Below are 72,089 nucleotides of genomic sequence, written 5' to 3'. Positions count from 1 at the left end.
CAAATACAAACATTTGGTCAGTGAACATCTTGAATCTTATTTTAACTTTGCTAATTAGAAATACATGCATGCAAAGAGGGGCAACGTACGGATAGGTCGCCTCCTTCCTTCACTTATTAGTTGGTCGCAGCTATATGTTTATTACTGCTTACACACCAGGACGCTCACGCGTCTATACATACAAATACACGTACACATATAACACGTATCGAATCTAGAATAGGTATAGCAGTTAAGCTCATGCATGAACCAGAAGCTGGTTTAATTACTTCGGTTTATACTGTAGTTTGTGGGTATAGGTGACAAGTTCATTGAGCTCGGTCTCGAGAGAGATGAAGCCATCCTTGTCGGCATCGGCACAGCTTCGTCCTCGCCAAGCTCTGTAGTCGGGCAAAAACGCCCCGAGTTTAGCGAACGCAGCCTTCACCTCATCCCAGGACAGTTTGCCGTCTCCATTCAGGTCAAAACCTTTGAAAATATTTATGATCTGCAGCTCAGTGTACGGAAGATCCTTAAACACCACAGTGACCTCACGCACCATCTTACCGTCTTTCAGTGGCCTATATATATATATGCAAGAAAATTTAGGCTTGTTGGGTAAGATATGACTTGCACTACTATGAATCTGTATATGATGGATCACCGGGTTGAGCAAAACATCTATATATAGGGCTCTCGCTGGTCCCTGCATAAATTCCAATTATAGGAGCCAGTTAGATATTTTGTGTATGGGTAAGGCTATAATATGTTAATATTTCTCATACATCAACTATTTTTTACTACTTTGAAGACTCATTTTACTACTTTGAGGACTCATTTTACCACTTGAGGACTCATGTGGTAACTAAGAAAATTTATCACTTTAAGGACTTATGTTATCAATTTGAGGACTAATATTACTATTTTGATGACTCATTTTACCACTTTAAGACAATTGTATGCATGTCATACGTTAACACATTGTAGAATTTCCCTTCATGTATAAACTAAATATATACGGCACGATTAAGAAGAGATTGATATAATTGATTATTGATGGCTAGTTTTACCCACGTAGCTATATAGGTACAGTTTACTTAGAGCAACTTATACTGTGATACTACATTTATGTCCAGAAATACTAGCATTTATCCACACATGCTCTGTATGCATGTGCAAGTTATTATTATTATTATTATTATTATTTTTATAGAAAATAAAAAAGAAAAGAGTTGGTTTTTGCAGAGAAAAGAAAATGGGAGAGAGAAAAGAGGGTTGTGGGTATTTATTTATTTATTTATTTTTATTAAAAATACATTTTATAAATATCCTAATTATTCTTGTGATTTAATTCATTCTCAAATTTTATTAATCTTCTAGGGTCAATTCTGTCAAAATTTTAGATTTTGGCTAACAAAGTTTCTTCTCTTAATAATAGTATAGATTATGCATATAAATTGTAATTGCAATTTGTGTTCGCATTTTTTTATTTGTATTTTTATATCCGAATTGTAGTCTAGTTTACTAAAACATAAAACTATTAATTAGGATATGGTTGGCTGAGAATAAATAGATTACTTAAGACCCCTCATGTGAGTTGTGATCATGGGACCGCTTAAAGTCGAAGAAAAGCATCGCTAGCCCTAGCTCTTCTGTGTCCATAATTTTAGTTCAAATGTCTGGAATAACTGGAATCAAAATCGAATGGCTTGAGACGTCAATCGTTCCTCTTCTTTTGGATGAGTGTGAAATGCACGTGGATTTATATTTATGTGATGCTTAGGGGTCGGCTAGCTTCTTCAGGATAAGAACCAAAATAATCTGTCAAGGCAATTAATCCCAGTATAAAGCTTTTAGAAATTTGAAGATGATATTCACTCTGAAGCTTCGTTTGAATCGAATAAACCTAAGTTACTTGTTCAAATGGGGTCTTAGCTTAGTTACAATTGATATTCTTGAAACATACAAGCAGTAACCAACATCGTGTGGCACATGATACTGCTTTTATAAGAGTAAAAGCAAAAGGCTGATGGATCTATTATTCCATATGAATAAAGCAAAGGAATATTTTATCAATGAAAACTGGGAGGGAATATATATGTTGTTTAGATATCTCACATCGAATAAAAGTTATTTATCCTTTTTATTTTGGTTCGACAAATCGTATCAAAGTTAATACCTGTGTTACATACACAATTCAATATTAATTTATCCTCTTTTCATTGTTTCGACTTGCAATAGTGACTGTTTAGGTTTTCCACAATTTCGTTTTCGTTAGCTAATTTTCTTTAATGTATGTTGTGTTTCTACTATGAAGGTCTTGGTTTCGTCTCCCTCTTTTAGTATACGTATCTCTTTTTTCTTTAATAACATGGGGCGGTAAGGAGGTTTCTTTGCCTCTCTTATTCCTTTTTTTGAGCTAAGAAAAAGACCGGTGTACATGATATGTACAAGGGTGTCCACCAGAGAACATATAGTTGTTTCAGTACGTATGACCTGTATCCGGCTTCAGTTTCTCTCTTATTGTTTTTCGTTCTTAACATCCAATTTGGTACTTTGCCAAAAGAAAACAAAAAAAGAAAAAAAAATCCAATTTTGTATAATCGGTTGACGTACTTTAGTCCCGTGAACACTTCGATTTGTAAGTTTTAATAGGCATTATTCGCTGAAGGTCTGTTAATAGGCAGAAATATTCGTATTATTGGAAACCATGCAACAGGGGCAATTAATAGTTATTCGCGTATATTCCATGCTGAGAAGTAATTTCAAATGTAATTTCATGTCCCCGTATCTTATTCAACTGATCTGATCTTTGAATGAATGTCTACTCCTTCTACTTTAAGATTACCTTACTAGCTAATTCCATCACAGTTAGTTATGTGAACTTTTGATTTCTAGAACCTGGCTTATATATATAATGGATTATGGAGGGAATAGTAAGCAATCCATATCCCCAACCAATCACCATGCACAAGCATCTGCATGGCCTTGGTGGGGCTACATTCAGTTGCGTTTATTCTATTAGTGAAAGTTACTTCCATAGAGAACCCAATACGTACTGATGATCAGAACTGTGTGATCTTGGCACCCAAATGCTTCTGTGCCGACTGTGCGTAGTCTACAAGATTGTTGAGTTCGTCTCCACCTATATATGAAGCCGTCCTTGTTGGCATCAGCGTGCTGTAGTGCTCTCTGGGCTCTGTACTCGGTAAATTACGCCCCAAGTTTAGCTAATTCTGCGGCCACCTCATCCTTGGATAGCTTGCTGTCTGACAAAAGATGTTGAAAAAAGTAATCATCTGCTCCTTGGTGTATGTCAGATCGGGATTGCGAATTCTCGGACGCCCCTTCATACTGTCGTTCCGCGGAGGCATATATGCAAGAAAATTTAGGGTTTGTTGGGTCAGATATGACTTGCACTACTATGAATCTGTATACGATCAGTGGGCTGCACATTACATCTATGTATAGGGCTCTGATCTGGTCCCTGCATAAGTGCATATATTCAAGTTCTAGGAACTAATCAAGTGTTTCATGCAATGGCGGATCTAGGATCCGAAAATGGGGTGGGTTACGTATTCACGTGTCTCTTTGGGCGAAGCTCAAAAAATTTTTTTTAGTACAATTATGCACAAGTGTGGGAATGCAGGAGCGGGGAGATAAGAATATGAGAGTCTAAGTGTTCAACGATTGATTTAGTTTGGAATTTAGGACTTTTGGGAAGAAGACGAAGAATGAGAATTTGTGATGGACGGAGAGAATAGGAGAGCCAGAGAGGAGATGACTTCGATAATTCAGAAGTTCGGGTGGGCTTCGTCAAACAAACATACACACAAATAAAAAATTGATCAATGTCCAATTGATTATTTGGGGTGAATATAATACTGTTCTCATATGTATTCTAAAGTTTGATCGATACATGTACTTGTGACACTACACTTATGTCTATAATACGTATGCATATAAATTGTAACTGAATTTTGTAATCATGCTTTTTATTTTATTTTTATTTAATTTTTTTCATTAATTATTTGAATTGTTGTCTTCTTTTCTCATACGGCCATCTCTATCAGTATCAAATTTCTTTAGCCACTGCTTCAAATCCTCGGTGGTCATAACTCGTTTGCCATCACTAGCTACAGATCGACTTGCTTTTAATCGCCATAGAGAAATGTATATAATCTAGGTTCTAGTAGTTGGATACTTGTATTGGCAATGGCAATTGATGCTGTGTAAGCCTTGGAACATCCTAGCTATATATAATGTGTGGGACTTGTTGGAAATTTTATGATTCAAAATTAAAACGTACATAGTTTAGTTATTTCTTTATTTATTGTGGGGTTAATTTCAATATTATCTTCATTATTTTATTTATGATTTTAATCATTTTCTATATTAATAAAGCTCCCAGCCGTCGATCCCGATACCCCACGGGGTTATATCGGGATCCCGAGCGTCCCACACCGAAAGAAACGGAGCAAAGCTCCCACAAATCTACTACAATAAGGGCATCTCCAACGACCCAAAAAGGTAACTGTTTACTATTGTTTTCCATTATCATTATCTTATAACGATACTGACTTAGGCATCGCAGCGTTGAAGGCTGGCACACCCGGTCTTCCCTCTGACCTTCGTCTGTTTTGCAGATAAGCGAGACCGATAGCGATAGTAGCAGACCGAGACATCTCCTGTTTGGCTGGATCAGACCCCTCTCGGGACAGCTGAAACATTTGGCGCTAGAAAGACTCCCCTCACTCCTTGTTGACAGAACAACAAACCCCCAATGGCTACCAGCACTCCCGATTCGAACAACGAAGTTCCACCCCACGAGGCAGTGACCAGCGAGGTCCAGCGCACTCTCGAGTTCCAAAGCCCGAACACCGAGACACGCTCAGTCATGACCACTGACACAACCACCGCGCTAGAAATAGCAATGCGCGACCTCATGGAGACATGCGCACAGGCCGAGGCCAAGCTCGCGGTAGCCATGGCGGCTCGCCTTGAGATCGAAAATATGACAAACTAGAATAGCATCCTCCGAGAGGCACTCCAGCGGCGAGTTGCGAACAACGAGGCATTGGACAAGGCTCGTCAACAGGAAACCTCGATACCGACAATCGGCGATGTCCCGACACCAGGAGCAGTCCTCACCACCGACCCAGGCACGGGCCTCGCTGGCACTTTTGTGCCACCAACAGTAACCTCTGGAAGCCTCACGGGACCCACGCTGAGCAGCCCCAGCACCGGACCACAAGTCATCTACTTGAATCCCCCCTCCTCCCCAATCAACTCGGCACAGCGCCACCACCTCAGCTTGTCCCGAATATAGCGGGAACCTTGGGTGCAAACACTGCCACAACCGCCAACATACCTCCACCCAACCCCAATACTCAGTTGTTGATCCAAATGAGCGAAACCATCGCCTCCTTACAAGCACGGATTGAGAGCGTCGAAAGCAGAACCGGCTGGCAACCAACCACGGCTGGCTTCCAGGGTAAGATGAGACCATTCACTGCCTGGATACAGGCCGAGAAGCGCCTACCAGAAGCCAAGCCCTTCAAGATTGAGAAGTACAATGGTACCAGGGATCCCTACCACCACTTGGAAGTCTTTCAGTCCATTCTACATGGAACTCGATACACGGATGCAATGACATGTCACGCGTTCCAAGAAACCCTAACAGACGAGGCCCTACAATGGTTTCTTAATCTCCCCCCTAACTCCATCGATAGCTTCCAGGAGCTCGGGGACAAATTCCTCCGCATATTCATTCTGTGCGGCAGCGGCTATTGCACGTCACCTGACTTATTCCGGCTCAAGCAGCGGCCAAATGAGCGATTTCGAGACTTCGTCCGCCTCTGGCAGAAACAAGCTACACAGTGTCGTTCCCTTGACCCAGCCCTAGCGGCATAGGCATTCAAGCAGGCATTCCAGCCAGGATACTTCCTACTGCAAATTAACATCAATCCCCCTACGACATATGATGACCTCCTCGATGCCGCTACCGCTTTAGCACAAGCCAAGTATGACACCTTTCGTCGCGATATTAGCAACAACAACCACCCAGCTAATGCACCTCAACTCACCAACCCCATTGGGATCACAGAAAGCAGAAACAAAGACACCAATAGGGACAAGCCCACCCAACATGACAGATGCCCGCGAGAGTGGCAAAGTTACAACGATAAAAGGGATAAACAGTACGAGAAGAGCCTCGAGAAGCCAAAATACAACTCTTCCAGCAGTCGGTATCGCGATGCACCATATAGCGACAACCGACACAATGATAGCCAGCGATTTGAGGCACCCCGATACGAGATTTACATCACACTCACCGCTTCTTATGAGGAAATCTGGAATAACCACAACGACATCATCCCGCGCCCACCGCGACGCAAACCTGGCCAGGCAAAACCACGAGATAACGGCAAATATTGTACATATCATGAGGAATCCGGCCACCCCACCAATATCTGCTGGGCATTGAAAAATGCCATCGAGCATGTCACGCCCCGAATTTTGAATAACAAATCCAAATCCGAAACATGAATTAATACAACTCACATAAATACAACCTGAATTTTTTTCTCAAACAACCACACCTCACATCGCTCGATATTACATAAACCAAATCTCAAATTTGTTTATTACAGCACACTCTCACCAAATTATATTGTAAGGCTCAAATGAGCATAACTCACCTCACAATTACAATTGCTGTAAAACTAAAACAAATTCTCTAACCCGCACGATCACCGTCCTGATTCTCCTGACCTGTAGGATTACCCGCTACACAATTTGAATAGTGTACCGGGATTGCAACAACACAAACCCGGTAAGCTTTTGACAGCTCGTATGAGTAAATGAAAGGATTGCACGATTTAAAGTAACCAAATCAACTCAAGCATAAATTTAACTCAAGTATTTTCTTTGCATAATAATTGAAGTGTACAACGTCACTTCAAGCATCAATCAACTCACATCTCAACATGACTACTCAAAAACAAACAACTGTTTACTCAATATATACTCACAGGCTTATGATTTATTTATATAAATCATCCCATGCAGTATATTATACTTACAGGCTTATGATTAATTAGATTAATCACCCCATTCAGTATATCATACTTACAGGCTTATGATTAATTATATTAATCACCCCATTCAGTATGTCATGTCATACCCAAGGGCATATGATAACTCGTTTATCCCCCAAGCAGTATGATGGCAGACAGACTAGAGCTCTAACTGTATCGTAAAGTGTCACCTGGGCCAAGGTTCACCTTACGAATGACTGCTTTCCTCAATTCACTCGACTCCTCATTTAATTCATCTCAACGACTCAACTATCGCACTTTACTCAATTACCCATTATCATAGACAACACAACATCTAAGATAAGTCACATATTCCAAAGGGTAATGCTCAAAATATAACTCAGTAAATCACATCAATACTTCACCCGATGTCACACCATCCAATATATATTCAACGTAAATATATATATATATACGTAGTCACCCACACAAGAGTGACCACTAATACCAACTATAGTTCACATGCAATAAAATCTAGAAATTCATTTTTATAGTTTAAATACATTTTACTTACCTATGGACCGTAGTCGATCAAGTCCATATAATTTAAAACAAATATTTATTTTCATAAAACAATTTCCACAATTTCCCAATTAAATAAAATCATCGAATTTCGGTTCGTGAATGAACCATGTGCGATTTACTCACCTCGATATTCCCGCTGCGTCTTCAATTCAACACAATACACACCGAAATCGCTCACCCAAGGAAGACCGTCAATCACCTAGTCAAACATGACCTTAACTTAGCCAACAACTCAAAAACATACTCAAACGACAATCCAACGGTCGGATCGAAATTAAATGATGATCCAACGGTCGGATCCTCACGGATCGCCTTTAGGATCACCCTCCAAAAATCATCACGAAGATCCAACGGTCGGATCTTCCTGAATCGTCCTTACTAACATCTTCACAATTTTATACGAAAATCCGACGGACGGATTCTCACGAATCGCCTCCCTAATCACTGTTTTGCATTTATACGAAGATCCAACGGTCGGATCTTCGCCCATGAACACACAAAGCCAATGGGACAGTCATAAGATCATCATATCAAAACTACAAGTCCATCTGACGGTCCTAACTTCACAGATCACAAATCTAACGATCGAAACTTAAAAATTCATAACTAAATCATACGATATCCGAAAATTGCGTATAATATATCGAAATGATCGTATTGAAATATAGAAACTAAAAATGTACAGAAACTATATTTTTGACCCCCGGAGGTGGCCGGAAAGGGCCGCCGGAGTTAGTGGCAGAGCCGCCGCCGACCACCACCAATGGTGTCGGGGCCGGGCTGCTCTTCTTCCTCTCATCATGCTTAACAACTTTCATAACTACCATGTAAGCTGAAAATGACCGGAAGTGGTTGAAATTACCTAAAACAGTCGAGGTGGCCGGAATTTTTCCAGAAACCGGCAAGAATTTGCAGAAACCGGCGAAGCTCCGATCAACGTAAAAATGTCCTCCTTTCGCTTCGATTCCTTCAGGAGACTTGTTCAGAACTTAAAGACGAACTCACTGGTTCAAGAATCACTCAAAACGAAGCTCTACAGCTCGAGATATCTTGATCGAAAGCGTCGGTGGCCGGAAAATTTCCAGAATCCGGCGAGCTTGAATTCCGACGTAAAAACTTCAATTTCTCGCTTCGATCCCTTCATGAAAGTTGTTCAGAACTTCAATCTGAGTTCACCAGCTCAAGAATCACAAGAAATGATGGTCTGTAGCTCGAGATATCCGGATCGATAGCTCCGGTTTCGTTCTTGGTTGGGTTTGACTTGCAGCCACTGCTACGGGCCACGCCGCCGTGTGAGGCTGCTTCTGGGAGCTTCAGGAAGTTGAGGCGAGCTTGTGGATGGATTTTGGTGAGGATTGGTGACCGGTAGCTTGAGATATCAAGCTTGGTTCCAAAACGAGCTCAAACCGGGCGGAGCTTCCCGCCGCCGCTGGTGGCCGTGTCACGGTGCAAGGCTGCCTCTGGCAGCTGCGCAAGGCTGAGACGAAGCAAAAGGAAGTGGTTCGACGCCGTTTGGTGGCCGGTGGAGGTAGAGAGAGACCGAAGAGCCTTTGCTCTGTTTTTCGGTTTCGGTCGAGCGAGAGAGAGAGAGAGAGAATTGTCTGCTTCTTTCAATTATGCAGACATGTATGATGATTAGAACAACCGGCCTTGAATCAAGGTACACCTTACCTTTTAACAAAGGTGTTTGCCACCAAATTGTTTTGAATAAAAAAAAACAGGTTATTACAGAGCACCTCATTTAAAGCGGCTAACTCTCATAGTATCGCACTCTAGCCACGGGCACTAACGCCATCGAAGTCTATGGACAAATCTTAACGATACACGGCGGCGTCCCAAAGGCACCCCAAACTCATCATGCACAGAAGCGCCAATGCCCTCGGGGCCAAGAGATATTGGGACTCAGCCATGGTTGCCACACCCCGCAGGTAGAATGGGACTCAATTGCCTTTAATCGCAGCGAGGACACCATAAAGAAGCACCATAACGACCCCTTCCTGATCACAATGATCATTGACCACTATCGATGCCATCGGGTCCTGGTCGATAGTGGCGCGGCGGTCAGTGTCATGTTTGGCAGCTGCTACGATGGTCTCAATCGAGACAAGAAGAAACTGACTCAAGACCACGAGTCCCTGATCAGCTTCACGGGAGAAATCACATAGCCTTTGGGGTCCGACAACTTGCGGATCACACTCGGAGGCGGCAGCACTATCGCCACTATGACAACACATCTTATCGTTGTTGACTGCCCTTCCTCCTACAACGTCATCCTAGGGCGAGACGTCATCTGGGGACTCAAATGCTTTGTGGCAGGACACATGCTAATGATGAAGATACCCACCCTGGGTGGCACCCTCACCATCAGAGGCGATCAGAAGCTAGAGAGACAGTGCAACTCCCTGACTGTCGCGAGGGTACATGGCAGGCGAGAGGTACTCCTAACCACAGACCTGCCTTCTCCTTCTGACAAGCCCGACAATCCAAGGGAAGATCCCGAGACCCCAGACACCCGCGATACAGGCAGTAAAAAGAAGGACGATAAGCGCAAACTTAAGCACCCGAGACCAGACGCTTTGGAAGATCTGATATCGGTCTCCATATCCGATACACACCAGGAAAGAAAAGTTAAGATCGGGTCCAAAACAGATCCACAGTTCCAAGCAGAGTTAATTGCCTTCCTCAAGACCCGACATGAGGTGTTTGCATGGTCGGATTCCGACATGCCCGGAATATCGCCTGAGCTGCTGACCCACAAACTCACCATTTCACCAGATGTTCCCCCAATCAAACTGAAAAGAAGGGCCTTCACGGAAGAAAAGTACAAAGCCATCCAGGCCGAAATCAAGAAACTCCAAGATATCGGGTTTGTTAGGGAAGTCTCCTACCCAACATGGCTCTCCAATGTTGTGATGGTAAAGAAGCCCAACGGCAAATGGCGCATGTGTGTCGATTACACCAACCTGAACAAGGCTTGCCCAAAGGACAGTTTTCCCCTACCACGAATCGATCAGCTTGTTGACTCCATCGTAGGCCACAAGCTTCTTAGCTTCATGGACGCCTTCTCGAGTTACAACTAGATCGCCATGGAACCTTCCGATCAAGAGCACACATCTTTCACCACCGACAAGGGTTTGTATTGTTACAATGTAATGCCATTTGGTCTAAAGAATGCCGAGGCCACATACCAGAGACTAGTTAACGCCATGTTCGCAGATCATATAGGAAAAGTAATGGAGGTATATGTGGACGATATGCTCGTCAAGAGTGTCACCATTAAGGACCACATCAAGAATCTAGGCATCATTTTCGACATCTTACTCCAATATGGTATGCGACTCAACCTTGACAAGTGCGTGTTTGGCGGCAAATTCCTAGGCTTCGTAGTCAGCGAGAGAAGCATCGAAGCAAACCCCGAGAAGGTTAAGGCAATCCTCGATATGGCACCACCAAAGACAAGGAATGAGGTACAATCCCTCATGGGGAAGGCCGTAGCCCTCGCCCGGTTTATATCGCGCTTAACTGACAAATGTGCTCCCTTCTTCAAGCTCCTTAAAACTCACCACACTGAGACAATCAATTGGGGGCCCGAGCATGACAAAGCTTTTCAAGGCCTCCGAGACTACCTAGCATCAATACCCACTCTCTCCAAACCTATCCCAGGTGAAGTCTTGTACATCTACCTCGCGGTATCAGTCACCGCCATCAGCGCTGCCCTGGTCAGACCCCGAGACCAACGAAGAACTGCCAGTATACTGCACCGGTAAGGGGTTCAACGATGCCGAGTCCAGGTACTCCGATATCGAGAAATTTGCCCTCGCACTCCTCACAGCCGCTCGGCGATTACGACAATATTTCCAAGCGCACACCATATATGTCTTGACCAACCAGCCTTTGAAACAAGTCCTCCAGAAACCGGAATCCTCTGGCAGGTTGGTAAAATGGTCCATCGAACTCAGCGAGTTCGACATTCACTATATGCCATATACGGTTATCAAAGGGCAAGCTGCTGCAGATTTCATTGCATAATTCATACCCTGAGAAGATGCTGAGCCCTCGGACCAGACTGTGTCGGAACCCAACACTACTCCAACATGGACTCTTCATGTCGACAAATCCTCCAACAGTAAGCTCAGTGGCGTCGGAGTAGTCTTGACTGACTCAGAGGGAAACACATACGAGTATGCACTGTAATTCAAGTTCAAGGCCTCAAACAACGCAGCTAAATACGAAACGCTGATAGCTGGCATCCAGCTGGCCAAAGAATTAAGGGTCAAAAGCCTGGCAATCTTCAGCGATTCCCAACTCGTAGTAAACCAAGTCGACGACGATTTCCAAGCCAAGGAGCCACATTTTTCTCACTACCAATCGCTCGCCAAGGCTCTACTCCAACGATGTCTCACCAGCCATACAATCTCTTTGATTCCCCGGGCACAGAACAACAAAGCAGACGCTGTTTCCAAGGTGGCAACATCGCCCCCAAACACCGATATGGGAGGCCTCAAGTTGGAAACCCTGGATAAGCCAAGTATCGACAAGGCATTCTCGAAAATATTCTTGACTAAGAGCGAGCGCCCACCTTCGTGGATGAACCCATTCCTCGACTACCTCTCCAAAGGTATCGAACCACAGGACAAGAGTATCGCCATAAGGCTCCGCAGAAGGGCAACACTATACACGGTCCGAGACGGCAAACTGTACAGGAAAGGAAGGTCCTTCCCCCTCTTTAGGTGTATCTCCCTCAAGGAGGGACAGAGAGTGCTGCTATCGCTGCATAGTGGAGTTTGTGGCAATCACGCGGGCACGAGAAATCTGGCATTCAAGGCATTGCGCACAGGGTACTATTGGCCCACAATCGAGCAAGATGCAAAACGTATCACTAGCGCATGCCTCAAGTACCATCAGTTCACCAATTCCCCCCTCACACCTTCTGTACTGCTCTCGATCATCATAGCTCCTTGGGCGTACTGCCAGTGGGGGCTAGACTTCATTAGCAAATTCCCAACAGCACCAGGACAGCTAAAATTCGCCATTGTCGCAGTGGACTACAATACCAAGTGGGTTGAGGCCGAGGCCCTGGCCACGATCACGGTGGCAAAGGTGATCAACTTTCTGTGAAAAAATATCTACTGCCGATTCGGAATCCCTGAAACAATCATCACCGATAACGGTGCCCACTTCGACAATGACACACTCAAGGACTTCGTTGGCCAATATGGTACCACGATACGATACGCCTCCCCCGCGCACCCACAGACGAACGGCCAGGTCGAGGCCGTTTACAAGATAATCAAGCAGAACTTGAAGAAGAGGTTGGACGATGCCAAAGGCTTATGGGCAGAGAAATTACCAAAGGTCCTGTGGGCGATCATAACGACCCCGACGAAGCCAACGGCGAGTCCCCCTTCTGCTTGTCATTCGGTACAGAGGCGGTGATCCCTGTCGAGCAGGAGGTTCACAGCGAAAGGGTCGCATGCATTCGACCCACTCACCAACTCAGACGGGTTGAACCTCGACTCTGACATCTTGGAAGAGCGCCGTGAGAGAGCCCATCTCCACAATATCAACAACAAACAGCGTATCGCTAGCTACTATAACGATAGGGTCATGCCTCGCCTCCTCTCCATCAGGCTGGGTGATGAAGAAGAAAATGTCAACTCCAACAAGGCTAAAGGCCACCTGGGAAGGGCCATAAGAGATCACTGAGGCCGTTGGACCCGCTACCTCCTACTTGAGGGGAGCGGACGGCGTCATTCTCCCACATCCATGGAATGCCCAACACCTCCGCTACTATCCCAAGTAGAGTGAGGCACCCAGGCTGCGTAGTCCCTACCTCGTTATCGCCATCTCCCCATGCCTGTAAGCACCAACACCATCTTTCTGTCTTTAATTCAATGTATTTTTGCAAATTGCCCTCGTGCAGTAATGAATGACATGATATTGCCAAGGAATGAAACGCTTCTACACCTATCATTTCTTTATTGGTTAATTGCACCAAACGAATGCTAACGATTCTCGCCATCCGACCTTATAATTGGTCAAATATACTCCCATCACTATCGCCATAGGCCTCATCGGCCACTACAATTACACGCAACAGGCACGGGCACGCTATATAGCAATCCCAACTTATTGCCTATGCGTTCAATAATGTAAATGCGATATCGCTCACGGCATTCTGCTGATACAGCACGATGTTGTCCCTCGCAAACCCTTGCGCTGCCAGTCGCGATCAAATGAATGAATGAATGATACGCGATACTCTGCCATGAATGAATGAATAAATGATACGCGATACTCCACTATGAATGAATGAACGTACGCGATACTCCGCCATAAATGAATGAATTCCTCCAAATGAATGAATGAGCAATACGTGATACTCCACCAGGAATGAATGAATGAACGATGTGCGATACTCCACCATTAAGCAGATAAATGAATGACATGCGATACATCGCCACGAATGAATGAATGCTAACGCTACGCGACACATCGCGATTCATAAATGCTCCTAGCAACTACGAACCACCACGATATGTGATACATGGCAACAAAAAGAAAACTCCAATGAGATGCCACGCCAAACGAAAACGCTCAATGTCAAAGGTTCGCCACTCGCTTTCGCCCCAAGTCCCGATATCATACTACGCGGTGCCTTGCCCTAATTGCGGTGCCCACACTCGCACTCCGCCGCCATGAAAGACGATGCACAATGAAAAGAAAGTACAGAAATGAAAGGCGATAGCATTATGAAAGGGCAATACATCTCCAAAAAGGAAGTTCATTACAAACCAACTGTTACTCCATACAAATGCGATACACAACGACAACATGTTAAATTTTAATGCAAATACGAGTTACCCCCTAGCTAGCATATGAATGCTATACACATACACTTATTCTCGTCACCCCTCAGACCAAGTCTGATTCTTTGAAATATGAGAAGCTCCGGAAAAAGATCACTGAATTCGAGGATTGATAGGCTGGCCGAGCTCCGGTGGGAAAGACTGGGGGGCAATACCACAGCACCACTCTCCGCCATATCACCACCCGATCTCCATCGTTGTAGCCCACCGTGCCTCTAGCGATCGTAGTCCTAGCTTGGGTTTCTCACTTGGACGCAGCCTCAGTTCCCCACGAGTGCAGAATGCTCCACCCTCCAACGGGTGATGAAGCCGAACCCTTGTGAGATTAGGCTATAAAGCCCATAACCCAAGATGAGATTAAGCCATAAACCCCAGAATTCTGGAAAAGCAAACTGCCAGAAGGAAGGAAAGATTTCAGAAGCAAAAGCACAATGGAAAACAAATAGAATGCCATGTTGAGAATATGATCCACCCACCTCCCTCCTCTGCCTATTTATAGTCGACTGCCACCGCCATTAACCGCTCCCGGATAACCAATCGCCACGCTGTCTTAATGACCTGCAATAATGACAAGGCAACCAATCGACAAAGCAATAAATACGTTCAACGCACGGGGGGCTATCGCCCAACAATGTCTATTCCCCATAAAATTCTCATGTCCCAATGCAAAACGGGCATACCAAAAAGTAGACCAATCGGTCAATGTCTCGACAATCTAATGCATTTACAGGAGAAGCAAGCCTATCGCTAGCACAAAAAACAAAACAAACAGCTACTAAGTCTCGCTCTCGGCACTGCGTTCCCGCTCCCCTACTCGGTCTCGCTCCCCCATTCCACCTTGCTCCCCAGCATTTTCGCCCTGCAATTTGCCCTTAGTATCCACGAGCGCTTCCTCTTGCTCGCCTGTAGCACCCTCGGCCTCGAGATCGCCAGCCTGGCCCGAGACATGCTCTGTTTCAGTAGTTGACCCACATATCCCAATCCTAGTGCCTCGCCCACCGCTAGCAGCGCTGGCCTATGATCGCGCCACTTTCTTCTCCTGTATATCGCGGACCATCTTCTCCTGATCAATCCAGCAGGTTACGATACAGTCACGGATCGAGTACAAGGCCCCATCCGAAAATGCTTTATTCATCTTTTCTTGAAAATGGGTAGACCGGAGGTAGAGATCCACCGCCTTGTCCGCGCTATCCCGCTTAGCCTTATGAAGTTTGTCGAAATGCGTCTCAGCAGCGGTGCGCAAGCGAATGCAATCCTCGGCAAAGCTGCTAGCCCGAGTCTATTGCTGAACTAACTCCTTCCTCAGTCGCTCCATCTCTGCCTCCATCTCGCCTGCCTGGAGTTCAACGACTCTTAAGCAGTCAACCTCTCCTTGCAGAGTACTAACATGTCCCTCCAACTCCAACACACGATCAGGGTAGGGGGCCAAACTCGCCAAGGCCGCATCGCGAAGCTTCAACTAGGCAGCGCGCTCCCGGACTTGCCACTCCAGCTCTAGCAACCGCTCCTCAGCCACCCCAACTGTGGCCCTAACCTGATCCAAAGCCTTCAGGCCATCCTCTGCCCGCTGTAATTTCCCTGTCAAATCTAAGTTGGACTCCCTCAGCGGAGCGATAGCATCCTCCGCCTCCTGACGATGGGACCCCTTGATTGCGAGTGATCGCTCCAACTCCATCCTTCTTGTGATCCCCTCATCAATCGCTCGCCTCATATCCTCGCCCTCCACCTGGCCTTGGTCCACCGCATTCTGAAGCTCGTGCGCCCGCTTCCTCTGCAGTCGGGCTATCTCCAGGTCAAAATGGGCCACCAACTCGGCAGAGGCATGATAATTCATGTTCACAGCCTGTATCGCACGCCACAACATTAGCATGAACAAAATGATGCGAAACAAATAATACACAAATTCATAGCGATACATACCCTCATCAACCTTTCTTAGGCCTCCCGATACCCAAGGCGTAGATCCTCGGCAGTCACGCGGCTGCGATCCCAATGGTAATTTCGCAAATAAGCAACCATGTGCAGAATAGCTCCATCTGTGATCCCAATCTCACCAAGGGTGCGTGCGAGACCCCCAGCAGCCTCGTCGCGAGAACCCCTACTTGTAGATCTGGAACGCGACACATCGTCAACCCGAGCCCTCTTACCACCACGGGTATCGACACCAACACCCATAGGGGGACTCCCGAGATGAAGCTGTGAAGCCACCCTCTTCCTCGACCCAGCTCCGTCAGTGCGAGCATAAGTCTCAGACACTTGGGTCCCTTCCACCTCTCCAACCTGGGGATGGGCCTCCGTCTCGAGAACCCAGGTACCCCCCACATCAACCTCCTCAATCCCCTCAACCTCAGGCTGTGCTTCAGTAACTTCAACCACTGGAACGACGTCACCAACAGCTTGGCTAGTCACCTCAGCCTCGCCACTATCAACAATGATAACATCCTGCGATGCCGGAGCCCCGATATCTCCACCAAAAACAACGTCCAACTGTTCCAACACGGCATCTTGAACCAGGCGAGCCCGAGCATTGGTATCGCTTTGGCGTCGCTCGGCTTCCTCAAACAACTCTTCGATGGAGATTTCCACTTCAACCACCGGCTCGAATGGCCGGTCCATGACGCCATACTCCACCCGTCCCGTAGAGACTCGCAGGGACTGCTTTGCACCTTTCTGATCCTCGGGGAGCTGGCGCTCCTCAATAAGTACTTAGGAGAACTGACCAGCCTCGCCCTCCCGCTCCCGAGACTGAATAGTTTTCTCAACAACTGGCTCGGGGTGGCCCTAGCCCACGTGCCCCTCAACACCCGCCTGCTTCTTGGCTTGTTGGTTGAGACATTCCAACACGGTATCGAGAAACCTTAGGTACATATCGTCGGGCAGCAGCATGTTCAGTCCATGATCGGTCACACGTACTTTATCAGGAAGATCGACGTCAACTTGCCTTGCAGTCTCCGATTCTCGCAGCAACTCCCTGATGATAATGTCGGTATCCACCTCCGCATATGGGGCATCACTCTTGCTAGGCATATCCGCTGCAACACAAGAACATAATGTTAACAAAACTATAAACAGACTGAGCGGTTAGACATCGTAAAAATAAACAGCCCTTCACCCGGATGCCTCCTCAGCTCCCACCTCTCGTATATCGGGAGCCTACATAGGCGATAGAACCCCCTTGCTCCCCTGGAGAACGTGCCCCGCACACTCGCCACACGCTTCTTCTCTAGCATAGTCAGGGTGGTCTCCTGCCTCACTACGATACAAAGACCTGCTATTAGCACACCAATGACAAAATGAAATTCACCAAACACGCAATCACGATATTTATAGATAGGCTGGAAGTGAGTAGGAACCCGATGCATCATGTTTGGGTTTTGCCAGTGGCCCCCAACCAGGTAAGGCCTGCCCCTCCAGCGAGCATATATAAATATTTGATGGTAGATCCTCAATAATCGCGCGGCCGCGTGCCCTAAAATTAACACACCCGTTATCGCTAGTCTTCGTCGAGTATTGCATCTTCAACAAAGAATTAAACTCGCCAATGCTGGGACACAGCAACCTGCTAAACTTCCACAGTAGCAACACTCCCATCAATTGCCTCAACATATTTGGAGATGGCTGCCCCAACGATATATTCAGACACGATAGCAGGTACTGCAGCTCTTCCGGTATCGGAAACGTCAACCCATACTTGAGCTAGTACTCGTAAAAGCATGCCCACCCCACCTCGGGGTGGCTAAAATATTCACCATCCCTCAAGGGGCGCAACAATACGTTGCCCGGAATCCCCCAGGTCGCCCTCATTTTGGCGATCTGCTCCTTCGTCATACTCGGACCTGGATGATCAATGGGCATATCGCCAAGGAGTAACCGCCCCCGTGGCGAGTGAGGAATCTCCAATACCTCGACATTCTCCTCCTCAAGCATATTGGAACCCATAGTTTGCTCCGCCCTACTCGAAACTCCGTGATACCAACCCTTGCCACCTCCTCGGGAACCGCTCACGGCGCCCTCACGGGGAACACCCTAGCCACGATTGCGAGAAACACCCTCGCCACTTCCACTAGAAGCGCCGACACCACTACGAGAAACTCCACCTCTACGAGAAGAACTCTCTCGCCTACCGCGACTGCGATGCTCCCGCCCCATACTGCGAGCGATACAAACAACTAGTCAATCGCTCCCTATCTATCGCCTACCTCGACTCGCCCCTCAAAATTTCATATCCTAATAACCTAACCCGGAGCCGCAACAGCAAGCCCAGCTCAACTCGAAATTCACCCTCTCCAAAACCTCACCAGGCCTTAACGTAACCTAGAATCCACCAGCAAATCTCCCTCCCGAAAAACGACCCCCCTCACAAAACCCACACACACAAACGCCCTCAGATAAACCCAGAAAAGCCAAGAGACAACGTACCTGTTCACTCCTCCGACCGGAAAATGGGGGCAACAACGCCAACAAAACGGAATTCCAACCATGACCTGAAGGTTTCAGGCTTCTCACACGCTAAAGGCCCTAACTTTAATCCGTTCCTATCTCAATCTCCAACAAGAACTCAGGAACAGTAACCACCCCCATATCTTCCCTCTATCCTTATATAGGGCCCTCGAGAATGCAGGGACCAATGGACGTGCAAGGACGATGACACCAGATCTCACCACGTGTCTGACATCCCTAAACGTTACAGAAGTTATGCGCCGTCGCCTCGACTCCTTACCACTACGCCATTATTACATGATCCGGACTCCAGTGCACCAGGCTTCCCGCACACGAAAAACGAATGACATCACTACACGTGTTACCAGGGCATAGCATATGCGCCAAAAGACGCATGAAACCCTACCACCAATTTGCGATAGCGACACAGCGCCAAGTGCTAGTACGATCTCCTCACCCCAGCCAAGACTCCTCTTCAGTGGGGACTTGGGGGACTGGGGGTAATGGCTGTACGGAAGCCACGTGGCATGAACTCGCCTTGAACTTCCGATACTTTTACCAAAGACAAACTCCCCACCCAAGAGAACTCTTGACCGGGGACTTGGGAGACTTGTTGGTATACACATACCTCCTTGGCACAAGTATCGGAAGCACTAGACTCGTATCGCCATTATAAGAACTAAGTAAAGTTCCCAGCCGGCAATCTCGATACCCCACGGGGCGATATCGGGATCCTGAGCGTCCCACACCTAAAGAAACGGAGCCAAGCTACCACAAATCTGCTACAATAAGGGCATCTCCAACGACCCAAAGAGGTAACTGTTTACTATCGCTTTCCATTATCATTATCTTATAATGATACTGACTTAGGCATCGGAGCATTGAAGGTCGGCACACCCGATCTTACCTCTGACCTTTGTCTGTTTTGCAGATAAGCGAGACCGATAGCGATTGTAGCAGACCGAGACATCCCCTGTTTGGCTGGATCAAACCCCTCTCGGGACAGCTGAAACACTCCCTTAGTCCATTAACTTCTAAATTTGGGCTAGGGTTTAGTCTCTTGGCCAAACCTATGTTTTTAGCTTTTTGTCTAATTACCATAAATTTCCTTGTATTAGGAACCTAACGAGTGTAGTTTGGCTTGTCTATTCACTATGATCTTTGTCCATAACTTATAGGCTCGCTTTTAAGTGAGCGATAAGTTCAAATATAGTTGGTGTATCCTATGTGCCACTGTGGCTCCTCCACGAAACCTTGTTCTGGCCATTATTATGTGTTAGCGGGTGGGTATGTAATGGCCTTCTTGGCATGCGTTATTATCAATGGAATTACCATTATTATCAATGGTTGAGTACCAAACAAATTAATTTGATTTATATCAAGGTTTATGGCCAAAACCTGATAAGAAATCTAAATTGAAAATAAATAAGAAACAATCAAGTTGTAAAGTCTCCAAAATAATAAACATATCAGTAATCGAACTTCCCAAAGTATGAGTGAAATGTAGGGGTTTGAAAGTTAATTATCGACATTCTCTACTCTCAAAATATGTCAACCGAGTGGATCCAAATTGTTAAAGGTTTGACTAGAGAATAGATTGATCATCAAAAGGAATGAGATTAAAGTCTATAAATAAAAGCCATTATGATGGACACCCAACCTAGTTGATTGGAGATCCCAATATCTAGGTTCAAAGGGACAACTAAATTGTGTTTGGCTAATAACACTGAGAAGATACTTCTTCTACTCACTCCTAAATCTGATGAGATAGTGTTGCTTGCATTATGGTAGGATAATATTTGTTTTAAGGGATAAAATCTGTTTAGTCCATATACTTTTCCTCTCTCATCGTTTCAGTCCCTAACATTCTAATTTAATCTAAAAACTCTCTAATCTCACAATTTCCCTCTAATAGGTCCATTCCGCGTCAAATTAGGAGTTGGCCTTGGGTGAAATGTCCAATATACCCCTCTGTTATTTCTTTTTACTCTTTTTCCTTTTTTTTTCTTTTTTTCCTTTTTTTTTCTTTTTCCTTTTTAATTTCTTTTTTTCCTATTTAAATTCTTTTTTTTCTTTTTTCTTTTTTCTTTTTCCTTTTTAATTTCTTTTTTCCTGTTTTTTTATTTTTCTTTTTTCCTTTTTAATTTCTTTTTTTCTTTTTTTCTTTTTTCTTTTTCCTTTTTAATGACCATCATATCCTGCTGCATCAGTAGCGCCACATCGGCGAACCAATCTAGATCGACCCGAAACCCCAATTGTTGTTCTCCACGCCGGCGGTCATTTTTCTTTTCCATCACTATTCTTCTTCTTCACTTCTGGTTATGGTCAACTTGGCCATCAAAAACCACCATTTCAACTAGACCCAAAATCCAAATCACCATTTTGAGCAAGACCCAAAAACCTCAGAGTCTAAAAAAATGGTAGTTTTCAGTGAAAAGTTTTCAAATTGAGGCCTGATGTGGAGAGAGAAAGTGGGATTTGAGTGGGAGAGAGAGAAGTAGGTTGTGAAAACAAGAGGGGAGTGGTTTAGCTGCAAATTTCCGAGCTGATTGGGATATGCTTGTGTTTGAGAGATGGCGTCGGCGACAATGGAGACAAGGGCAGATCCGCTAAGAGACAACGGAGGGAGATGGCTTCAAAGAAGGTGAAGAAGTGATCGATCAGCTCCTAGCCTCTTGCTTTTGCTCGATGTCCATCTATACACCGCCAAGCTAGGTCTTTGCTAGGTTTGGTTTCAATTTGGGGAGAGAAACAAATGGGTTGTGGAGTTTGATCGGAATGGGATTGGTGGGTTGAGGAAGGAGAAAGTCGGCAGAACAAAAAGAAAAAAAAAAAAGGAAAAAAGAAATTAAAAAGGAACAAGAAAAAAAGAAGAAAAAGCAAAAAAGAAATTAAAAAGGAAAAAAAGAAATTAAAAAGGAAAAAAAGGAAAAAGAAATAACAGAGGGGTATATTGGACATTTCACCCAAGACCAACTCCTAATTGACGCAGAAGGGACCTATTAGAGGGAAATTGTGAGATTATGGAGTTTTTAGATTAAATTAGAATGTCAGGGACTAAAACGATGAGAGAGGTAAAGTACAGGGACTAAACAGATTTTATCCCTTGTTTTAATGACTTCCGCAACTTGGAAGCTTAGTAGAGTATAGCAAGATACTCATCAAAAGGAAGTCACCTATGGATGACTTATTTTACTACTAGCCCAAGTTCTTTTACAACTCGATGTCAACTTCATTTGGAGGTTGGCAGAATCTTGTTTGAATTGCAATATTGAGAGGACAATTGGTATTAGTTATTATTTACCTTTTTGGTTCTTTGCTTCTATTTAACATTTTCCCTGGTTCATATTGTATTTGCTTTTGTTATCAGGTGGTAGGGACTTATGGATATGCTGCCCCAGAGTATGTCGAAACAGGCCATCTTTCCATCCATAGTGACTTATGGAGTTTTGGTGTGGTGCTGTATGAGATCCTCACTGGGAGGCGTGTCTTAGAAAAACACTGGCCAACAGTAGAGCAGAAGCTTCTTTATTGGGTTAGACAGTACCCTGCAGATAGTAAAAAGTTCAGCATGATAACAGATCCACTCCTAAGAGACCAGTATTCTATTAATGCAGCTCGAAAAATTGCCAAGTTATTGGCAGATAGCTGCCTGAACAAGAATGCAAAAGACCGGCCAACAATGAATCAGGTGGTAGAGATCTTGAAGCAAGCTATACAAGATTCACAAAAGGGTACCAACTCTGTAAATAACAATTTTGGGGCATCTGGGTCTAAATTGGGTAAAAAGAACCCAAAGTTGAGGTGATATAAGAGAGAAGCCTGTGATCAAACGAAAGCATTATTAATAGTGTCTGCTGTGACTATGTTCTATTTAAATTTTTTAACTGGTTGAAAAGGTTGGATAAGTAGAAATGGGAAGTTTTGTGTTAGTTCCAATTTTGCAGACCTCAAATACTTTTAGCCAATTTTGTGTTTTTACACCCTTTTTAGGGGTTTTGGACCTACATGAGGGTGGTTTGATCACTACTGAGAGAGGGTGTGCGTACTACTTGAGGGTGTTTGAGTACAATTGGATGGTTATCAATTGAGGAGAGAAGGTTCTAGATTTCCTAATTATATTCGGATTCTATTTCCTTATATGACAAGATTATGTACTTTGTAAATCCCTATATAGAGGGCTCCTATTATCAATAATAGAATACACACAATTCTCTCATCAATTCTCTCTGCAATTCCATTTTTACTACAACACGTTATCAGCACGAGCCCTAACCCTAGCCTAAAAGAAAAAGAAAAAAAAAACCCTAAACTCCCCTCACCAAAACTGCCACAAGCCCTAGCCGCAGCCTACAGCCCGTGCTAGCCTCCTGTACACCTGCTCCCCACGCTGCAGCCTAAGCACCGCGCTGCCCCCGCAGCTTTCCTGCGCACCCGTGTGCTCGTCCGCCTCCCGCGACCTACAGCCCTGTAGCTTACACCCTGCGAGCACCTGCAGCCTCCTGCCGCAAGCTCCCGCGCTCCAGCTAGCAAAGCCACCGACCGACAGCACCCGCAAACTACTTCCTACATCACCACCGAGCCATTAGCCACGACCAGGATTGTAAACAAGTTACAATCCCAGATTAGGATCGAACAACCACTGTAATCCTAGCTTAGGATTGAAGCAGCATCTGCAATCCCGACCTAGGATCGATAGCTCATCTGCAATCCTTTCACAGTTTCAAGCCCTGCAGCTCACTGCCGCAAGTCCCGCTGCTGAGCCTGTTGCTGCCCCGCCACCTGCTGCTGCTGCCAATTGTTGCTGCTGCTACCCTAACATGCCTGCTCCAACACGCGCGTGTTCTCAAGCCCCGAATCATCAAGAAAGGTTTTGTGATTAAAGTTCCTGCTTTCTTGTCTTTTAAATTCCTTTATTTGCTGCAGGATTTGTATAATACGAACATGGGTTCGATTATTTAATAAGCGGAATTGTGGGGATTCACGCTAAACGAACTAAGAGCGTTCGTAATCAATGAACTAAGAGTGTTCATAATAAACGAACTAAGACCGTTCGTAATCAATGAACTAAGAGTGTTCATAATATTCGGACTAAGAGCGTCCGCAAGCATCAAATTGTGACCATATTAAACATCATTGTTTCGGTCTAATCCAAATATTCTTGGAAATCGATTTCTTGGTAGTATAGCTCGGAAATCTTATTATTATTAGTGTTCGTGGAAGCATTGACTCCGAAACTAATTAGTTCTTGTTTCATCCTTTTTCAGGATGTCAAACTCGAACATACTCGATTTTGTTCCATTGGATTATGAAGGCAAAAGATACCTTATATGGGCTCAGGAAGTTGAGCTCCACCTTATTGCCCGTGACTTATTGCATACAATCCAAGAGCTTTGTCATAAAGGAACTGCTCCAGACCCTCAAACTGAGATTGAAAATTCTAGGGCACTTTCCCTAATGATGCATCACATGGATAGGGACCTCAGGTTTGAGTTCATGAATGAGGATAGCGCTATAAAGCTATGGCAAGCGCTTCGTGAACGTTATGGCAACGTTCGTGACGCCATCCTTTCGAATTTAGAAGCAGAATGGAATGATCTTCACTTCTCTTACTTTGATACAGTCATACAATTTTATTCGGAAGCTCTCCGCATCACAGGAATGATGCGCTTCTGTGGCAAGACGATCACCGAAGAACAATTGATTGAGAAAACCCTCAATACCTTCCCTGTCTATGCTATGAGGTCCTGTGATTTATTTCACACTCATATAAATGCAAGACGGATCACAAGCTTTCAATAGCTTATTGAAGCTATGGAAATTGCTGAAAGGCAAGGCAACGAGGTTATGAGAAGAGAAATTGATTGGCTTCGAGATAGCTGTCCAGAGCATCGTCCCATGGCTAGAGAAAGTCGCCATAGACGTCATGATCCATATGATTGAAATGCTCATGAAGGTAGTCACCAAAGGCGACAATCACGCCACCGTAGGAGCCGTGACTTTGAGGGATGAAGGGTTGGAAACCATAGAGCCAACGTTGGCCATGGTAATAATTTTCCAACGCCTCCGGTCCTAGGGACCATGCACATTGCGCCAATGCGCCTCAATCAAGGGAGAATCCTCTTCATGGTGTCTATTTCTGATATGGAACGTCTGATCAATGGACCCGAATTTGCAATGTACCTAAGAAGGTAGCCGCATCATGGTGATCAAGACATCGAGTTCAAAAAGACTTTAAATCTGGCGATGAAGACAAAAATTCCGCAGATTTTTATTTCGAATAGTCTTTTATTTTTCCAAGGATTATGTAATGGCAATTATGCCTTAATCAATAAATGACAATTTTGTATTAACTCTTTCTCAAGTGGCGCATCCAATGAAGTATGATGTCTAGGAAAGTGATTGAGATTAGTGGTACTTAAGAGAGCCTCGCTCCACCGACATCTCTCTCTACTTCCCTGGTCATATTTGATTGGAGTTATCAAACGGATTGAGTGACTACGATTTGTCTAAGTTTGATTTTTATTTTGGATTAGACTTTGGTTAAGAAACTTTGATGTAATCATTGGCTATTAATAAAGTGTCGATTCTTTTACTTAATGTCTTGGACATACCTTAATTTGAACTTTATTTGAAAGATATAAAAGCCAATGGTTTTCATGTGGAAACACATTGTGAGAATGGACAAGAGTTCCTTTGCATCACCTCTAATGACTACGGACATAAACGAGTATTAGAGAAACTTATGTGTCGCTCTAGTGGGTTGTATGCAACCACTATTCGAGTCATTGAATCCAACCATGTCATGAGAGATGCCTTATGGGATTTTGACACATATAGGCTTTGACACGACCGTTCGGGACACCCAAGTCATGATATGATGATCCGTGATACTAAAGACTTCACACGGACATCTCTTCTTCACAGGTCATGATATAGGCTATCATCCACTCATAATGCTGCTTATGATGAACTCCTAGCCCTGAACATATGGCTACGGGCTCACTACCCAGATCATCCCATTCAGTCAATTTGACTTGATAATGCTAGAGAGTTTACATCGAAAATTTTCGATGACTATTGCATATCATTGAGTATTGATATCAAGTATCATATTCCCATGTACACACCCAATTTGTCTTGCGGAAAAGCTACCATTAAAAGACTACGACGGTAGCCCGGACTTTGGTAATGCGCACTAATATTTCTGCTTGGGTTATGCAATATCGCACGCAGCTATACCAATTCGTCTACGACTCATAGCAGCCACTCAACTTTTATTTGCGCTACAGCTAGTGACTGGGTTCGAGTCTAATATCTCGTACTTATGCATATTTGAGTGTGCGGTTTATGTGCCAATTGCGCCGCCACAGCGCATCAACATGAGTCATTGCAACGAATGCATATATATATTTGTGTTGGACATAAGTCTCCAACTATAAGTCCGCTATGTAGAACCCTTGACAGGGGATATCTTTTTTGCTGGATTTGCGAATTGTCACTTTGATAAGACAGTCTTCCCGTCGTTAGGGGGAGATTAGAACATCAATGTTCAACAGGAACGACAGGAATTGTCGTGGTCTGTCCCCACTATGTCTCATCTTGATCCCCTAAAAGTGACGAGATCACATATACCTGCTGCAAACATGTCTGCAAGGATTGATGTCCCCACAAGAGGAAATGCTGCCACCCAGAGGAGATGGGTACGACACCACTACCATGGATGGTGGTCTGGTGACGCCACAAAGGTGGCATAATGGCGTCATAGGCCATGGGTTCCGCTAGAGAGCGTAGGAGACCCATAGGTTCGATGGATTCTCGCCCTAGGAATAGAGCGAGTTTGGCACAACTTGATTCATTGATCATTGATACTCAAAATCTGTCTCATGAGAATATTCTGGATTGTGGTTATATCCAAGAGACATCATTGGGGGACGCCTCAATGTTAGAACCAATTCCTGAGAATATAGAGATCTCTACGAATTACACTAGTGTACATGAAGACGTGGAATTATTGAGACCAATGACATCGAACCTTACTCCGTTGAAGAATGTCAACGTAGAGAAAATTGGCCTAAATGGAAAGATGCGATGCAGGTTGAATTGGATTCACTAACGAAGAGGAAGGATTTCGGGCCTGAGATGCCAACACCTCCTAACATAAAACCTGTTGACATTAATAGGTCTTCGTTAGATAGCGTGATGAGAAAAAGAGATGATAATCTCGCCTTATGGCGCAAGGCTTCTCACAAAACGCCCTGGAATCGACTACGAGAAGACATATTCTCTTGTAATGGATGTCATTGCACTCCACTACATTTTTAGTTTGGTAGTTTCCAAATAAATGAACATGCAGCTTATGAATGTGGTCACTACGTATCTCTATGGGGATCTAGATACGGAATATAATGAAGGGTCTTGTGTACTTCATTTACCCAAATCAAGTAGCTCTTGACCACGGAGCGCGTTTGCAATGAGGGTGAAACGCTCACTAAAGTGATTAATTGATTGGGAAGGGATATGATGAACTATGCCCCTGCGTTTTCATGACAAGTTCTGGATTTGCAATTGTCATGGTTTATGTTGATAAACATAATTGGAACCCTTGAGAGCTAAGGGAAACCGCTTAACACCTGAAATCTGAGTTTGAGATGAAGGACCTTGGGAGAACACGGTTTTGTCTAGATTTAGAACTTGTATACCGTGTCAATAAATGCTTTGCATTTTGATAAAGTCAAAGATTCACTCCCATGGTCGTCCGTAGTCTTGACCCTAAGAGGGATACGTTTCGTCCCAGGGATGATGATGAAGACGTGTTATTTGGCAGAAGTGTCTTACCTAAGTGCAATAGGCGCATTATTGTACTTAACACAATACAAGACCGGACACCTCATTTGTTATGAACTTGTTGGCTTGATGTAGCCCTGCGCCAACGCAACGCCATTGGACTGTTCTAAAGACAATATTTCGTTACTTAAAATGTACGATAGATATGAGCTTGTTCTATCCCTGCAGAGAGAAAAGAATGACGGAAGAATGAGAACGGATCTCATTAGCCCAAGTGGCACCGTCCAAGATGCTGTGATCGGCAAAAACCGCCGGCCACCCATCCTCCTCCCTTACATCAAAACGATGATGATGTTTTGATGGATTTTGCTGATGTAGGGTATCTCTCTGACCCTCACAAATGTCGTTCCCAGACCGGTAATGTCTTTACCATAGGAAGCACCGCGATATCTTGGAGGTCTACAAAGTAGACCCTTGTTGCTACTTCCTCAAATCATGCAGAGATTATTGCTCTACATAAAGCCGTGCGTGAATGCATATGGCTAAGGTCTATAATTAGACACATTCGAGGAGCTTGTGGTTTGAAGTCTACCACAGATGAACCTACATGCATTTATGAATTGAGCAAATGAAATTAGGTTTCATCAAGGGCAACAACACCAAGCATATATCGCCTAAGTTCTTTTACAATCAGCAACAACATTAATCACTTCCAAAGATTGAAGTGAATCAAATCCGATCAAAGGATAATGTAGCGGACTTATTCACTAAGTCGTTACCTAAATCCACTTTCGAGAAACATGTGAAGTGCCTCGAATTGAGAAAATTATCCGAACTCCCATGATTGCAGCAATCCGAACTCCCATGATCACTCTTCATGATCGATCTCGAAGAGTGAAGGACGTGTTGTGCTCTTTTTGTCCTTCGACTAGGGTTATTTTTGTCCCACAGGGTTTTTGTTACCTGGCAAGGTTTTTAACGAGGCAACGATCAAAGTGTCATCACCAAGTTTGAGCCGCACAATGGGGAGTGTTGAAGGATATCGACATTGAGTGTGCCTCTTCAAACTAGGGTTTAGTTCTAGAGTTGTAATAGGAGAGAAGGTTCTAGATTTCCTAATTATATTCGGATTCTATTTCCTTATAATATGACAAGATTATGTACTTTGTAAATCCTTATATAGAGGGCTCCTATTATCAATAATAGAATACACACAATTCTCTCATCAATTCTCTCTGCAATTCCATTTTTACTACAACAGATAAAGAGGGAGTGAAAAGAATGACAAAAGACACGACCACTCATTAGAAAGGGTAGTTGATTTTATAAGATTTCACTGATCTCTTGGAGCTACAATGTGAGCTTTCTAGTTTACTGGTTAGCGATGTATGAAACCTTGAAGAAACTACTGTACAATATACATCCGTTTTCAGTTGCTTGTCTTAGAAAGCAAAATTACTATATTCTGTCACATTGACATATCCATGGTTATCTTACATTAGACGTCGTGCATTCTAAACTGAAAGAAGGTAAAAAGAAAACAAAGAGCGAAATGCCGCTACAAAATGAAGAAAGAGGAGGCAAAGACATCTCAAATCGAAAAACCTCCCATATCCTGGTTACTCAGGAGTAAGATACTAATTCCTTCCTCCACATAACAGTAGGCTGCAACTTCTAAGATCATCGTATAAAAAGAAAAAAAGACCACACTACAAACATTTATGTATTTACAAAACAATAAATGATGATCTGCTAGTATTATTAGATAAATCATATCTTTTGTACCATACATGAATTTGAAATAGGCGCATCTCATGAAGACTTTAGTAGTGAAGTGTCAGAGACTCCCAAATCCTCTAAAGAATCCAAGCTATGCACTATCGTAATAAAATCCTAGGTTTCTGATACCATCAGTTTTTCCTCTGCCACTAGAGATACCGGGATCTTGAGCAGTCGCATATTTCGGGGACTTAAGTGTTAGCTGTGGTCTTCAAAGTCCAAAATTCCCCATAGATGCAGAGTAATAAAATATCTGAAGTTTGATTGGAATAGATCAGATTAATTGAAATGCTCTGGAACGGAACAATATATAATTGCAGGTAATTATTTTGAAATCAATCGAGAAAGCTAGGTTTAAATTACAGCCAGAAAGATGGAATAAAAGTGATACCAGCTCATACTACATACAATCCATTATTCACACACATTTCTCAAGGGATAAAAGCATAATAATTATTTCTTGCTGAAAGAGAAAGCAACGACATCTGAAAACCTTCAACATTAAGCCTTGAATCTTTCCACTTCCGGGATCATTAGGTTCATTTCCTCGAATGCCAGAATCTCCTAACATCATGTCAAAACAAATGACAGTCAAAAAACAATATTTCTAAAAGATTGAACAAATATTTTGTGTTTCCAAACGATTGTAATACTATAAATTTGAAAGAGTTTCTACAAGTATATCTAGCCAGAAAACATAAACACTATAAAAACTAAGTATTATGTAGCGTAGTTTACCATTTATGTTTGAAGTCTCCTTTGCACTTTTGCCTTGTACACAGCGGTTTTGACATAAATCCAATCTTTTGCATTGTCCAGGAATCTGAAATAAGCATATCTCCAAGAAGTCTTAAGCAGTAAACTGCCGCAGACCATCCAAAATCCAATGACGAATCCCAGCACAGCACTGAAAAAAAATCCCAGGCTTATGAGACCATCATTATCATGTTCTTTGTTATCATCAGCTTGAGTTGCTCCATCTCGTGAGCAATTTGGTGTCAGCGGTGGTCCACAAAGTCCAAGATTTCCCATATATGCAGAAGCATTAAAACCCTGAAGTTGGGTGCCTGATGGAATTCTTCCTGACAAGTTGTTGTGTGATAAGTCCAAGACACTAAGAAAGTTTAAGCTCGCAAATTAAACTTGTAGGAATTTTACCAGATATCTGGTTTCTTGACAAATCAAGAGATTCCAACATCTTCATGTTACCAAAGTTTTCGGGAAGCTTTCCTGTCAAATAGTTTCTTGACAGATTCAGTGATTTCAACTCTGTCATATTTGTTATACTTTGCGGAATTTCCCCCATCAAACAGTTGCTTGACATGTCAATGCTTCTCATACCATCAAGATTTTTCCCAAACTCTCTTTCTATTCCCTTCCACACGAGTTCTGAATTAACTAACACACTAGTGAACGAAGGGTAATGGATATGATGATTATTAGCGCTTTGGCTGATGTTATTGAAGCAATGCGGCAAGCCTCCGGAAATGTTGTTGTGAGAGAGGTCCAATACATGAATGACAGCTAGAGTGCACAAGGAGAAGGGTATGATTTCATTGAACTCATTGGACCGTAAGCGTAGAATCACCAACTTTGGTAGGCTTTGGCCAATCCATGTTGGTATCTTTCCCGACAAGTTATTGTTGCCAAGGTCAACTATCGATAATCTGGTACAGTTCTCTAAAGAAGGCAATTCTCCTGAAAAGTTGTTATCATGTAAACGCAATATCACAATTCCCTGTAGATTGCCTAACGAGCTTGGTATTTTTCCAGATAATTTATTCTTTCCCAAATTCAACACTTGCAATTCTTGAAATTGCATCCAACAATTAGGAAGCTCCCCAGACAATAGGTTCTCAGAAATGTCAACAGACCTTAAAGATGGAGACTGCGTTGCACATAAGGAAGACAAAGGTCCTGAAAACCTATTATTCGAGAGATACATCTCTTCTAGCATAGGAGAAAATGATGGCACTGCGCCAGAAAGTAGATTAGAAGACAAGTTAACAAAACTTAAGCTTGTCGATGACAGATTCGGCAGTTTTCCATGGATTTGGTTCATAGAGAGATCTAATTCATATAAGCCGGAAAATAGATCCCAAAACTTATTAGGTAATGATCCTGAATTCCTGATAGTTCAGCATTAGGGAGATAAAGCTGAGTAAGATTTGTCTGCGTTAGAATCCACTTGGGAAAAGCTTGGTCCACCTTGCAAGAGGACATGCCTAACAAACCAAGTTGAAATGGTGGATTCCAATCAGAGCTCAGGTTGATAGAGAAACGATTACCAGAAAGCTCCAAAGTCTGTAAACGAGAGAGGTTCAGAAAGTGGGATTCTGTTATGACACCAGTGAAAGAATTCCCCCGGAGAGATAAAAATTCAAGGCTAGAGAGTTGCCCGACACTCTCGGATACAGAGCCATTTAGTTGATTAATGGAAAGATCTAACTCTCTTAACTTTGAAAAACGTTTCAAATCTGGCCAGGACCCCCAAAATTGGTTCAAACCCAAGATCAAGGTGTCAAGTGTGTTATAAGCACAAGACAAGGTTTCAACAGAGTCCTCAATGTTTTCAGACAATTGGTTTGACCATAAGGTCAATGACTCTAAGCTGCATAAGTTTTGAAAGCTTTTTGGTATCCCACCTTCAAGTTGATTGTAAGAGAGATCTAGTGTTACTAGAGAAAGCATGCTTGTGAAGACATCTGGGATGGGGCCTTCAAGGTGATTCGAAGACAGATGTAGTGTTACTAGAGAAAGCATGCTTGTGAAGACATCTGGGATGGGACCTTCGAGATTGTTGAAAGAGAGATCAATATGGACAAAGTTGCTGCTGACATTGGCTATCCAATAAAATATTGAAGAATTAAGAGAGTTCCAAGAGAGGTCAAGGAGTTGAAGAGAGGTGGAAGAATTAATAAAGGAAAGTGATCTTAGATTGACATCAGGAAGGTTACACTGGGATAACTGAAGCTCTGTCAGTAAAGTGAGCTTGCTTAAAGATTGTGGCCAATTCACAGCCTCAGACAAATTCAGCCATGCCATGTTCAAGTATCTCAAGGAAGAAAGATGAGATAACCACTCAAGGTTTTCAGAACTAGCATCATGGTTCCCGGAAAGATCAAGAGTGTGCAAATTAGAGAGGTTTCCAAGTTGGGGAGGAACATGTCCACTGAAATTAGCAGCTGCAAGTTTGAGTTCTTTCAATTGACTCAAAAAGCCAATGAATTTGGGAACCATCATTCCTTCAAAATCATTGAAGGAAAGATCAAGAGTATGCAAATTAGAGAGGTTTCCAAGTTGGGGAGGAACAGGTCCACTGAAATCAGCAGCTGCAAGTTTGAGTTCTTTCAATTGACTCAAAGAGCCAATGAACTTGGGAATGATCATTCCTCCAAAATCATTATAACTGAGGTCCAAGTAATTTAGATATGGCAATTCAAGTAGTGAATGACTAATTTCACCTCTTAAAGGAACTTCAGTATAATTGAAAGATATAAAGGAGAAATCAAGTCTTGTGACATGACCTGTTTTGTTGTTGCACGCTATTCCTCTCCACTTGCAGCAATCTTTCTTGTTTTCCCAAGAAGCAAGAGCATTGGACTCATCCACAAGGCCTTGTTTGAACTGGAGAAGAGCATGCCTTTCACTCTCCAAGCACATAATTTTGTTGGAGCTTCCAACACTTGAACAACAAATAGCAGAGGCAAGGGCCAGGCACACAAGCCCAACCAAAACAGAATGCACAGATCTACCACTCATTATACTGTAAAACATGATTACGAAGATGATATGCAAACTGCAGAGTGGAGCAAAAAGAATTTTGGAAACTACATATATATAATCGTGGAAACAGCAATGGAGTTGCTTCAGTCCATTCCAAAGCAAGTCTCTGGAAATTGGTTGACTTGATTGACAAAATTTGGAAGATGGTTCTTTCTTCATTGATTACTAGTCTCTGTCTTACATTATGATAGAAGATGACCCAGCACAACTTATATGACTATTGCTGGGGATGCTTATCCATGACTATTCCAAAGCAATGGAGTTGCTTCATTGACTAACTTGATCGGCATAATTTGGAAATTGGTTTTTTCCTTCATTGATTTTCTTTAGTCTCAGTCTCATATCATGTGGTTCGAATATGTTGTAGTTTTGTACATTCTCTCCTTTCCGAATGAATACTAGTTTTTGTGATATTAAAAAAAAAAAAAAAATACAGGACGTAGTACTTGGGGCTGGGCCCTTAAACCCCAACGGCCCAATGCTCTCTTTTGTTGTAAAATTGAGAAAACTCCTTTTTAAGAAATTCCCTTCGTAAAACCTCTCCCCCTCTGTTTATTCATGAAAATGGAGAAAGCTTTCAGTCTGGTTCAGACAGTTGCAGTGGCAACAGTCTTCTCTGCCGTCTTCGGAATTCCATTCTTTTCAGGTACGGCTTTGGAAGAGAATCTACTCGCAAAGAGCTCGGAAGCTTAATCGAAGACCTTCGCCGCCAGAATCCCAATTCCGATCCTGATTCCTGACTTCATTGGGTACTTTGATTCACTCACTCACTTGTTTACTAAAGAATTCTAATTGGGTGTGCTCTTGTTGTAACTAAAATTGATTAAAACTAAAAGGGTTTCACTGTTAATGCTAAAAGCAGAGGACTTGGGTAAAAATTACAAGACTTTAGTAAAAACCCAATGCCGTAACTCTAGGATATAATTCAGTTTACTCATCAAGCCAACCTAAGGACATGCTTCTTCTTTTTCCCTCATTGTTGAAGTTTTCATGTCATTACAGGCTCAACATGATTTGGAATCATAGTATTCTTACAGCTGATAAAGATAGAGTTTGAATTTTTTATTTATTTATTATTTTTTCTTTTTAAATGCAATTCTTTGAATCGTTTTCCGGTAGAATGATGTGGTGTGTGAACCTAGACAGTAGATGCTCTTCTATCCCTCCATTTGGGTGCATTTTAATTAGTCTTTTACTGCTTTTATATATTTGGCACTCTTCACCGCGCACTTGACTTTAAATGTGAATTGAAATAGCTGCATGAAATGTCATTCAGAATGTGAATTCTTGTTTAAGTTTGAATTTTGATTCATGTATCAAGTAGGGATCCCTGTTTAGATTGTGACTTAGTCAGGTGTTTGGGTGCAGGTTCATGGCATCAGGTGGGCAGTGTGGAAATCCCTTTTGTTAATGCTTGAGAAAACACTGTCTTAAGGCCTTACTGGAAAACTCCTTTGGCCATCTTCGGCTGTTTTCAGGTAATCTTACCTATCCTTGACAGCAGAATGTGCGTTCCTGAGGAGTTTGGATATTAACTTTAAAACCTTTGTATGCTGACTTGCATTGAAGATTACAGCTTTCTGCTGTGACGTCGTCATAGTTGTTATTCATAGTTGCTGTGAATGAATTAGATAATGTAGTTGGTGTTGATCATACTCTTTGGTGTTTCAAATTAATAAAGCGCATTCTGTGAAGTAATGTTTCAATGTTACTTGCTGTGGATCATAGAGGCTTTGCCCTGCCGGTCATAATGATGAAATAATAAATATATCTCAGACTTTCCATGCAATGTTCTCTTTATTTTTCTGAAAGGCTAACGTTATGTTTCTGTTCTGACCTACTCTCTTGTACAGAAATATGCAAACCTAGTGGCTAAGTGCTTGATGATTTGTATCTGCCTATGGCCTTTTGGCATTTACTTTGGTTGTTTTATCAGTAGTTGTCAACTAATTTGCTAAAACACTGAGAAAGGTATTAGCTAGTTAAATTATGCTACATCAATATTTACATGAAGCCCTTTTTCTTCTTCATGGTAAAGATGGTACTATTAAAGGGATATTGAACTTCCCTACAAGAACTAGTTTCTTGTTCATCAGCAAAAACAAGAAGCATTCTAAAGCTTTGAAATTAGGGAGGTTTGAGCTCAACAAGGATGAACTGGTGGCTGTTAAAACTCAATTCAAGAAAGTAATAAGTGAAGTCAAAGAAACCAGTTTGCTATAATTTTCTAGTTAGTTTTTGTGTTAAGGGCCCCCTCCCGTTCTTGGAGCAGCTTCCCCTCCTATGAGCTGCAAGATATTATCTGCCTGCAAAATTTTTCACATATATAGACATGATATTCCTTTGTTTCCAACACTAAGTATATCAGAAAAGGTTTAGTATGAGTCTTCCATTTCCAGTACTAAAGCTATATTGAAACAATAAGCAAAGAAAATAGAAATTAGTGATGATGTATTGGAAGTTGTAGATGCTTTACTAAGAAACATGAATGCATATTACTCGACACACGGGACTAGATTGACAACTATTCTCAAGTCATCTGAACATCCCCTGAACTAGATGAAAACTTGGTTTGAATAAACATCAACTAACCATTCAGGTAATGGAGACATATACAGGGAATTGTTTAACCATCGTAGGCTTCAGCATCTGATGCCAAGTATGGTTTGCTTATGATTAAGTACTCCTTTAATCCCTCACTCTCTCCCTATTTTTTTTCTCACTATATTACAGTAATTAACTATATACTCGGATACTCTGTTTGTACATAAAGATGCACTTAAACAAATTTTCTACACAAGAACAGTTTCCTTTTCTTCCTGGACATTCTTCTCTTTGATAAAACGGACAAAAAGGTCGGTGCCAGTGGAGTCGCACTCTGACAGTCTTTCATTCCGGCCACCTTCAGCCATGCCTTTCACAAATTCAACCATGTTCCGCCAGTTGTCCCCTTCGAACAATCTCTTATTCAATCTTAGGTATGTGAAAGCACTCAACGCATTGCCGGAATCTGATCTGCTTGTGGCCAAAACCTGTCCATATGCACCAGAATCATACCTCTCCAGTGCATTCTCTCCTGCAAGTTCAATTCCAGCACTCTTGGTTGCCATCTTTACTTGCCGGACTAACCCCTCAGGAGAGCAATTCGCATTGTCAGGCTGTTCTCCATCTTTCATTTCCATGGAGGTGAAGTTTAATACAACCCCATGTTTGCTGAACATTTTTGCTGTTGGTATGTAACCATCTCCAAGTCTAGTATTATAGTAGCCAGCATTAATTCAGCAGCATGGGATCTTGTTCTGTAGTGCCAATGAATCCCAGCTACCTTTCCAGATAGTTTAGCTCCAGTTCCTTGAAACACTCCTTTTGCAGCTGCCAGGAGTCTATCTCCGTGCCTTAATAGCTTCTCTGAGTACCATTCGAGGAAGAACTGTCCATACTCGGTATTCCAGGTTCCATCTCTTTTGAAAAATCCGGTGTCTTCAGGAAACTGATTGTACTGGCCGGAATCATGGGGTCCAGTCCTTCCCCAATCTCTCTTTCCTTGTGCCTCTGCTAATGCTTCCAGGGAAGCTTTCATGTACTGTGACAAAAAACCTTGTTTAGAAATAACATATATACCAATATTCTCTACAATCTTTTAGGTGCCTTTATGATCGATTTTGATATGATCCAATTTAGGGCCATTTTGTTGGTAGCATAAAATAAAATTAAAATAAAACTCCTTTTATTTACAATGGTTACCTTGTCATAGCATTGAAATTCTCCAATTCCAGGAAACTTCCATGTTCCATTGCTCTCTGGATAAGCAGGATATCTGAGTTCACCACAAGGACCCATACCAACTTGAATTTCCTGCAGAAATAGTTGAAATTGAGTCTCTAACCATTTAAAAACAAGTTCCTTATAAACTCAACTTTATATTAAGAGGAACAAATTAATATTGATTGATTTACTACCAATTATCTTGATTAGTTTGCTCTGTTTAATAGTTTCTTTCTGGGAACACTTGCAAATATATATCTGTGTTTAATTGTTTAGCACATCAGTTGGAGTTAAACATGTTTGTTGCAAGTATCTTACCACAATAACGTCTCCCAAGTAATCTCTGAATCTCTCATGGAAGCTCTTCATGTAGTCGGTGTAAACCTGGATGGGCGTTCTTCCTCCGAGAACAGGCAATGAATCACAGCCCAAGGATATGTACTCAGGATTCCTCCTGCCAGATTTGTCTGTGTACACAAGGTCAGGGTTCTTGCTTATCTCTTCAAGCACCCATGGAGGTAGTGGAATACTGAAACTTCACAAAAATGATTGTTTAGTAAGTAAATCAGCTCATAAAACTACACATAATTTCTTTCTAGTCCTACTAGTTATTTCTAGATCTATATCCCGAACCACTATAGAGATTAAGTTTAAACATGTAATACCAGCATGAGTCTCCAACATTTCCTCCACACTGATGGAAAGACATGACAACTTGAATCTTCAAGCCATGCTTTTGGACCAAGTTCACAAGCTCTGCATACCCTTCCCAGTTGTACTTGGAAGGTCCTGTCTTTCTCGACCAATCCCCACCAAGCATCCACCATAACTCCTTCTACTCCTGCATTCTTCAAAGCCATCAAACTCGCATTCATTGCTCTTGGCTTGTTCAAATGCCCTCCATGCGTCACTGTGTCTAGTGGAAGCATCACATACACCGGCACCTTCTTGGAGTCGTTGTTATTGCTGCTATGAGCTATATTTGGGAGTGCATGAAGCAACTCCCTCGGGAGATCATCAGTGGTGGTGCTCACCCTGATTCTTTCCTGGAAGAGCTGTGCTTCTTGCAGGGAACTCTTTGCCCGGATGCGGCATGATGGCTTGATTTGCGCAAAGCAAACTACACTGGAGGACTCATCGGAGCTCTTCAGGCTTTTGGAGTACTCTTTAAGATTAATGAAAGACGTTGAAGAACGAAGCGTTAACGTCATTTAATTTTGTGTGAGTTTGGGACAGAAGAGAGAAAATGTGATGAGAATGGCGAAGGGTTGTGTGCTTATTTATAAAAATAGATTCCCTGTTTAAGCAGTGTTTGAAGGAGACAATGTTGGTGGGCTCTTGTTTAAAAGTGAAAAAGTGCAAAAGATCAAAATTAGTCAGCCTCACTTTTCTAAGTCATGTTCACTCCATACGTGGTTACACCAGTTGATCTATCACAAACATACTAAAGGGCCTAAAAGGCTATCAGAGTTGTATATATTTCCAATAAATTGTTTCAGGTAATTATTACAGGGCCTTCGAAATTCAAATATACCTGCAAGGTTTTTCGTTTATAAAATCGGTCATGGGTTCTTCCCATGTTTTGGAAGTTGTTTGTCATCTATATTATACTGAGGTGAAGAATAAAGAATTGCTTGTTCAGGGGCGTCTTATGAAACAACAAAAAAAGCTAATGTGGTTGCGGAGAGTGAAGGAATCAACTACCCTATTTTGTTCATCAAGTGATGACTATGATTCGGAGACCATATGCGCCATTGTTTATTTTCATCGGGTCCTGATTGTCCTATAGCATTTTCAATTGGTTTTGTATGCGTATACTCAGATCCTAGTCGTTTTATAACTTTGAAGTAGTTAACGGCAATCAAGTCTCAGTTTGAGCAAAAAGCCTCAACATAGATATTAGGTGATGTGGTTCTAAATCTAACCGTTAAATGAAATGGAAGATGGAGATTTTACGAACTGAAGGAACTTCACGGCCCTTGCATTTTAGAGTAGTCGGATCATATATTAATCTCTTAACCTGATTTTGAATAGAATAGAGAACTGTAACAGGCAGGCATGCATCTTTCCCTTCAAATTCAAATCCAAGAAGAAACGAAAGGAGTCAAAATCAGCTCCGGATCTGAGAAACAAAAGCGACTCCTTAACTCCAGTATTAGACCGTGCCTCGAAATCTCTACCTTCACCAAGAAGCATACCAGAATTGTACAAAGAGAAGGAGCAGAATTTGAAGGTTTTCTCATTCCAAGAGCTCAGGGATTCAACCAATGGCTTCAGCAGGTCGCAAAAGCTTGGTGAAGGAGGTTTTGGGAGTGTGTATAAAGGAATAATCAAGCCCAAAAATGGCAAGGGTAGTCCAATTTTGGTTGCCATGAAAAAGACTAAATGCGACATAATGATTTTCTATCGAGGTTGAAAGAAATCTGAATGTCTTCTATTGATCAAGTCACAGAAGTTCTGTGGTATACATTAGTTAACGACCCTACATGTAGTCCTGTGGTATATGACAATATTGTGGACCTTGGAATCCATCTGGTGCTGGTGTAAGACTTGATATGAACATCTAATGAATGCATATCAAGTGTGATAACTATTGTTACCTAAAGAGAAAGTAATCTGAGATAATATGAGAAAACCTATTCCATGATATTCGTATTTATTTGTGAATCTAATATTTACGATTGGGAATCTAAATGGCTTGGTAACCAAGCAAGAATATATCGGATATATTTTGTTAGATACAGTAATAATGATATTAAGTAACCTGTTATGGGCAGGTATTCATTGTTTCTGTACAATATAAATACAAGGTCCCTGTGACCTCTCCAAAAACACACAAGCATACAGTTCTAGCCCCATAGATAGTAGCTTCTAAGTTGAGAGGATCACAGAAGACCTTGTTGCGAGATCGATGGCTTTCTCCACCACTGCTGGTATGATAACCGATTCTATTATTGTCTTGCTATGGTATGCTATATATATATATATATATATATATATATATATATATATATGATCTTCATCTTGTGTTTATTATTTGTGCAACTTCATGTGTAGTTTATTTTTCCACTTACAGCTGGAACTCTAGCTAGGAGTGTGGACATTATATCATCATTTATAGTGTTAGCAAGAACCAGAAGGAAAGTGAATACTAATACAAGGCAAATGGATTTCATGCAGTGTTTGAAAACCATTCCTAAAGTGAATGGTAAATAGTCTTGTTTCTCTCAGCTGGAAAACATATTATGCAGCGTTCTTTGTCTGACAATGCTCTTACCAGTTACTAAAGAAAGAGATTTTTACTCTCAAGAACTTGAATTGGAACAGATTGTCAAATTTTGTGGAAATAGTACTTTATATTTGAGAATGGATAAAAGTAATGATTAAGCCCTTGAGATGATATTGGCCTGTGTAAAAGATACATCTCATTACTCTTTTAAACTGTTGAGAGAGATCCGCACATTCAACTAAACTCTGAGTTCAAAGTTATCCTTTCCTAAACACTCATTTTGAAGACATTGTGTGCCTCTATATTTTTTTTATCTATTTAATTAGTTGTCAAGCTTATGGTTCTTTGCTGTTTTCATATAGGGTCATAAAGAGTGGCTAGCAGAGGTTCAATTTCTTGGTGTGGTAAATCACCCAAATCTGGTAAAGCTTCTAGGATATTGCTCTATAGATGGAGAAAGAGGGATCCAACGGCTATTGGTATATGAATATATGCCTAATAGGAGCTTAGAAGATCATCTTTTCAATAGGGCTTTGAACCCTCTTCCTTGGATCATGAGGTTACAAATAATGCTTGGTGCTGCTCAAGGACTGGCTTATCTACACGAGGGACTGGAAGTCCAGGTGAATATAGTTTTCATTTATTTGACCTATGTTTGACCACATATTTCCTTTCAGTTTGTTTGGAATGTAGAACTACCATATCATGTGAACATGTGACTCATATATGTTATTTTGACCAATGGAACACCAAATCAGTGTGACCTGCTTATGATAGTGTAGTATTAGAACCATAACTAATGATTGGAATGTAGCAACTACTTGTTACGTTATACATCTTTGAACCATAACTAATGATTGGAATGTAGCAACTACTTATTACGTTATACATCTTTTACTTGTTTGCTGCATTTATAGTGGCATCTCTCGTTTTGGAACTTAAATTGTATCCGCTACTAATATAATTGCCTTCAGTTACATACGTTGGTGGACACTGTCACTTCAGTAACTGTCCATTATCTTGATGTATTATGTTCTCTAAAAGCTTTAGCTGTTGGGACCCTATGGTTGTGTCACATGGTAAAAGAGTTCTTGAGTTCAAAACCTTTGAATGACATTGCACTCTTCTTTGCTGTCTAGTACTAATTGAATTTGGACATAAAACTTGGAAATAATATAAAAGAAGCATGAACTAAGTTATCATTGTGTAATCATTATGTAATTTCTGCATGTTAATAGGTACCCCCTGTTTACTTCAACACACTAGTCCACTGATCTTGTTCTTCCATTGCTGAAGCTGAAAGTCAATTAAGGGGAAAATTTTAAATTCTCGCTACTTAAAAATGCTTTCTTTGCTAGCTTTAATTTTAATGTTAGGATACTACATCATAGATTTGGTTCAGCTCTGCTTGTGAGGTTGAAACAAAAGTCATCTTCTATTTTTGCTTCTGGCTATCAATATCCAAATGCTAAGGAGTGTATTTAAGGATGGTAGATAATGGCTTACCTCGCATGGTAACTCTTTATTTGTTTGAAGACAAGAATTTTTATATACTTTGTTGAACCTTTTTTGTTGCATTGTTTCAATAGGTGATATATATCGAGATTTCAAATCCTCCAACGTGCTCTTGGATGAGGACTTTAAGCCAAAACTCTCAGACTTCGGGCTTGCTAGAGAAGGGCCAAAGGGTGACCGTACTCATGTATCGACAGCAGTAAGTAGATAATAGATGACTTATTTTACTAATAGCCCAAGTTCTTTTAGAACTCAATGTCAACTTCATTTGGAGGTTGGCAGAATCTTGTTTGAATTGCAATATTGAGAGGACAATTGGTATTAGTTATTATTCGCCTTTCTGATTCGTTGCTTCTATTTAACATTTCCCTGGTTCATATTGTCTTTGCTTTTGTTATCAGGTGGTAGGGACTTATGGATATGCTACCCCAGAGTATGTTGAAACTGGCCATCTTTCCATCCATAGTGACTTATGGAGTTTTGGTGTGGTGCTGTATGAGATCTTCACTGGGAGGCGTGTCTTAGAAAGACACCGGCCAACAGCAGAGCAGAAGCTTCTTTATTGGGTTAGACAGTACCCTGCAGACAGTAAAAAATTCAGCATGATAATAGATCCGCTTCTGAGAGACTAGTATTCTATTAATGCAGCTCGGAAAATTGCCAAGTTCACTACTAAAAAAAATTGCAATTGTTTCGCCTTTTTACTTCGGCAACAGTTGTCGTTGCAATTGACACCTTATTGCCACGGAAATTGTTCCGTCGCGATTAAGCCTTATCATTTGCGACGGAAAATCTTTGCCGTAATAATTTTGTGCTCAATTGCGAGTTCTCCACTCGCAGCCCTATCCCCGCCGCCCAGCCTTCCTCCTCTTCTTCTCCTGCAGGACCGCCTGCAACGGCGTCGTCGAGGAGCTCAAGAATTTGACCACTCACTCCCCCACGTGCTTCACGTTTCCGGCGACGGAGGAAGCACCGCCGAGATTCTCTGCGTCCTCGGTAATTTCTAGTGTAATTTGTTTATGGGTTGTGATATTTTACGGATTGATTAAGGATTTGGTGTCTTGGTAGCTTGATCTGCTAAGAAGTGTGATCAATTTTATGACTGGGTTTATTGATTAGGATGTCTGAATTGTTGTACGTTGTTGAGTTAGAATTGCTATATATTTTCAATTCCTTACTCCTTACAAATTGGGACAGTTCAATCTTCTCACGTTTCACATTGTATTGGGTCATTTCGTTGGTATAGGAATCAGCCATAGAACAAATGGCCTTGTTTAGCTGAAAGTAAAGTTCCTCCACTTAGAACAAATGGCCAGTGTTATAGTGCAATTGGAGTTTTTCTTGTTTATTTCTTTAGTTTCTGTTTTCGCAGTTTTCTATCCTCTGTTTTCTTTTAATTAATTAGCATAGCAAATGATCTCCAAAATCCCTAAAAATTTACCAGTATCCAGATTAGTGTGTTAGCTTAGTGTCTATGAAATTTCATTGAAATCGGAGTAGTTTAGGTTAGGTTTTCTTTTCCGTTTTGGTTTCTGGTCAGAAGTTCCTTGGCAGTTATCTTGAGGTGCTTGAGAGTAACCCAGACATTGACCGGAATGAAACCTTGAGCAGTTTATTGAGTCACATCACTACTCTGAACTATTTCTGAAGGCTTACCTTGTGAGTTATGCATGAATTCACTAAAACATAGCTGTCTTAATCTGTAATATCTTTTTCTAAGTCACTACCTAATATATCAGTTAAGTTTATTAGTTACTTGGTGTTCACATTTCACATTATTATGTGAAGAAGGTGCTAATCTTTTACTTTTGAGATAATTGATATTGCCTATAAGCTTATATACCTGATGCCTATAAGCTTACTTTTACTTCCAATATGTGTACTGGTATACATTTGTTTTCTCACTTGCACCTATTCAAATTAGTACCTCTATTGGCAGTGATATCTTCCTTCATCGTGACAAAACTTTAATGCCCCTAAATCTAGTAGCATGGAGTGCATTAAACTATCTTGGAAGTACTGACAACAAAGTATGGAACTTCACTCTTTGAAAGTGGAATACAACATGTTTGGCACTCCTAGAAGCAAAGCCAGCAACTCCGCATGCCGAGTAGAACTAGACATCATTACTGTGTGTCGAAAGCCCCCCAAAACAACTCCAACAAGCACACCTCCCAAACCTATTGGAACATGAAACTAGTTTGGAGAGCACACCATCCAAAGGAATATATTCCAACAAGGACAATAAGCATCAGAATGTTGAGGACAGAGAGCTCCTTTTTCGAAAAGCACATCATCCAATGGAAAATAATCGAAGGAGGACAACAAGCATCAAAATGTTGAGGACAGAGAGCTTGTGTCGGTCCCTTTTGATAATTCCAAGCACAGCTGCCTTGCATGAATCACACTCGTAGCATCACAAGTAGTTCTAAGGTACTTCTATTTTTCTGAGTTTCAAAGTTAACAGCTATCACAAGTAGTTTTTGTTCCATTGTGGATGTGCGCTTTGTTATTGCTGTAGGTTCTGGAGCATGCTTCTGTATGTCTCTGTGAATTTTTCATATTGGCTCCTTATAACTGAAGTTCATTCCATGTTTTCTTTGTGTATATGTACACAAAACAGGTGCTGATATAAGAATTCACCTCTGCCTCTAGCTGAAATAGGTAAACGCCAAGTTGACTTCTTTGATTGATTGTGTCATATTTATCTTGAACATGTATAAGATGTCATATTTATCTGGTATCATTAACTCTGGATACACTGGTTATATAAATTTGAACCAAGTAGCAAGTAAGATGAGTGAATTTGCTGGAAATCTGCAGAAACTGTCCTGTAGTACAACCTTCTTTGGTATTTCTTTTTCCTGACTTATTGACCTCCAAATGACCTGAATTTTTGATATGTTTTACTTCTGTTAGTTAGCAAAGGATCTGGTTTCATTACATTTCGACATCAAGTGAATGTTTTGTGAATTTTCCAAGTTTGGTCTGTAATAGAGAAAGTTCCAGAATTCTAAATGTTCCTCTGATTTTCTGTTTTGATTTGAACTTCTATTTGAATCATTTAACTTCTGGTTTGTCTGTGTATTGAACTAGACATCACAGAGTTTTAAATGTTCCTCTGATTTAATTGTTCATATTGCTCTTACATATTGCATTTCTAGTTGATGCTTGACATTTTCATAACCATGGAGTTATAAACTTATAATTGGCTTGCTTGCAAATAGTTGTGTTGCTTAAGGCTAGTTATCGAGGTCTATATTTATGATTTTTTATGTTCTTTTACATGGAATTTGGTTCTCTGTGTGTTGCAAATGTTTGATTATGTATTTGTTTGTGACTTTGCGCTTTGTGATTTGTTCTGGTTTTAACTGAAGGATATTGATGAACTTGTATTTGCCGTACGTAAGGTTTTAACAATTGCACTAATGGCTTTCAAACAAAGATAGAGCTCCAGCCATTAATTGCACTAACAATTCCGAAATTTTTATTGGAAATTAGTATGTATTGTTCTATTGTTAATTACTTCCCTGCTGAATCGTTTGCTGCGAAATTGTCAGAAATTATAAGAATTTGGTCTTTTTCCATGTCTTGTTTGTACCCAGGGAAGTTGGAACTTTGTGTTTCTATGTTTTGTTCATGTATTGATGCATACTGTGTAAGGTGTTTACTGACTAAGCCTTTCAAAAAGTTTATTGTATGAATTAGTCGAACCTTGTTCAATTGTCTAGGCCTTTTGGCTGGTAAAGAACTGTTGAATTTGTAAATGGAAAACTGGTTAAACTTTCTGCTTTAGATATTCGTAGTTGTATCGCTGTTTTGACTTTTATGTGGTATGCCCCTCGGGTTAGAGGTTGTCCGTATTTTTAGTGCAGGAAACTCCCTTATGGCTTATTCCTCATCAATGCCAAAGCTTAGCTCTCTGAATTTACAGTATGAATATTAGATTGCTTGTAAAGTATTAGCTACCCATTGCGAGAAGATGAATCTTGTGGACATGAATATGATAGACAAGCACACACAACGACACCCTTGTGCATTACAATAATTGTTACTATTGATTGAGGTCCATCAATGCCTTAATGTTTTTTGTTTTGTTTGTAGAGACACCATCACGAAAGAATATGTGCATTTTGTTGTCTATCTTGCTTACGGGACATTAAGGTAACATTGGTTTTTCTATGTTTATATTACAGGTTCTCATGGCAAAAAGAGCAAAGCAAATGAAAGCAAGTGCAAAGCTCACAAAATGACAAAGTAAAATGGTGCACTTGTGATTGTTGTTTTATTTCAAGTGTGGTTATAACTTTCAATACTTGGAAATGACAACACATTTATTTTCATTTTAGTGTTTGTATTTGAATATGGTACGATAACTCAATGGATATGTTTAACTATATTTTTCATGAATTAATGTTAATTTCTGCAGATATTTAATTTCTTAACTATTATTATTTATTTGTTTAATTTTGTGGAAATAGGGAAAAATAATAATAATAAAACAAAATTAGCGTTTGCGACAGCCATTTCAGCGTCACAATTGGTATAAAATTATATAGTTTTATCTATTTATCAAAATATTTTAATAAAAATTTATAAATATATTTGCGACGGCAAACTAACCATAGCATTAATTTTGGCGGTTATTTTGGAAATATACACATTGCGACGGCAACATAGCCGTAGCAAATACCTCTACATGGGCTACCCTGATGGAATTTTTGCGACGGAAGCCTGCGTAGCAATTCGTCGTCGCAAAATAATAACTTATGCGACGGCAAGAGAATACCGTCGCAATTATCTTTTGCGACGGCATTTTACCGTCGCAAATGGATCTTGTGACGCCACCTATTGCAACGCCAACATTTCCGTCGCAAAAGGCTCAATTTTCCGTCGCGAAAAGTTTTTTCCGTCGCAAAAGCAATTGTTTTTAGTAGTGTATATTAGTCTGAAATGAGGTCGTTTCTATGACAATCTTTAAGGTTGGATTCCCTAAAGAACTAATGAATACCGGGTATTGTCCATGGCCGGAAGGACACAACCGTAGAACCAAATGTGTTTGGAAAGATATTATGTGACTACCATTTTCTTAGTTTACATGAATAGCTTAATAGTTTAAGACAACGCATTCACTATTTAGCTAGTAAACTCGATAGTACATCACTAGGGAAGGTTCAAGGCCAAAAGCTACCTATCTTGATATGATATCTTACCGAACGTACTCTCTTTAGCATCTGCATTACACATTTAAATTTCATTTATGAATTTCCATTCATGTGGGGGATTGTTAAATATTTAATATTTGATTATTAAAAATTAAATGTTATTTGAATGGAAATTATAAAAAGATAAATACCTTGTAGTTGTCATTAGGAAGTTACATATAAGATATCTGTTGAAAGAGTCCTATTGAACTAAGACAATGTTTCATTATGAAACAATGCATCTGTTGCTTCAAATCAACAGATACGTTCTTTCATGAAGAGTGGTTGTCGATCTCACTCCTATAAAACAAATATCAATTCCATCTTTCATTTTGGAAATCCTTCCCATCAAAAATTTCTTCTAAAATCATTCTAGCATACAAGAGATCAGTACCACACAATTTGTGTTCGTTTGTTTCTAGAATAATTGCAGTGCTTCTTCTTGAAAAAGTTTGATCGTTGAATTCTTAGGAGGCGTTTGCCAATTACCAATTACCCTTCAAGCACCGACGAGGGTGTTTGAGCCCAAAAGTAATTTTGGCAATATCCTTTAGTGGATCTAGCACAGCGGGCCGATACCTGCGGCCCAAAAATAAGCCTACTGGGGTTTGGGTTACAGCTTCGCCCATTCCGGAATCCATGAGGAAAACGAAACCTTATTGGAGTCAGGTAGCAGAGATTGATTAGGAAACTTCAATCAATAATCCTTCTACGACAAGGAGCAGTCGAAACCCTAGGTATATATACCAGGTTTCAAGGACGAATAAAGGACCTCTCTCAAATCAATCAATCCTAGCGATTACAAAGCCTCCCCGGAGCAAACCTTCAACCTCGTTGAAACCCGGTGACCGTGCGCCAGTCCCAGTCTCTCCAAGAGCCGACTGTCAGCATCACCAGACCAACCCGGCGACCGTACTTCCAGTCCCAGTCTCCCCAGGAGCCGACTGCGAGCGCAACCGCCACCGTTACTACCAGCGAAGCAAGGGTAACGCCCTCGCAACCCAGCGAAGCTAAAGTCACGCTTTAGCGCAACCTGTGCTTTCTCCAAACTTCCCAGTGATTGCTCTGCTTAGTCTGCAATACTAAGTATCGATTCGGTGACGCGAAGAGATCACACCCAAAGTCCTTATCCGTAAGGCAGAAAGTCCTTATCCGTAAGGCTAGAGAAGAACCTTGTGGCGAGGTTGGTGCTCTCCTCGTCCACAAACGCTTGAAGAAGAAGTCAGGTCAATGGACTACCCCGACGACTGCACCCCACGGTGCTGGCACACCTGCGCACACGCTCAAAAGAGACAGTTTGCGAGCCAACTGGTTTTTGCGCCAAACATTTTGGCACGCCCAGTGGGACCAACTAAGTATCTCTTCGTGAACGATTAGCCATTGGGAAGTCAAGCGAAAACCCTTACAAAAAGGGCTACGCTAACTGCTCAAAACACAAGACCTCCAGTTACAAACCGCATCCTCGCGCGGATTGTCGTGGTCTGTCTGAAGAACAAGTGATTCAAAGATTCTCTCTTCATCCCCAATCCTCCGATATGTCAACTGAACAGGGAGAGAGTCACTCGACCGCTACTGAGGGTCAAACTGTCATTACTAATCAGGCCAGTGAGCCTGTCGCTACCCCTGTCTCCAATACGGTGGGGAGTGAAGAATCAGAGGATTTCGTTGAGAAGCCTATTCCAGAGGGAGCGACCGTCGAGGTTGCATGCGCGATCATCTCAGAAAACATTGAAAACCATCGTAAGAAGCTGGCTGCTGATCTGAAAAGGGAAAACGCGAAAACAGATAGGATCTTACGCGAAATAAACCAGCGTATTTCTCAACAGGCTGTGGAAACTGAGCAACTGATGTCGCAAACTGAGAGTGCATTAAAGGCTCAAGCTATAAGCATCGCAGATGCTCAGGATCGGCAGCAGAAAAAGATCATTGATGCTCTTGCGAATCATACCAAGCAAACAGCATCAGATATGGCAGGTCTTCGCAAAGAGGGAGCAACCCTCGCAACTGAGGTGGCCATGCAAAGAGCTGAGTTGAACCAAGCTATAGAAGTGTTGAATAAGACGTTAGGGGATCCTAACGCTATCCTTGGTTCCCTTGGCCAACCATCTGGTTCAGGCAAATATGTGCCGCCAAATCAGCGGGAAAAGGTTAGCAGCAGTACCGCTACACCTGCTGCGACCATTGCTACCACGCAATTGAGAGGCAAGGAACAAGCCTTGGTTATTGGCGGCAGCAAGGAAAAAACCACATTGTCAGGTGGACAAACCGCCAGACAGAAGCAGCAGGCATCGAAAGGTACTGAAACTTCGTCCGACCCCGCTGTGTTCGTTCAGTACGACAGCGATGGGGCAGAGAATGTATACCAAGAGCTGCCAGGAAGCTATTATGGGATTGACCGGGCTGGTAACCCGGTCAAGATAACAGCTCTGGCAAAAGAGATGCCTATGCCAGCAGTGACTCTGCAACAACCAGCTACAACCCGTGTTGTGCAGATAGGAGAAGGGACATCGGCTGTAAACCAAACAATACCTGTACAGGCTGTTCGCCATACAATGGCAATACCACCTCCTCCTCCTCCGGGTCCAGAATATGTGAGACGAGATGAGGTAGAGGAGATGATCAGACTGGCTAATCCTAGGGCCCAGATGGATGGGGTCTATGAGGGACCTTTCCCACCGCACATAATGCTCGCGCCCTTCCCTAGGGGTTATAAAAACATCATATTTGCTACTTTTTCAGGGGAGGATACCGAGAATGCGGCAACTCATCTGGCCAGATTCAGGGTACAATGCGGCCAGTACCAGAATGATGACATCCTCAAGTGCAGGATCTTTGGCACTTCTCTATCAGGGGCTGCCTTTAGGTGGTTCTCCAAACTGCGACCAGGGACTGTGGCAGATTGGCCTGCAATGGAAAAGCTCTTCCGAGAAACTTTTGGGGCCACAGAACCTGAGGTAGACTTGGCTTCTCTCACCCAGATGGCCCAACAGCCCACGGAATCCGCTGTCGCATACCTTCAACGCTTCCAGATTCAGAAGGCCAAACTGAACGTGGTCCTGCCTGAGAAAGAATTGATCAAGTTGGCGATCAAGGGATTGGAACCCCGCCAGCGAAAGAAGCAACACGGTAGCATGATCCAGTCAATGGGAGAGCTTATCACAGATGTAGGCAGCTTTGAACATCTTCTTAGAGAGACTGATGCGAGAAAGAATGCGTCCAAGGGGACATACGTGCCAGGCAAGCATCGCACAGTTGCAGCCATACATTACCAACCAGCTACCTATGACCCTTATTACCATCATCATGAAGAAGAGCTGTTGCCGGAAGAAGATGAAGAAGAGGATAATGACATTGCTGCTGATGAGCTGACTGGGAGAAAGAATCCAACCTTGAAGCAACTGAAAATCTCCAAGGAACCTGTCAAGCTCAAATCGATGGCCTTCACTAAACCTGAGTTCGCGGCGTACACATATGATGCCAACAAGGCACACGAGATTCTAGATGAGATGATCGCCGCGAAGTTGGTGAAGACCGACTTTGGACCTTTCCCTCGACCAGATCAGCTGAAAGGAAAGAAATATTGTAAATTCCATAACTTGTGGAACCATAATACAGCTGACTGTGTGAAGCTCAAGGACCAGATTCAGGTATGGCTCAATAACGGTAGTCTTCAAGTGGAAGCTCCAGTAACTGCAGCAGCGCTTGTTGACCTAAACCCTTTTCCTGATACTGGGATCAACATGGTCGATGTGAACTGGACCAAGCAGAGCCAGAGGAAACCAACCCTGGATTTGAACACAAAGGGGCGAGAGGCAGAGCTTAACGAGGCCCCTGCCCAGAAGAAGGCTAAACCATTTGGTCAAGCCTCACCCGTAGTGTTATGCTCGCGATGCAAAGAAGAGTGTGGCATCCAAGTGTCGCACGAAGAGGACGAGCAGACATTCCATTTTGGCTCTCTCCCGCCCATCAAGTGGGTCTCGCCATCGCGAAACTATCAACCTTCCAGCCCGAGAGAAAGGGAGGAAATGGGGTCACCTACAAAGGACTCCAATCTGTTTAAGAAGCTGAGGGCAGCTACGGTTGATCAGCAGACAGAGGAGAAGGCTGCAAACAAGCACAAAGACGTTCTGACAAAACCCTACATACCACCTGCTTCAACCGCTACCATCAAGGAAGGGAAGTGGTACACCAGGGAGAAGGGGAAGGCAGTGGAGATAAGTCCTTCCAAGAAGCGAAAACTGCAGCGCAGGTTTGGGGAAGCCAAGCGCGCGCTCGAGGCTTTAGACCAGGGCCTGATCAAACCTTCACAATTGGTCAAATCACCTGAGCAGTATCAGAAGGAGATGGAAGCACTTGCTGCCAAGCCATTAGTGGCCCCTTGCAGTTTGCGAAAGCAAGCGAGCTCAGCGACAGGGGCTTCTAAGCCCAGTGTTTTTTGCAGAATTACCAAGGAGAGCACACTTCCGCCAGCCAGAAAGGAGAGCTCGCCGTCCAGGCGACCACACGTTAGGCGCCGTTTGTTTCGCAATGAACCAGAAGCCAAATCCTCAGTTTTCGAGAGACTGGGGGGCAAGGATAGGACTACCGACACTTTACAGTGGAGACCTAAGAAAGTCCAGAATGTAGTAGTTGCTCCCCTAGAGGCGGATTTTGCTAGGGAACCAAAATCAGTTTCCCCTGAAAAAACTCCCGTGGTTCAGGAGCATGAGCAGTGCGAGGTAAAAGGCCTCACTGAGGAATCTTTAGTCGACAGATTGGCTAAACAGTTCAACACGGTTATCCCTGTCAACGAACCCAAGCTCAACCTGGAGGACGACATAGGTGAATTAGATACGTCCTGCAATATGGTTTATGTGCTCCCAGCGCGGTATGCAATACCGGTCGCTGCTCAGGAATGCGTAGAAGCTGAGGAATGTAATACAAAGCCCCTACAGATCACGTCAGCGGTCACAACACCGGTAGAAGAGACTGTCTTTCTGGAAACAGAGGACGCCAACAGTAAAGAACTCTTCATGAGCTTCTCTCGGCCAACGCCTGCTATGGTCCAGCACATGAGACCTTTATACATCACGGCAGAAGTTGGCGGTACCAAAGTTAGCAAGATCATGGTTGATACGGGAGATGCTGTTAATGTCATTACTACTAGGACCATGCACTTGCTTGGAATCAAGAAGGAGAAGATCCAGTCAACGTCTCTCACACTCAAGAACTTTGCGGGGACTGTAACAAAGACCTTGGGATTACTTTTCTTGCGTATCAAGGTAGGTCCAGCAGAGGGAATTTATGCTTTCTTTGTGACAGATTGCTATGCGGCCTACAGCGCTATCCTGGGAAGGGACTGGATTCACCGGAGCTACTGTGTTCCGTCAACCCTCCATCAGGAACTTATTATGTGGAATAGGGAGACAGATAAAGCTGAGGTGATCAAAGCGGATCCTCGTCCATTCCCAGTTTCTGCAAACTATGTCGATGCCAGGTACTATTTGGAGCCTATCGCTCCATTGCAAGTCAGTGGCCTCGATAACAAAGGCCGCCCTACAGGGGTGACGGCCTCTGAACTGGCACAGTGGGGGCTTACGCTCGCAAAAGAAGGCTTGGAAAGGCCTGGCCACGCTGTGCCTAAACCCTTAAACGATTAATGGATTACGACCTTCCAGAGGAAGGGATAGAGGCTCTCCACTCGCTGTACGAAAGATTATCATCATATCTAGTGGAAAAAGAGGCCTATGAGCGAATCGCGACTTTGGAAATCGTTGAAGAAGAACTCTCTGATCAGGAACAAGAGGATGAGGTGGAAATTCAGCTCGCTCCGGCGGCGCTGGACGACACGCCTCCCAAAGTCAGAGACCCTACCGAGAAAGTCAATCTCGGGACAGCAGATGAGCCTATGGAAGTGGCTATCAGCGCTTACCTAGAGCCTAGCGAGAAACAGAGTCTTATCGACTTATTGCTAGAATTCAAAGACTGCTTTGCGGAAAAGTACGAGGATATGCCCGGCCTGTCACCGGACTTGGTTTGCCACCAGCTACCAACACTCGCTGACAAGAGGCCTGTGAAATAAGAACCGCGAAGAATGAATTCAGAAACTCAAATCCTCGTCAAAGAGGAGGTTGAAAAAATGCATAAATCAGGCATTATCAGGGTGGCCAAATACAATCAGTGGCTATCTAATATAGTGCCTGTTCGCAAGAAGAATGGCAAGATGAGGGTCTGCGTAGACTATAGAGACCTTAATACTGCTACACCTAAGGATGTCTACCCCATGCCGGTCGCGGATATGTTGGTAGACGCCGTTGCGCGACATGAATTATTGTCCTTCATGGACGGCACTGCAGGATATCACCAGATTCCGGTCGTAGAAGAGGACAGACACAAAACCGCGTTCCGTTGCCCTGGGTTCGCGGGCGTTTTTGAATATGTGGTTATGCCTTTTGGACTGAAGAACGCTGGTGCGACTTATCAAAGAGCCATGAACCTAATCTTCCATGACATCCTTGGAAAGATTTTGGAGGTTTACATTGATGACGTGGTTGTCAAATCTCAGAAAAGAGGGGATCACATCATAGATCTCAGGAAAGTATTTGAGCGCATGCGACAGCATAAGCTTAAAATGAATCCCGCTAAGTGCGTTTTTGGGGTTCAAGCAGGAGACTTTCTTGGGTTCATTGTCCATCAGAGGGGAATTGAGGTCCCTGAAGACAAAGCGAGCGCAGTCATCAACGCATCTCCGCCACGCACGAAGAAAGAGCTGCAGCGTTTGCTCGGTAAAATCAACTTTTTGAGACGCTTTATCTCTAACTCTGCAGGTAAGATCCAGCCTTTCTCTCCTCTGCTGAAGCTACAGGGCCAGAGCGAGTTCGTCTGGGAGCATAAACACCAAGAGGCTTTTGATAAAATCAAGGCCTACCTGGCGAGCCCACCAGTGCTCGTTCCTCCTAGGGCTGGATTCCCATTAAAACTATAAATTCAGCAGCTGAGGCCTCCATTGGCAGCCTGCTCGCCCAAGACGATGAGGACGGTGTCGAACATGCCATATTCTATCTTAGTAGAACACTCACAGACTGCGAGACAAGATACACTCCGATGGAAAAGTTGTGTCTCACATTGTATTTCTCAGCATGCAAGCTGCGCCACTACATGTTATCCTTTACCACTTGCATCATCGCTCAGACTGACTTGGTCAAATACATGCTGTCGCGGCCTATTCTGAGAGGCCGTATTGGCAAATGGGTGTTGGCTTTATCTGAATTCTCGCTACAGTACGTGCCACAAAAGGCAGTAAAGGGACAGGCTATCGCAGACTTCCTAGCACACCACCCTACCTTGGACATCCCCATAGTGAAGGAGTTGGAGATAGCAGCTGTGACAACGACTCGGCCAGCTTTAGCGCGCATCCCAGAATACGCTATTCGGTATCAAGCCACAGTCTCCTTGCAGCCCTGGATACTATACTTTGATGGTTCAAGAACGGAAACGTTAGCAGGGGCAGGAATTGTTTTGGAGAATCCAGCGGGCGATCGTTTTTCCTATTCTTTCCAGTTGGAGTTTAAATGTACAAACAATCAAGCAGAGTATGAGGCCCTTATCATTGGCCTAGAGGTTCTGCTAGAGTTGGGAGTAAGGGACGTTCAAGTACACGGCGATTCTTTGCTTATAATCAACCAGCTCCAAGGAAAGTACAAGTGTGAAAGCCTTTTGCTTATACCCTATTTGCATCGCACCATTGAACTTCTGGATCAATTCGATGAGGCGGATTTGGAGCACATACCTCGTGAGCGCAACTTTGCGGCCAATGAACTCGCTCAATTGGCTACAGGCATTACATTGAAATATGGCGTTCGCGAGCGCATTCTGAAAGTCGAGCGCCGCACACTGCCTTCGTGGCTCGCGCGGCCTGACCCACCGAATGATCCAGTCGTCGCGGTTCTTGAGCCTATTGACGTCGATTGGCGCATTCCGCTGATTGACTACCTCAAGCAACCAGATCCCACAGCAGACAGGAAGATTCGTTTTCTTGCCTTGAATTATTTCCTCAGAGGTGACGAGTTGCGACGCCGAGGGGAAGATGGCATAGACTTCCGATGTGTCTATGGACGCGAGGCCAAGCGCTTGATGCGTGAAGCCCACGCCGGAGTATGTGGCGCCCATCAAGCGGGCCCTAAGATGCGTTGGCTTATCCGCAGACATGGGTATTATTGGCCCAGCATTTTGAAGGACTGTATCACGTTCGCGAAAGGATGTCAAGAGTGCCAGGCACATGGTCCGGTGCAACACGTTCCCAATATTCCCATGCAGCCTATTATCAAGCCTTGGCCTGCACGAGGCTGGGCATTGGACTTGATTGGGATGATTCACCCTCATTCTTCCCTCCAACACAAGTTCATCATTGTGGCCACTGATTTCTTTACCAAATGGGTCGAAGCTGAGCCTTTGAAAGAGGCTTCCGGTGCCACTATTCGCCAATTTATCTTTCAGAACATCATCTGCAGGTTTGGTATCCCTGAAGTGCTTGTCTCGGACAGGGGGGCAGCGTTCATGGGCGGTGAGGTTGAAAAGCTCGTCAACGAGTTGGGCATCCAGTTCGTTCACAGTACACCATACTATGCTCAGTCCAATGGTCAGGCAGAGGCCAGTAACAAAATTATTATCACCATTATAAAGAAGATGCTTGCTGAAAATCCTCGGTTGTGGCACACCACATTGTATGACACTCTTTGGGCTTATCGCACCTCCAAGAGGAACCCTACTGCTACAACACCCTATGCACTAATATTTGGGCATGACGCCGTCTTACCCCTAGAACTCAATGTTCAATCCTTGCGCGTCCAGGATCAGCATCACCTGATTGGCGAAGATTATGTTCAGGCAATGTGGCAGGAGCATGAGGACTTGAGCGCGCAGCGCTTAGCGGCTTTGGACACTTTAGTAATGGAAAAACAGCGTATCGCCCGCGCGTATGATAAGAGGACGCGTGGCCGCAGTTACAAGGAAGGGGACCTTGTTTGGAAGGCCGTTCTGCCTTTTGGAGAGAAGTTGACCGGTCGCGGTAAATGGACTCCGCGATGGGAAGGACCCTTTGTTGTTCACCGCATTCTGGAGCGCGGGGCTTTTCACCTCAAAGATTTGGACGGCGACGTCCATCGCAATCCCATTAACGGGCGTTTCCTGAAGAAATACTACCCTAGTGTTTGGGAGTTTGAAGATCCCCTGGATCAACCTTCTTCTCAGACAGGGGGGCAACCTTAGTCTCCCCAGGTTCGCTTCATCCATATTCAGGCCTATTCTGTGGCCTTAGTATCCTGTACTTGCTTCACCTACGAATACTAGGGGGGCAACACTCTATACATTCAGGCCTTATTTGAGGCTTTATTTTTGTTCAGGCCTTATTTGAGGCTTTATTTTTGGTAAACAATTTTAAATTTCTGGTTATTGTTGTCAATTTTTCTTTTCTTTGACATTATGGTGTTAAGAATGCATGTAATGGCCTATATCTGAGGCCTTATTTTATACATTGATTTGCAAAAGTGTTAAAAACTTTCATTCGGAAAGTGGCTTTGCGGCCAAGAGCAGTACAAAGTGCAGATCAAAATAATTACATTTGCGGTTTACAAAGCCAGAAGTGGCTCAGAAGAAAGACTATAAAGTTACAGATCTACTAAGAGTTTCTGGATCTTGTGGCAGCGAGGGGGCTGTGCTCGGGCATTCATACTCTTCCTCTCTTCACCCACATGCCTCCTCTGATCTGAGTCGCAGCCGCTACCATTTGTACCGGACGGAAAAGCAAGGAAATAATCCATCGCAACCTTTCTGGTTGGATTATCCTCCGGGATGGAGATGGTCTTCGCGGAGAATGCGACTCACAACCACATCTACCTCCAGGGGAAAAACATAAGTCACGCAGTCAGACCCTGGAGGTAGGCTACGGAGCAAGAACAGGCGACCCATATTGGTCTTCCGTCCTTCTTCCTCCTGCTCCGCGCGGGCAATCTGAGAGAGGGGACCCCTCAGAATCTTGTTCCGCCGCTTCGGGAGCACCACATGTTCTTCAGTCTAAATGAAACCGGTGGATTTCACCGCGACTTCCAGAGACCAAAGACATGTGGTTGGACCTGAGGTTAAGCCATAAGGCCTAGGGATTTGAGGCTAAGGCTGATATCGTGAGGGGAAGATTGTAGAAACTGGAGGAAGAGAAGCAGAGATTGTGATGCTATTTTTGGGAAACCCATATTCATTTGTGTGTATCGTCTCTCCAGAGTGCAGGTATTTATAGTGCCAGTCTCAGTGGCCTCGACCGTACGATGGGAGGTTGTGATATTCTCACTGCCATCAATGAGCGTATCAATTGGTGTTAAATGCTAAGATCTCGGAAATGAAGATAATTGAAAGCGCGTGGGAAGCGGGGCAGTCTCCAAGGAGGTAACCGCTCCATTTCGAGATTATCTTTTCAATCTTTTCAAACAGTTTTAGAAGCATTAAAACAAATTAAAGCGATGAACAGTTGGAGAAGTTAGGTTGATATGTATTTGGGCCAAGCAATGTGGGCTAAATATTAAGTTAATAATAATATTATTGTTCATACGAAACATGGGCTTAATTCTAGAGGCCCAAAAGTCTGCGGCCTGCACGGGTCAGGCGAAGGAAAAGTTCATCTAAGCGAAAACTAGCATCCACAGCAGCCCGTGCGGCTTGTTGGGCTGCCACACGAGCTTGAGCCAGTTCCTGGGATAGCGTCTCGAAGGCAGCGAGGGGTTGTTCTAGCTGAGGCTCCGCATGAATAAGCCTGGTAGTAACGTCAGTTAACCGGGCTTGAAAGGCCTGAATCTGGGACCTCAAGTGGTTCCTTTCGAGCGTCAGCTCCCTGATGAGATTAGCTTGGTCACCCAAGAAATCGCGCGCGGTCTCTGTGTGCTGAGTGAGGTTCTGATAGTGTGTCTCGGTCTGCCTAGCCTGCGCGTTCGCGACTGCCCGATCATTGAGCCCTTGGGGAAGATTTTGCAGCAGTTGATCGACCTCTTGGAATTGATCTTCAGTGATGGCTCCCTCACGGAGAAGTACCCTCAGATATTCTAAGACTCTCACGGGCGCACCAGGAATCAAGATATCAGGGCCCAGGAAGCGACGAAGGCCTTCTCTAGCTTCATCTACGACCCCAGGAGGGGTCACTTCGAGTACGCGAGCTAACCTTTCCAGAGTGGAGGGAGTTGGAGGCTCAGCGACAGATGCTGCCTCTGGCACTGGTTCAGGAAGGTCTGCCAATTCTCCGGCTTCAGCGACTTGGGGGGCAGGGGGAGGAAGTTCCTGACCAACCATATTAAGAGCGGGCTCAACAGCCTCTGCCTCTACAGCTTCAGCTACAGCATCCTCAGTGTTGAAGGCATTTGGATTCTGAAGGAAGGTATTGTCAGACTATTTACGCCAGGAAGTAATAATGAATTAATTGGTTAAGGGAAATACCTCCTCAGCTGGGGGCTCACGCACAACGACCGCTGGCATTGCCTTTGGGTTAGCTTCGTTGGAAATAGGAATAGAGTCAGGCGCTATCTGTTCCAGGACGGGTATGTCGCTTGATTCCTCGCGAGGTGCATCCAGTAACGGTACTCTATCTTCGGCCTCAGGCGAGCTATCATCTATGATCTGCACTGGGATCAAGGATAACTGTGTACTACTGGCAGCGCCCGCAGGAGGTGGAGAGTTGTTCACAATAGTTGGCGCTTGGGCTTGGGAAGCAGATGTGCCTTCGCCAGCAGCTGAAGATCCTCCTTCAGTGTGTCTCGAGGACCTGTGGCGAACCTGCAAATGAGGATTGTTACATTGGTCGCATAGAATGAAAAGAAATTGCTAACAAGTACTGAGTGTACTTGTGTCTTACCAGAGCGATTGGTTCATCTTCTGCCCATAGGTCAGTTCGAGGATCAGAGCGACTGCGTTTCCGAGCCGAGAGGGCGGCGATCTGTTGGGGTCAGAAGATTAGGTTTGATTCATGGAGGAAGTATGATTTACTCAAACAGAAAATTCTTACCGTCTGCGAGTCATCATCATCATAGGAGGATTCTCTGTCTTCAGGCTCTGCCATTACTGCCTTTTGTTTCCCAGACTGGCCAGGGGCTTGGGAAGTGTTGGCTGCGCGACTGCCAGGAACTGGCGCGTCTCCCTGGAATGGCAAAATTTGAATTAAAAGGGAAGAGCAAATGAACAAAGGACAAAACATGAGTCAAGATATTTACCGCTTGAGGGGGTTCGCGGATTACGATGCCAGCCTGGGCCTGACGTGGGGCTCGCGCGGGTCGCGGAGCCGGCTCAGCGGCAGGAGGAGGAGCTTGTGCAGCGTCTTCAGGGACGCGGGCAAGTAAATCGACGTCAGCAGTATAGGGGTATCGCAGTTCCCCGAAAATGGCAGCGAATAGCTCATCATGCTGTTGCCTCCAGCAGTTAACAGAGACTTCTGCCCACCATGCCTCGTATCCTTCCTCAGCCCCATCCATAGAGTCAATCTCTTTAGCCCAGTCAGGGAGATCAACCAGTGCGAGTGTGCTTTGTGCTGGCGAAGGCCCAGAAAGAGGCCCAAGTCTACGCCAAGAGGTGTTGTAGTTCCAAGCATCATACAGAGGGAATGGCACTAATTGAACAAAGCCAAGTTGGCGAGCAAAGTGGTTGGGAGCGTAGAGCTCGTAACTAAGTTCGTCAGCGGCAATCCGGATGTCCGAACAGGAAATTGCGCGGCGAAAAGCCAAGCGCGCACGATCACTGTAGCGAGAGGCGCCAGGGAGAAATCCGTGTTCAAGCGGAGCCGGGAATCTTCTACTCAGCACTAAGTCGCAGTATGGCATCTCGTGCAGAAGGTACAAGTATGTAAAGCACTCAGAATAAGGAGGGGATATGTACCTTTCATCGCGACTGAGCCATCGTCCCAGGAGTTGATCATTAGGTGGAAGCAATGGGATGTCGTCGCGACGAAAATATGGGAAGTAAATTTGAATCCAGAAGTCAAGAATCCAAAAAGGGCCAGAAATGCTTGTCTCGAAGGGATGCATGGTGGCCTGGTACAAAGTGCGATAGAGGGCACCCAGCACTGGCTGTCCTAACCCCACGCGGCGGCCGTTGTAGAGGGCCGTCGCCAGAAAGGTCCAGGCACCAGTAGGCTTACAGGAGGAAGTACAGAAGATAAACTTACAGAGCCAGTACTCCAAGAAAGCAATCCCGTCAGTCGCATTGTGCTCCTGGCGGTAATAAGCCAACCACCGCGGATAGGAGCCGCTATGAGCGCTGCGACCATGTTGGGCCATGGTGGAAGTAAAAGTATCAGAGTCAAATTGGCCATGCAGATAGGGCTCGCCGTCGATGGGTAGGCCAGTGATGGTGAGGATATCCAACAAAGTGATACTCATTTGGCCAAATCGAAAATCGAAGGTGTTGGTGGCGGTGTTCCAAAAGCAGAGAAAGGCAGCGAGTGGCGAACGATTGCCACCGCGCGGAAGACAAAAACAAAGATCGATCGTATGGGTGATACCTGCTGCGTTCCAGCGAGCCAGATCTCGAGCTCGCGCTTCACGATACCAGGAAAGCTCCGCCGCACTGATAGAAGATGGCCAATGCCCTATCTTTGATCGATGATTAGGGGCACTCCAACTGGTAAAATCCCCAGCAGTCCTTCGGAGGATTGGAATGGGGCGACGAACAGGTAAGCCATAGAAGGCGATGGCGTCGGCCGGGAAAGAATCTCGCGGCGTTGGACCCAGTCCGGCATGGTTGTTCGAGAGTTTGAGGAGCAGAGGCCTCTGGATAATGGTCTGGAGGACCAGGCTGGCACCAATGTTGGTTCCCCAAGAATGGGCGGCCTGTTCATTCAGTTCTTCTTCTTGATCGATAACTATCTTTTTCGGGGGAGCCATTTCTGGGTTTCAAGGATGAAGATGTGTGCAAAAGAGGGTTTCTGGGTTTAGGAGACTAAAAGAGTTTCTGATGTGACAGGTCTGAAGTGGCTGCGGATTTAAATAAGAGATTTTGTGAGGGAAACGATACGACAGAAAGGCGTTTTTGCAAGCGAAAGGACGCAACCCTCATTAATGACATCGTTTCAAGCATTGAACGCGTCGTTTTAGTCCCCTTCAATCAGTTACATGTTCATGGGCCTGATTTCGAGGCCTGGGGGGCAATGTTTGAGCCCAAAAGTAATTTTGGCAATATCCTTTAGTGGATCTAGCACAGCGGGCCGATACCTGCGGCCCAAAAATAAGCCTACTGGGGTTGGGTTACAGCTTCGCCCATTCCGGAATCCATGAGGAAAACGAAACCTTATTGGAGTCAGGTAGCAGAGATTGATTAGGAAACTTCAATCAATAATCCTTCTACGACAAGGAGCAGTCGAAACCCTAGGTATATATACCAGGTTTCAAGGACGAATAAAGGACCTCTCTCAAATCAATCAATCCTAGCGATTACAAAGCCTCCCCGGAGCAAACCTTCAACCTCGTTGAAACCCGGTGACCGTGCGCCAGTCCCAGTCTCTCCAAGAGCCGACTGTCAGCATCACCAGACCAACCCGGCGACCGTACTTCCAGTCCCAGTCTCCCCAGGAGCCGACTGCGAGCGCAACCGCCACCGTTACTACCAGCGAAGCAAGGGTAACGCCCTCGCAACCCAGCGAAGCTAAAGTCACGCTTTAGCGCAACCCGTGCTTTCTCCAAACTTCCCAGTGATTGCTCTGCTTAGTCTGCAATACTAAGTATCGATTCGGTGACGCGAAGAGATCACACCCAAAGTCCTTATCCGTAAGGCAGAAAGTCCTTATCCGTAAGGCTAGAGAAGAACCTTGTGGCGAGGTTGGTGCTCTCCTCGTCCACAAACGCTTGAAGAAGAAGTCAGGTCAATGGACTACCCCGACGACTGCACCCCACGGTGCTGGCACGCCTGCGCACACGCTCAAAAGAGACAATTTGCGAGCCAACTGGTTTTTGCGCCAAACAGAGGGAGTCAATTTTGTTTTAAGGAAATAGAACAAAGTTCTAGCCTAGATTATTATCAGGAAAAGGTTCTTCATAACTTTCTGTTTGTTCTTCTACATGGTTTGATATATTAGATTATAATTACAGCAATATTTTACCAACATTAAATCGGTCATTCATCTGTCTGCATTTTTGTTTATTCCAAAACCAAATTGAAGATGATCACTCCATTGTTGCATGTATACCTTAGACAACAGAAACCCAGAGTTTTCTTTTGAGAAGAAAGAACTACTGACAGAGTAATCGAAACCTCCCAGTTCACTAACACATTGAAGAAAGACCAACACCCAAAAAATAGTAGAGACAGAATCCCACAGAGGAGAAGGCCTATAGTATAATTAGGGTTGATTTAAGGAATTTGGAAGATTTTGATGCATATAGTATATGTTGGAATTTTAGTCTTATTTTCAGAATTGTCAAGCGTGTAAGTGATTTGCCGGTTATTAATTACTAATCTTTTCTGTTCATCATCTTTTCAGTTTGTCATAGTGGACCACGAAGGACTAGTTGAATATAAGAAGAAGAAGAAGGAGAAGAATATACCACGGTAAAATTACACTACCAGTCATCTCTATTCTGAATATTTCTTGAATTATCATTATTAATTATCCTGACGCATCAGTTCATCTGCAGCATTGCCAAGGCTAAAGCTAGAGATATATATTTTAATGGAATAAAGCTTATTGCAGAACACAAAGCATTGGAGGACCCATTAGAGCATTCAGAAAAGTGGAAGCTTATATCAAAGAATATGTCAGATGGTGTGCTTACAAAAAGAAGTCTCAGGGCTGCACTTATAAAAGAATATCAAGCTCAGGTGAGATGCGTTTGATCACTTATGCCAATGTTAATTTTGAAAGCTAATCTTGTAAGCCACATTAGGAACATTAGTTGGTCTTGATTGTTGTGGAATAGGAGTTTTAGTTATGCACGATATCTGTTAAGATGCGTTCATATTGATTTTCTTCCTTCTGCGTAGGAACAACCCTCAACGGAAGTCCACTCTACCCAAGGTGATGGTGGATATTCTCGGGATTTCCTCTAGGGGAGTGTCTCAGATAGTAATTAAGATGCAAATGTTGGAGGAAGAAATGGGTAGAATTCTAGCTAGGTCTCACGAATTCCCCGCTTTTTGACATTTGTACTTTTGACAGAGCCTTTGTGAGGCACCTGAGGCTTCACAGCAGCAGATTGGGGCACGTTTCGCTTCACAATCTTCTCAGACATAGAACCTTACTTTCTATTCACATTATACTTATACTCAAAGTCAAAGAAAATTATGTGCTAAACTTGGAAAATATTTTGGCTTTTATAGGTTTCTCAGTGATTATGATAAGAAAAAAGTAGTTAGGGTGTGTTTTCTTTTTCTTTATAATGCAAAGGGTTGCACAAGTATGTCAGTAATTTTTTCAGTTTTCTTTTAGGGTTTAGGCTTTCTGTTTTCTGTTATATGCAGTAAGAATGCCTGAAAATGTGTTATCTATGATAAAAATGAGCAGTGCCATTTTTTTTTTTAATACATATAACAAAGCTTCAAGAATCTACTAAAGAAAGCGTGAATTGCTATAGGAACCCATAACCTCTCTCGACAATGAAGAAAATGAGAGAAGGTGCAGATAAGTAGGATTGGGATCGGATAATAACCCAAAAATGCTCTACGAGCAGCCTTACTAACTCTGTTGGATTAACACCTGGGCCATTTGATCAAGAAAGCATTGCAACAGAGAAGAGACTATGAACTGAAGTGTAAAGCGGCTTAATTAAGACCGACTCTTAAAATGCCTCCAGCACCGAAAGGAGTAACCATCTTTCTGTTCTATCATCTTCACCTGAAGGCCACGTACCATCAATAGTACATTGCAGTTCTGTGAATCATAAATCTAGGAAGCTGAGTCCTTTTTGAGTTTGCAATGGATTCAAAGACCGAGCTAATAGCCAACTGGCCTCACCATGGACCTGACAAGTGAATGCAGATGCAATTTTTGTATTATGAAGGTTTGGCTCAAGCAAATATGAGGATGATCGATGCTACTTGTGGTGGAGCACTGATGGAGAAGACTCCTCATGAAGCTTTTGAATTATTTGTTACATTGAGTGCTAATTAATTCTCAGCAATGAGACTACACGGTAGGAGATAAAGTTACATCTAACGTTATCAGCTGCAACGTACAGTGTAGGCAGGTAGTGCAGAACTCATAAATCACACCTCCCTATATATTGCAAATACCATGGAATAGAAGAGTCCAACACATTTTAAGATTGTTGTCCAAATTTTTGTTCATGTGTTGACACAAGAAAAAAAATAGTTTGTATGTGAATGAGGAAATCCATTAATGTGATCTCGGTATTACCTCTATGTGCAAGAGTGTAAATACAATTTTGACATAGAAATCTAAAGAATCTGATGCGGGAAGCGTGAACACAATTGCAAGAGGCTCCGTCAAGTGTCGAAAGCCATATGAGATGAGCTAGAATCCACTAGCAATTACGGACACAGCCGTAAAAAACATAGAGAAACTTCTCTAATATTTGGTTTTTTTATTGATAACTTGAATAGAATAAACCTAATACAACTAGAAAACATAAAGAATAATTTATTATAGACTAAAACTAGGAAACCTAGTTAAACCTGATTAAATAAAAATTGGAAATATAATCCTAGCGATACTAAAGAATATTACTCTTGAAATCTCAATCAAGATTTTGCTCGAAAATCCCGATATATCCAAAAGAGTAATTTATGATTAATTCAATCATTAAGAAGCCTATTTGAATACCAATTTTCAATATTCAAATTATTTTTCTTAATGTGAAGACGCTTCTTTCTTTTCAAGATTTTTTGTTGAAATTGGCTAAAATCTCGTCCTACATCAGTCTCCTCCACTTGAAAAGAACTCGACCTCGAGTTCCTCTTGTATGTAGCTTGATCATTAGTAGGAATAAAACATGATAAGCCATCAACTTCAATATTCTCGAAATTAAAAGGTATCACCATGAATCCCATACCGTAGACAAGTTTGGAATAAGTATCTTGAAACTTGAACTCCTTCTCTTGAAAAGGAATGGGCATTGACTTCTCCTTGGGTTGATCTTGAACACAATTAGGCATGCATGACATGGATATCGATGTGATGAATGAATCAACTTCCTTGTCCTTAATGAGTTTCTCTTCAATCTTCAAAGTGGCTTCTTCATGTTCCTTTTCACACACCTCAATATGGTCATTCTTGATGTTCTTCCTTCCAGGCTTGATTTTAATTTTGTGCGACTCCCACCTAAATAAATATGTGTTGTCTTTGCAATAACCACCTTTGACGCTTTCATGCCATGGTCTTCCAAAAAGCACATTAGTGTCGTCCATGTCAATCACATGACAAGTAATCTCTTCTTTATAAAATTTTCCCATAGAGACAGGAACTTTACAAACCTCTGTTACTTGTGCAGATTCATCCTCTCCAAATGGAATCCAGTATGGATCACTCAGCTTCACTGTTGGTAATTGAAAATAATCCACAATTTTGTTTGCTACAAAGTTCTCTCTTAGACCACTATCAATTATTACCGAGCATACCTTGTCTTTGATGATACATGTAGTTCTGAAGTTGTCGTAATCCAGCGTTGTGAATATCCAACGTTCCATGTTTTTTTTTTTTGGATTGATGAGGTTGTCCTAGGGTAAATCCCTTGGCATATTCCTCTTCAACGAAACTTTCTTTGATAGATAATCTACGACCAGCGTCATTGAGGTTGGTGGTAGTGAACTTCTCCCTTGGATCGTCGTCTGCTAAGAAGCAGGCGATACCTACTCTGATACCAAATGATGTAGGACGAAAACGGGCCCGATTTAGCCAGAAAACCATAAAAACAAAGAAGCGGCATAGAATCAAGAAGAGTGATTGGAAAATAGGTAACTCATGCGTAATGAGGTTACTAACCGCTGGAATATTCAAGAAGATTTGGTTTTGGACTTTTCGGGTTACTCGTGCAAAAAGTAAGGTTTTGATTGTGAATCAGATTTGATCAACTTTTGGCCAGAATGTCCATTTGAGACGTATGATACCTTTCCGGAATGGGAACGACGAGATCTTCAAGACTCACTTTAGTGAGCCCTATCAGATTTAGGCCAACATATATCGTCTTAATTATCCGATTCGGCATTTAATATTTTTAGGCTAGTTTTACATTTGTTTTAGAATTCTTTTATTTTAGGTTTTTAGTTTCCTTTTAAATTTAGATTCTTTATTAGATTATGATTTTAGGTCTTGGATGCCTATATAAGCACCATCATGTTTTGTACTAGAATTAGTTTATCATATCAAATTTAATAAAATGAGAGATTTTTCTCAAATTCTCTGGTGGACTCCAAATTTATCTTTTTAGGGTTTATTGCTTGTAAACCCAGGTTACTTCCTACTGCGTCAGGTGGTATCAGAGCAGGTCTTTCCTGTCTCTCTTATTTACCTCGATTATCCATGGGTGACGAACGTACTACCCCAGTTACAAGAGCGGATTTGGATGCCCTTACCGCTCAAATGATTGCTCAGATGACCGCTGCCGTGAACACTCAAATGGCAGCCATGAACGCTCAAATGGCAGAATTTCATAGGTTGTTGGAAGGAAGGAACAACAACACCAACTGTAACGGAGGCGAGGAAGGACAACGTGTTAGGGCTCCACATGGTGGTGGAGGTGATGTTGATCATGATTCCCAAGATCTCAGAACCAAGATTGATATTCCTTACTTTTCTGGTCACATGAGCATGGAGGATTTTCTGGATTGACAGGTTGAAGTGGATAGATTCTTTGAGATCATGGATGTTCCAGAACACAAGCAAGCTAAGATGGTTTCTCGGAAACTGAAGAAAGATGCTGCTTATTGGTGGGATCAGTTGCAGAGCTCTCGTCAGAGGCAAGGAAAAAAGCGTGTTCGGACATGGTGGAAGATGAAAGGTCTTCTTAGCGAAAAATTTTTGCCTAGAGATTTTTGATCAAGAATTACCCTCCTAAGGTGTTTGAGAAGAAGTTAAAGTCCAAAGAGTTTTCTTTGCCGGTTGAGATTAATAGTTTATTTGAAGAAAAGCCAGAAGAATTTCTAATGGAAGAAGCTCCACAAGAAATCATCCATGATAACCAAGAAGAGGTTAAAGATGAAATCGTTCATGTAGACATGCTTATTAATAATGAAGAAGTCTTGGAGCCTGAAATTAATCATTCAGAACCAAATGTCATTCAAGAATGCAACCTTGAGAGCCGAGAAGAATCTACTGAGGTTGCTCATGAAAGCCAAAATGCATATGACAGACTCATCTATGGTGTTGGGTTCATGATTGTGCCATCAGAATATGCAGAAGATCCAGCCAAGAATCCACAGGTTCAATTGTCTAATTTTTTTCTCAGGTCTTTTGTCTACCTATTCTTGTCCTTTATTCAAGAGAAACTCGAGGGCGAGTTCTTTCATAGTGGAGGAGAATGATGTAGGACGAAAACGGGCTTGATTTAGCCAGAAAACCATAAAAACAAAGAAGCGGCATAGAATCAAGAAGAGCGATTGGAAAATAGGTAACTCACGCGTAATGAGGTTACTAACCGCTGGCATATTCAAGAAGATTTAGTTTTGGACTTTTCGGGTTACTCGTGCAAAAAGTCAGGTTTTGATTGTGAATCAGATTTGATAAACTTTTGGCCAGAATGTCCGTTTGAGACGCATGATACCTTTCCGGAATGGGAACGACGAGATATTCAAGAGTCACTTTAGTGAGCCCTATCAAATTTAGGCCAAAATATATCGTCTTAATTATCCGATTCGGCATTTAATATTTTTAGGCTAGTTTTATATTTGTTTTAGAATTCTTTTATTTTAGGTTTTTAGTTTCCTTTTAAATTTGGATTCTTTATTAGATTATGATTTTAGGTCTTGGATGCCTATATAAGCACCATCATGTTTTGTACTAGAATCAGTTTATCATATTAAATTTAATAAAATGAGATATTTTTCTCAAATTCTCTGGTGGACTCCAGATTTATCTTTTTATGGTTTATTGCTTGTAAACCCAGGTTACTTCCGACTGCGTCAGAATCAATGGTTGAATTGCTGAATTAGGTTGTATACTAGTGAAAAATGTAAAAATTCTCAAATTACAAATTTGAGGAGGTCATCTCTAGCCATCTCTATGTAATTCCCTCTAATGAAATCTTTTATTTTCCGAAGAAAGAAAAAATCACTTGGAACTGAGCAGCAGATGTAGAGTGCAAAATGTTGCATTGTAATGCGAGGAAACCGAACGGGAACAAGTCTAGTGCTCTTTATTTTTGTGCTACTTTTGACACTCTATCTTGTACGTCATATACTCTTACAACTTTCACTCAATTATTTTTACAGTTAAAACTTAAAAGTGAAATGCAAGTCTAAAATACGTGGAGTGTTAAAATTAATTTTCTTATTTTAATTCAAGTATTCCAAAGAAAAAAGTATTTGCATAAGGAGGAGGTAATTAAGAATAGTGTTCTCTCAAATCTTTGACCTGTTTGTACTCATCATTCATTCAATGCGCGCAGCTGCCATGCCACACTGACACAAGTTCAAGTGGTACAATATACGACCGACTAACCAACAAAATAGTGAACTGCCATTGCCCCCCATTGTGAACTATGCGTGAAAGCCACATTATAGTGCATGAAAGTGGGACGAAGGTTCCTAACTTCATATTCTTCCAATCTCCACCAAAATATATTACATACCTCATGCAGCCACCTAGCTAGCCACTCTTCTCATCAATCTTTTAGAAAGAAACTTTTTCTCTCTCTTTCTCTCGCTCACAGACACAAAGACATATACACATGCATGCAGTACTACTCATGATGGCGGAGGTGGAGAGGATCAAGATGATGAAGGCTGTGGAGTCGCAATTAGCAGTGTCGAGAAGGGCGGCAGTAGGAAGGAGGCGTCGTGTTCCTCCTGTTAGAGGAGCCATCAAACGCAAGATTTTTGCCCTTATATACAAAAGATTGAAGCTAGCAATTAAGCCAACATGTCCTTCCCAAATCCCTGCTTGTGATCAACTGCAGCTGCAACTATAGCTAATTTACCACGTACAACTGCGCGCACCCGCCTGGTTTAGTACCCCATTCCTCTTCGTTCCACTCGTATATGAAATTGGTTTGCTGGAGTCGACTCTTGATCCGCAAGATATAATGCATGCATAGCGATCGAGTTATATCTATGCCAAACATGTTATGTTATTATTATCAGTGTTCAATTGTACGTGATTAGTCGTGCAACATAGCATACGAGTGCTGTTTGGCAAGAGTTCTATATAAATAAATCCACAATGCTCAATCTGATCCAAGTGTAAGTTTTATTCTTTTTCTTTCCCTGTATGTTTGTTTCTTTTTTAATATACTTCTCTCTTGCCAAAAAAAAAAAAAAACAGATCTAAGTGCAATTACTAGTTAATTCTAACATTGTAAATGTCATGGGTTCGATTCTCATTGACATATGTAAGGGTTGGGTGGTATAAGAGTTTTTAACAAAAAAAAAGTAGTTAATTCTAATATGAATCTTCAAAAATTGTCCTTTTTCTATTGAGTAATTTCTCATGAGAAGTTTTTGGTCACAAAATCCAAACGTACTCATTTGAATATAGCGAACTCGATCAATCAAACTTGGAAACAGATGATTAACCATGGGGTTATGTAAACAGAGTGTTGACAAGACTGAAGTGAAAAGAGAGGGATCATAGGCTCCGTATATAATTTAAGTGCAGGCCAATTACAACTATCAAAAACTTGACTTACTAATTAGATGTATACAGTCAAACCATGGCCGGTCCTGAGAACTCAGAGGCCTAATGCGAAAATCTGATCAAGGTTTTATGTTCATTGCATAATAAATTAAAAAAAAAAAACAATATAACAAAGCGAAAGTACATGACAAAATCATTCAACATATAAAAATTATCCTTGAACAACTAAGCAAGATAACTAAGAAAGTCTTAAATAATGTCAAACATGAGATTATAACTCCTAATACATTTATAACGATAACGAAGTTCACAATCTATATTCAAGAGATCAACAATCACATGCCCAAAAAAAAAAAGAACAATCGTAGATTACACAAGAATGAAAATTATAAAATAAACATGGTGGAAGAATATATATGAAATGAAATACTTTATGAGATTTAATGAAAAGTTAGGAACTGTTTAAGGAAAACTGAAATTGGGAGAGAATTGAGTCATACTTTCATTGATAATAGGGGCCTCTTTATATAGAGGATTACAAGCATAGAGATAGAATTGTACATGGAAACATAATCGTACAATGATTGGATATCTACAAATATCTTCGAGAATATCTCTAGCATAAACCCTATTACAACTAGAGGAAGTAACCTAGAGTTTGGGCCAGACACATATTCTGAATTTACTTGAACACTCCCCCTTGTGTCGCCCAAACATGGTGCTCCTCTCATTGCCTTGTCAAAAACCTTGCCGAGTAACAAAAACCCAGTGGGACAAAAATAACCTCGGTCGAAGGAGAAAAAGAGCACAACACACCATTCACGTTTCGAGACCATACCTGTAGACATCTCCCCCTGATGTCTGCATCTCCCCTTGATGACTACAGTCATGGGAGTTCGAATAACTTCCACAAACGATGCTACCAACATGTTTCTTGAAAGTGGAGTTTAGGCAATGACTTAGTGAGCAAGTCTGCCACGTTGTCCTCAGATCGAACCTAGTTCACTTTGATCTTGAGGAGAGTCTGTTGTTGCTGATTATGCTTGGTGTTGTCACTTTTGATGTAGCCTTGCTTCATTTGCTCAAAGCAAGCAGCATTATCCTCATAAATGCTCGTAGGCTCATCTTGTGGTAGACTTCATACCACAATTGCTTCGAACATGCGTAATTATGGATCCAATCCATATACATTCACGAACCACTTCGTGAATAGCAATAATCTTTGCATGGTTCAAAGGTATAGTGACTAGGGTCTGTTTTGTAGACCTCCAAGATATCACGGTCTTGACCCATGGTGAACACTTAAATTTTGGGAATAACTTTTGTGTGGGTCAAAGAGATACCCAGTATCAGCAAAACCTTCCAAAACATTAATGTTGTTTTGGGATGGGCATGAAGGACGCATGCCAGTGTTGGCAGCGTTCCTGGTGTGTAATGGGTCCGAATCCATCATCTCTTTGTAGAGATAGAACAAGTTCATATCAATCGTACATCTCAAGTATCGAAAGATATCTTTTACACCAGTCCAATGGCGTCACATTGGCGCAGAGCTATACCTAGCTAACAAGTTCACTGCAAATGAGATGTCCTGTCCTTTGCATTGAGTTAAGTACAATAATGCGCCTATTGTACTCAAGTAGGGAACCTTTGCGTCTAGCACATCTTCGTCATCATCCTTCGGACGAAGAGGATCCTTTTCAAGATCAAGACTACAGAGGATCATGGGGGTGCTTGAAGGCTTGACCTTGTCAAAATGCCTAAGCATCAATCAACACGATGCTCAAGTTCCAAACCGAGACATAATCGTGTTCTCCCAAGATCCCTCATCTCAAAATCGGATTTCCCTTAACTCTTTAAGGGCTTCCAATGAAGAGCATATCCAACATGAACCGCGATAGAATCCAGAACTTGTTATGAAAACACGCGGGCATTTACATATCCTTTTCCAATCAAGTAGTCACTTTAGTGAGCGTTTCAACCTCATTGCAAACGCGATCCGTAGTCTGGAGCCACTTGACTTGGGTAAAGGAAGTTCACTATAAACCTTCAGGTATATTCTGTATCTAGATCCCCATAAAGATACGTAGTGACCACATTCGTAAGCTGCATGTTCAGTTATTCAGAAACTACCAAATTGACAAGGTAGTGGAGTGTAATGACATCCATTACGAGAGAATATGTCTCATCGTAGTCGATTATAGGGCGTTTTGTGAGAAGCCTTGCTCCATAATGCGAGATTACCATCTCTTTTTCTCATCACACTTTCTAACGAAGACCCATTAGTCAACATGTTTTATGTAGGAGGTGTTGACATCACTGGCTCTAAAAACCTTCCTCTTTGTTAGAGAATCCAAATTAACCTGGATA

General features: G+C 42.7%; 5 protein-coding genes, 2 long non-coding RNA genes and 1 pseudogene across 7 annotated transcripts; 4 read left to right on the top strand and 4 right to left on the bottom strand.

Annotated features, from left to right (window-relative positions):
- Positions 1 to 21,542: 21,542 nt before the first annotated feature.
- LOC133737593 (probable serine/threonine-protein kinase PBL19) lies at positions 21,543 to 22,721 on the top strand. The gene is made up of 2 exons (XM_062165122.1): positions 21,543 to 21,557; positions 22,284 to 22,721. Exons 1-2 carry the CDS (start codon positions 21,543 to 21,545, stop codon positions 22,719 to 22,721), a joined length of 453 nt encoding a protein of 150 aa, XP_062021106.1.
- A 6,858-nt stretch (positions 22,722 to 29,579) lies between these two features.
- On the bottom strand, positions 29,580 to 33,415 carry LOC133739698 (receptor-like protein EIX1). Its single transcript, XM_062167487.1, has 2 exons — positions 30,218 to 33,415; positions 29,580 to 30,043 (listed from the first exon to the last, which is right to left on the bottom strand). Exon 1 carries the CDS (start codon positions 33,254 to 33,256, stop codon positions 31,550 to 31,552), a length of 1,707 nt encoding a protein of 568 aa, XP_062023471.1. The 5' UTR covers positions 33,257 to 33,415; the 3' UTR covers positions 29,580 to 30,043; positions 30,218 to 31,549.
- Positions 30,594 to 31,424, bottom strand: LOC133737592 (receptor-like protein EIX2). The gene has a single exon (XM_062165121.1). It carries the CDS (start codon positions 31,422 to 31,424, stop codon positions 30,594 to 30,596), a length of 831 nt encoding a protein of 276 aa, XP_062021105.1.
- A 256-nt stretch (positions 33,416 to 33,671) lies between the features above and the next one.
- Positions 33,672 to 34,971, top strand: LOC133740971 (uncharacterized). The gene is made up of 2 exons (XR_009861538.1): positions 33,672 to 34,014; positions 34,634 to 34,971. It is a non-coding gene; the product is annotated as an uncharacterized LOC133740971 (long non-coding RNA).
- Positions 34,972 to 35,942: 971 nt separating this feature from the next.
- On the bottom strand, positions 35,943 to 38,295 carry LOC133740970 (beta-amylase 3, chloroplastic-like; annotated as a pseudogene).
- A 3,498-nt stretch (positions 38,296 to 41,793) lies between these two features.
- LOC133737591 (probable serine/threonine-protein kinase PBL19) lies at positions 41,794 to 42,433 on the top strand (the record flags this gene model as incomplete). The annotated part of the gene is made up of 2 exons (XM_062165120.1): positions 41,794 to 41,973; positions 42,176 to 42,433. Coding segments are annotated over 2 exons (411 nt in total), but the record flags the coding sequence as incomplete, so codon positions are not given.
- A 173-nt stretch (positions 42,434 to 42,606) lies between these two features.
- LOC133741140 (uncharacterized) lies at positions 42,607 to 46,184 on the top strand. Its single transcript, XR_009861645.1, has 4 exons — positions 42,607 to 42,770; positions 43,764 to 44,207; positions 44,398 to 44,438; positions 45,971 to 46,184. It is a non-coding gene; the product is annotated as an uncharacterized LOC133741140 (long non-coding RNA).
- Positions 46,185 to 47,001: 817 nt separating this feature from the next.
- Positions 47,002 to 59,051, bottom strand: LOC133737590 (uncharacterized). Its single transcript, XM_062165119.1, has 5 exons — positions 58,998 to 59,051; positions 58,848 to 58,928; positions 58,433 to 58,768; positions 58,161 to 58,384; positions 47,002 to 47,008 (listed from the first exon to the last, which is right to left on the bottom strand). The coding sequence occupies exons 1-5, from the start codon at positions 59,049 to 59,051 to the stop codon at positions 47,002 to 47,004; spliced, it is 702 nt and encodes a 233-aa protein (XP_062021103.1).
- Between the last annotated feature and the right edge of the window lie 13,038 nt (positions 59,052 to 72,089).

Source organism: Rosa rugosa, chromosome 3 (genome assembly GCF_958449725.1).
Source record: "Rosa rugosa chromosome 3, drRosRugo1.1, whole genome shotgun sequence".
NCBI classification, from domain to species: Eukaryota; Viridiplantae; Streptophyta; class Magnoliopsida; order Rosales; family Rosaceae; genus Rosa; species Rosa rugosa.
Note: the sequence above shows the minus strand (reverse complement) of the source record. Positions and strands in the feature narration are given on the sequence as shown.

Excerpts from the sequence above, each read along its gene's own strand:
- LOC133737592 (XM_062165121.1), bottom strand. The coding sequence starts at position 31,424 with ATGTATCTCTCGAATAATAGGTTTTCAGGACCTTTGTCTTCCTTATGT.
- LOC133739698 (XM_062167487.1), bottom strand. The coding sequence starts at position 33,256 with ATGTTTTACAGTATAATGAGTGGTAGATCTGTGCATTCTGTTTTGGTT.
- LOC133737590 (XM_062165119.1), bottom strand. The coding sequence starts at position 59,051 with ATGGCAGAGCCTGAAGACAGAGAATCCTCCTATGATGATGATGACTCG. Across the intron at positions 58,929-58,997 it reads ATGATGATGACTCGCAGACG|ATCGCCGCCCTCTCGGCTCG; the intron begins GTAAGAATTTTC and ends TGACCCCAACAG. Across the intron at positions 58,385-58,432 it reads GTGAGCCCCCAGCTGAGGAG|TCTGACAATACCTTCCTTCA; the intron begins GTATTTCCCTTA and ends TGGCGTAAATAG.